At 46.8% G+C, this 60948-nt stretch overlaps 3 protein-coding genes and 1 long non-coding RNA gene across 9 annotated transcripts; all 4 read left to right on the top strand.

The window, feature by feature from the left end:
* Positions 1–729: 729 nt before the first annotated feature.
* oatx (organic anion transporter X) lies at positions 730–9841 on the top strand. Of its 6 annotated transcripts, none has more exons than XM_036133175.1 (17): positions 730–1155; positions 1325–1374; positions 1408–1449; positions 1526–1693; positions 1796–1869; positions 1934–2063; positions 2337–2440; positions 2515–2669; positions 4119–4287; positions 4666–4789; positions 4861–4976; positions 5068–5122; positions 5244–5403; positions 5859–5967; positions 6045–6123; positions 6330–6457; positions 9432–9841. In XM_036133175.1, exons 3-17 carry the CDS (start codon positions 1423–1425, stop codon positions 9580–9582), a joined length of 1749 nt encoding a protein of 582 aa, XP_035989068.1. In that variant the 5' UTR covers positions 730–1155; positions 1325–1374; positions 1408–1422; the 3' UTR covers positions 9583–9841. The 6 variants fall into 6 exon arrangements, with proteins under 6 accessions (XP_035989068.1, XP_035989067.1, XP_035989066.1 ...); XM_036133174.1 differs by having other exon boundaries at positions 731–1155; positions 1325–1349; positions 1383–1449; positions 9432–9788; XM_036133173.1 differs by having other exon boundaries at positions 731–1155; positions 1325–1449; positions 9432–9788.
* A 5999-nt stretch (positions 9842–15840) lies between these two features.
* On the top strand, positions 15841–26341 carry pwwp2a (PWWP domain containing 2A). Its single transcript, XM_012853589.3, has 2 exons — positions 15841–16945; positions 24199–26341. Exons 1-2 carry the CDS (start codon positions 16164–16166, stop codon positions 25877–25879), a joined length of 2463 nt encoding a protein of 820 aa, XP_012709043.2. The 5' UTR covers positions 15841–16163; the 3' UTR covers positions 25880–26341.
* Positions 26342–27285: 944 nt separating this feature from the next.
* LOC118561249 lies at positions 27286–28075 on the top strand. Its single transcript, XR_004929880.1, has 2 exons — positions 27286–27672; positions 27733–28075. It is a non-coding gene; the product is annotated as an uncharacterized LOC118561249 (long non-coding RNA).
* A 5943-nt stretch (positions 28076–34018) lies between these two features.
* On the top strand, positions 34019–60702 carry slc23a1 (solute carrier family 23 member 1). The gene is made up of 14 exons (XM_036133176.1): positions 34019–34211; positions 39757–39930; positions 42209–42366; positions 42439–42527; positions 42604–42671; positions 47536–47717; positions 49151–49271; positions 49349–49505; positions 49591–49738; positions 49820–49925; positions 53351–53480; positions 53560–53703; positions 55378–55473; positions 60173–60702. The coding sequence occupies exons 1-14, from the start codon at positions 34197–34199 to the stop codon at positions 60421–60423; spliced, it is 1839 nt and encodes a 612-aa protein (XP_035989069.1). The 5' UTR covers positions 34019–34196; the 3' UTR covers positions 60424–60702.
* The last annotated feature ends 246 nt before the right edge of the window (positions 60703–60948 follow it).

Here is a 60948-nt window from a genome sequence, read left to right as displayed (position 1 = left end):
AAACGGAGGGCCCATGAAGGGGCCTTTAATTTAGCCACTTAGTGACATCATAGCTGAAGGAGCTCTGCAGAGACACTGGAAACATCTCATTAAAAAAAGCTGCAGCATAAAATGTTCATAAGTTTTTACTTTCTAACACTGTTTGACTTTTCCATGTCTAATTTTTCAGTGTTGGACTTTTTAAGCCAAATCTCTTCAGTATCACTGCAAGCTGTCGCTGGTTTAGCTCCATAGAAATCTGAACTGAAGCCAAAGAGCAGCAGAACTGTTCAGGATTAGCCTAGAACCTCATTTAAGTTCCTCTCTGTTCTAAGTCTCTATAAACTCTGAGCCTCCTCAGTAGGTTGGGAGAACAGGATGAAGAACCTCCGTCATCCAGGAGGTTCTTCTGACCAGGAGGCCTCCATCTGGAGGTCCCCCCAGGCTTTTATCTCTGGGAGGAGACGCATCTGGGCTTAGATCAGGTAAAAGGTGCGTTCTCTACACCAGGTACGCCGCACAGCTTCATGGTTTCCACACCTGCAGAACCAGAACCCGGCGTTAAAAGCAGCTTTGTACCTCTGGGTCTTAATGAGACTACCCTGAACCTAGAGCTCCTTCTCCTTCAGCTCTTCCTGGGGAACATCAGCCTCTCCAGGTAAACCCCCAGCAGCCTCCCTCTACGTGTACCTGATGCGGTGCCTCCTGATTGGCCGAGGGATCTCTACAGTTTAGACGGACCCTGGGACAGAACATACAGTACGGCTCTGAGGTCCAGCTGTCTGAGACCTGCTGAGATGTTTGTTGTCTGAAGCTCTGCTGGAGGAACTCCTCCATGGAAGAACTCAGCAAGAAGCAAAGTCAGGAAAACAAACAGGTCTGACCCTGGTTGGGGTGAAGGAGCGCCAGGAGTCCAGGCTCTGCGTCCTCTGGAGACGGATCTGGGGGAGTTCCTCCTGCTCATAGAGGCAGACGGATTATCAGAGCTGGTTGTGTTTGATCGAAGGTTAACTTTCAGGAGACTCATTGATCCGGAGCAGACTGGAGTCCTTTGGGTTCAGGAACAAGACCTGGTTCTCTTCTTGCAATCATTAACGTCCCTGGGTCCGTCCTCTGCCCACACTCCGTCCATCCGTCCACTCTGCCCCGTGTCCAGAGCTCCGCCAGTCTCCTGCTGTAAGTACGGCCACAAAATCCTCTTTCTGCTTCTTTTCTGCTGTAATCCTGCAGGAATTCTCAGCAGACCCTTCACACATTTCCGTTTTACCGCTGAGCCAGAGGACGGAGGGGCTTAATGGGGGCCACAGGTCTGGGGTTCTGATTTAAATGCTTTGCTGTGATGCAGCTGGGATCCTGAACTCTCCAGAAGACTCCTGTCCTCCTCCTGTCCTCCTCCTGTCCTCCTCCTGTCCTCCTCCTGTCCTCCTTCTTCTCCTCGCCAACATGGGCTTCACGGACCTGCTCGAAGAGGTGAGTCCGTTCCTTTCTCTGCAGTAATCTGATTACCTGGACAGGTGTAACGTGGATTTCCTGTTGCCATGGTGAGGTGGGCGGCTTTGGCAGGTACCAGTGGATCCATGTGACCCTGATCAGTTTACCGGGTCTGCTGATGGCGAGTCAGAACCTGCTGAACAACTTTGTCTCAGGAATCCCAGCCCATCACTGCAACCCGCCGACCAATCAGAGCCTGCGAGACCTGGCTCTCACCTACCAGGTGTTACGCTGTCTGCCTCCTCTTTCTCTTCGCTCACCTGTATGAATGGATTGCTGTCATTGGGTGGTTGGTCTAACGGCTGGCTGTGATTGGCTGTTTCAGGTGGATGAGCAGCAGCTCCTGAAAGTCTTCATTCCTCCGGATCCTTCAGGAAATAGACTGGACCGCTGCAGGAGGTGAGCAGGTAGCTCCTCGGCTGTGACTCTGACCTCTCTGACATCACTTCCTGTCTTTTCCCAGGTATGTGGAGCCTCAGTGGCACCTGTTGCACCTGAACGGCTCTCTGAACGCCAGCCAGCTGCAGACCGAAGGATGTGTGGATGGATGGAGCTTCGACCAATCAGAGTTTTCCTCCACCACCGTCTCCGAGGTAACATGCGGTCATGCTAACACTGGCTGGTGTGGCTGTGGTACTCACCTGGAGAAGGACCAGCAGCAGTCAGAGGCTGGTCCAGCACCTCCATGTGTTACTCAGAGTTTCTGCAATGAAAGCCGATATGGTTTGATTTTCATCTGAACGTTTAAACTAGATGGAAAATCGCTTCATGTTTCAGATCAGCTGATGATGCATCATCAGTCAGAGTTTCTAATTGGCTCTGAAGCTGACCTGCAGAGCTTACCTGTCTCCACCTGTCTCCCTCAGTGGGACCTGGTGTGCTCTCTGCGTCCTCTAAAGCAGATGATCCAGACCATCTACATGGGTGGAGTTCTAACAGGAGCCATCATCTTTGGTGGCCTGTCAGACAGGTGAGACTCACCTGGATAGACCTACACCTGTCTATTAGGCCCAGCTATCTCCAAACTCATTCTCTGTCTCTTAGGTTTGGGAGGAAGTCTGTCCTTATATGGTCATATCTACAACTGGCTGTGCTGGGCTGTAGCTCCGCCCTCTCTCCGTCATACACCGCCTACTGCATCTTCAGGTTTCTGAGCGGGATGGCCGTGTCCGGGATCATCCTCAATGGAGTCTCCCTCAGTACAGATTTTAATGTTCACCCGTCTCACTGTTTAGCTACACGTCTTAGGCTAACGCTACTGAAAAGATCAAACAGCGTTCTAACACTTAAAACCTGAACCATTCACAGCATTTCTGTGTGAAACTCAAGTTTCACTTTGAGTAGCAGCACCACAGAGCGGAGGCCTGCTCAGTGTGTCCTCCTCCGATGGACGCATTACGTCACAGCGCTTCACATCACCAACCCTTCAAAGGTTCCTTCAAAGGTTCCTTCAAATGTGTCCTTCAAAGGTTCCTTCAAATGTGTCCTTCAAATGTGTCCTTCAAAGGTTCCTTCAAAGGATCCTTCAAAGGTTCCTTCAAAGGTCCCTTCAAAGGTCCCTTCAAAGGTCCCTTCAAAGGATCCTTCAAAGGATCCTTTGAAGGATCCTTTGAAGGTTCCTTCAAAGGATCCTTCAAAGGTCCCTTCAAAGGTTCCTTCAAAGGTTCCTTCAAAGGTTCCTTCAAAGGTCCCTTCAAAGGTCCCTTCAAAGGATCCTTCAAAGGATCCTTTGAAGGTTCCTTCAAAGGTTCCTTCAGGTCCCTTAGGCCTGACTAGACCAACAACCAGACACAATTGTCCTTAATATCCAAACTGCTTTGATGGATAACAATTTACTGAGGATAGGTAAACGTATTCTAAAAAGAAGAAAAGAGCAGCTGAAACAAGACTTTGCCAAGGATTCTTAGATTTTTGATGGATTGAAGAAAACAATCCCAGCAGCAGCCATCTTGTCTGCTTGTCAAAGAACATTTTTATTGAAGTTTTGCCTGAAAAGTCGAAGGCTGCGTGGGAAACACTCTGATTGTAGCTCCTTGCTCCTTTCATGGGTGTTTGTACCGACTGCAGACGGCCTGTAACTCCTCGTCCTCAGGCTCCTTTCCTGCCTCCTTCCTCCCTGACTGAACGACTCAGTCAGAACCGCTGACAGAACCGTTGACAGAACCGCTGACAGAACCGCTGACGGTACCGCTGACGGTTCCGCTGACGGTACCGCTTTGGCTGAGAGTCCCGACCCGGTGAGGGTGTGAGGGCGGAGCCTTAGTGACGGGTAGAGCGCCTCAGACGCTGGGACCGTCTCATTGGCGGGGATTTGCCTCTAGGTGGCGTTACAGAGCACTGAGGCACCACTCATATCAAAACAGCTCCAAAATGTTTTAAAATGTTCTGCCTGTTAAATTTATATTTTTAAACACTCTTTCAGGTGGTTTTATTGCTCTGTAGCCTCTTCTCTTCTTTATCCATTTATAAAATCAAACCAAACTCCAGACAGTTCTGTACTGTTCCCTTTTTAAAACGTCAATCATCAGAAAATGTTTTGTTAAAAAAGTAAAAAAATGCTTTTCTACATTTTTGTTTCTCTTGACTTGAAAAGTACAGACATGTGCTCTGATGCATGACTGTCTCACTGCCTTCCTGTCTGTCCTCAGAGGTGGAGTGGATCCCCACTAAAACACGGACACTAGTGGGCACGCTCACTTCCTTCTTCTTCACCTTTGGTCAGATGATCTTGGCCGGCCTTGCCTATTGGCTGAGAGACTGGAGGAAGCTTCAGCTGGTTGTCTGCGCGCCTCAGTTCATATTCTTTGCCTACAGCTGGTGAGTGAAGCATCAATGCCTTTCTCTGATTGGTCAGGTGGTTTCATCTCTCCTCTCTGATTGGTCAGGTGGTTTCGTGTCTCCTCTCTGATTGGTCAGGTGGTTTCGTGTCTCCTCTCTGATTGGTCAGGAGGTTTCATGTCTCCTCTCTGATTGGTCAGGTGGTTTCGTGTCTCCTCTCTGATTGGTCAGGTGGTTTCATGTCTCCTCTCTGATTGGTCAGGTGGTTTCGTGTCTCCTCTCTGATTGGTCAGGTGGTTTCGTGTCTCCTCTCTGATTGGTCAGATTGTTTCGTGTCTCCTCTCTGATTGGTCAGGTGGTTTCGTGTCTCCTCTCTGATTGGTCAGGTGGTTTCGTGTCTCCTCTCTGATTGGTCAGGTGGTATGCAGAGTCCGCTCGTTGGCTGGTGCTGAACCGGCGCTCAGAGAAGGCCTTAAAGACTCTCCACAGAGTCGCTCGGATCAATCGCAGGCCAGAGATCACCGACAAACTGACCTTAGAGGTATCTCCTGATTAGACGTACAGGTGTGTTCTGACCAACCAGGACCTGACTTTGGCACCACCTGACTGCAGGTACTTCACTCTCACATGAGTAAAGAGATCGAGTCGAGTCGTTCGTCGTTTACAGCCTTCGATCTGCTGAAGACCAGACGAATAAGACGCATCTCCATCTGTCTGATCGCCGTCTGGTCAGAAATTCATCTCTTTCACCTGTTGTATTATTAGGGTTCATGCTGAGTCTTCACCTGAGCAGGTGTTTACCTGTCTTCCTGTCTGCAGGTTCTCCACCAGTTTTGCTTACTATGGTTTGGCAATGGACCTGCAGAAGTTCGGAGTGAGTTCTCTGGTCACCGCCTACCTGTCTGTCCTCTGACCTGTCTAACTCTGCTAAGTTCTGGCACCCAATGGGCTGCCCTGTTCTGAACTGTGTTCTGATTGGCTGTTGGTCGTTCCAGGTGAGTATTTACCTGATGCAGATCATCTTTGGAGCTGTAGATATTCCTGCAAAGTTCTTTGCTCTGGGCCTGCTCAGTTACCTGGGGAGGCGGGTATCTCAGGTGTCGTGTCTGTTCCTGTCAGCTGTCATCATCTTTGCCAACATCTTTGTCCCTACAGGTACTGTGGTTCTGTGGTTCTGTGGTTCTGATATGATCCTAAATCCAGCCTTACTCTGATCTCTACATCCTGTCTTTATTTGAATTTTATCCTGGTCTTGGTTCTGACAGTGATTCCAATGCATTGTGTGTTACGTGGTTCTGATTCTGACCCAGACCCACTTCAGCTCCTGGTACTGAAAATGACTCCTGAATCCAACCTTTCTTTAGATTCTGACCTGACCCTGGTCTTGCTTCCCATATATTTAGTTATTCTGATAATCTGATTCTGACCCAAACCAGATTCTGATCCTCGTTCTTCTCCAGATTCCAGATCTAATCTCTAATGCCGATTTTGAGCATGTTTCTGTTCTGATGCTGGCCTTGGTTCTGACAGGGTCTCTGTGATGTGTGGTTCTGATTTGGACCCTGTACTTTTGTCTTGATCCGGACCTATTCTGGCTGTAACATTTGCAGACATGCAGAACCTCCGGACCACCCTGGCCTGCCTGGGTAAAGCCTTTACCTCGGCCTCTTTCACCACCGTCTACCTGTACACCGGAGAGCTTTATCCCACCGTCATCAGGTGAGCCCAACGGGTCTATTCTCATCAGAACCTCTGATGAGGTGATCAGAACCTGAAATCAAGCTCTGTACTTGCAGGCAGACGGGAATGGGCTTCGTCTCCACCATGGCAAGAATTGGCAGCATGGCGGCTCCTGCTGTCCTCATCCTGGACGAGGTGATTACCCATCCACACAGAACCTGAACCAGAACATGTTGGTAGATTTCATGGCTGCTCACTTTGGACATGTTGATGAAGAAACCACTCCTCCACAAGTTATAGCATTAATACCGCTTCAGCCGGTCCGATCCATCTGCAGTGCCAGCGAGTCCAGCTCGCTCCATGAGTCCAGCTGCACCGGTTTACCTGAATGCCTTCCTCAGGTGTTTCCTGCACTGCCCAGTGTGGTCTACGGGGGCGCTGCAGTGCTGGCTAGTGGCTTTGCCTGTTTCCTGCCAGAGACGCTCAACAAGCCGCTGCCCGACACCATCGAAGATGTGGAGCAAATCAGGTGAGTTCAGACCTCGTCACAGAACCAGGGTGTCTCCAGAACCTTCCAGCTCCTGCCCCAGTCCTAAAACCACCGCCTTCAGGTCCTCTGGGTTCTTTATTTCTGTTTCTGAAGACCCCTACCACCGTGGGACACTGTTCCCACCGTGGGACACTGTCCCACTGTTCCCACTGTTCCCACTGTGGGACAGTGTTCCCACTGTTCCCACTGTTCTCACCGTGGGACAGTGTTCCCACTGTTCCCACTGTTCCCACTGTTCCCACTGTTCCCACCATGGGACACTGTTCCCACCATGGGACACTGTTCCCACTGTTCCCACTGTCCCACTGTTCCCACTGTTCCCACTGTTCCCACCGTGGGACACTGTCCCACTGTTCCCACTGTTCCCACTGTTCCCACTGTTCCCACTGTTCCCACCGTGGGACACTGTCCCACTGTTCCCACTGTTCCCACTGTTCCCACCATGGGACACTGTTCCCACCGTGGGACACTGTTCCCACTGTTCTCACCGTGGGACAGTGTTCCCACTGTTCCCACTGTTCCCACTGTTCCCACTGTTCCCACTGTTCCCACCATGGGACACTGTTCCCACCATGGGACACTGTTCCCACTGTTCCCACTGTCCCACTGTTCCCACTGTTCCCACCGTGGGACACTGTTCCCACTGTTCCCACTGTTCCCACTGTTCTCACTGTTCCCACCGTGGGACACTGTCCCACTGTTCCCACTGTTCCCACTGTTCCCACCATGGGACACTGTTCCCACCATGGGACACTGTTCCCACCGTGGGACACTGTTCCCACTGTTCCCACTGTCCCACTGTTCCCACTGTTCCCACTGTTCCCACCATGGGACACTGTTCTCACTGTTCTCACTGTTCCCACCGTGGGACAGTGTTCCCACTGTTCTCACTGTTCCCACTGTTCCCACTGTTCTCACTGTTCCCACTGTTCCCACTGTTCTCACTGTTCTCACTGTTCCCACTGTTCCCACTGTTCCCACCATGGGACACTGTTCTCACTGTTCTCACTGTTCCCACCGTGGGACAGTGTTCCCACTGTTCTCACTGTTCCCACTGTTCCCACTGTTCCCACTGTTCTCACTGTTCCCACTGTTCCCACTGTTCCCACCGTGGGACACTGTTCTCACTGTTCTCACTGTTCCCACCGTGGGACAGTGTTCCCACTGTTCCCACTGTTCCCACTGTTCCCACCATGGGACACTGTTCTCACTGTTCTCACTGTTCCCACCGTGGGACAGTGTTCCCACTGTTCTCACTGTTCCCACTGTTCCCACTGTTCTCACTGTTCCCACTGTTCTCACTGTTCCCACTGTTCCCACTGTTCTCACTGTTCCCACTGTTCCCACCGTGGGACACTGTTCCCACTGTTCCCACTGTTCCCACTGTTCTCACTGTTCCCACTGTTCTCACTGTTCTCACTGTTCTCACTGTTCCCACTGTTCCCACTGTTCTCACTGTTCCCACTGTTCTCACTGTTCTCACTGTTCCCACCGTGGGACAGTGTTCCCACTGTTCCCACTGTTCTCACTGTTCCCACTGTTCCCACTGTTCCCACTGTTCTCACTGTTCCCACTGTTCTCACTGTTCCCACTGTTCCCACTGTTCTCACTGTTCCCACTGTTCCCACCGTGGGACACTGTTCTCACTGTTCTCACTGTTCCCACCGTGGGACAGTGTTCCCACTGTTCTCACTGTTCCCACTGTTCCCACTGTTCTCACTGTTCTCACTGTTCCCACTGTTCCCACTGTTCTCACTGTTCCCACTGTTCCCACCGTGGGACACTGTTCCCACTGTTCCCACTGTTCCCACTGTTCTCACTGTTCCCACTGTTCTCACTGTTCTCACTGTTCTCACTGTTCCCACTGTTCCCACTGTTCTCACTGTTCCCACTGTTCTCACTGTTCTCACTGTTCTCACTGTTCCCACCGTGGGACAGTGTTCCCACTGTTCCCACTGTTCTCACTGTTCCCACTGTTCCCACTGTTCTCACTGTTCCCACTGTTCCCACTGTTCTCACTGTTCCCACTGTTCCCACCGTGGGACACTGTTCCCACTGTTCCCACTGTTCTCACTGTTCCCACTGTTCTCACTGTTCTCACTGTTCCCACTGTTCCCACTGTTCTCACCGTGGGACAGTGTTCCCACTGTTCTCACTGTTCCCACTGTTCTCACTGTTCTCACTGTTCTCACTGTTCCCACTGTTCCCACTGTTCTCACTGTTCCCACTGTTCTCACTGTTCTCACTGTTCTCACTGTTCCCACCGTGGGACAGTGTTCCCACTGTTCCCACTGTTCTCACTGTTCCCACTGTTCCCACTGTTCCCACTGTTCTCACTGTTCCCACTGTTCCCACTGTTCCCACTGTTCTCACTGTTCCCACTGTTCCCACCGTGGGACACTGTTCCCACTGTTCCCACTGTTCTCACTGTTCCCACTGTTCTCACTGTTCTCACTGTTCCCACTGTTCCCACCGTGGGACACTGTTCCCACTGTTCCCACTGTTCTCACTGTTCCCACTGTTCTCACTGTTCCCACTCTTCTCACTGTTCTCACTGTTCTCACTGTTCTCACTGTTCCCACTGTTCTCACTGTTCCCACTGTTCCCACCGTGGGACAGTGTTCCCACTGTTCCCACTGTTCCCACTGTTCTCACTGTTCCCACTGTTCTCACTGTTCCCACTGTTCCCACCGTGGGACAGTGTTCTCACTGTTCCCACTGTTCTCACTGTTCCCACTGTTCTCACCGTGGGACACTGTTCCCACTGTTCCCACCGTTCTGCTGCCCTGTACGTGGTTACTGGGTCACGGGCCGATTAATGAGATCCTCTGTGGTCCAGAGCGGCGCCTCTCTCCCTGTGATGATCTTGTAATCATCACAGATGATGCATCTGGGTGATCAGACATTCCTTTTAACCAATAACCTTTTATTGTTATTAACTCTGTGCTTCAAGGTCTGGAAGAAGCTCCCCCTCCCACCTGAAAGAGGGCGTGTCTCTGAAGGAAGGTGTGGCGTCTCCTGATGACTGGGGTGTGGTCATCAAGGAAGGAGAAGCAGTAAAAGGAATCAACGATAGAGAAGGGAGTGGCCTCAATGCCCTCTGACCAATCAGAGGACACCGCATCACAGGGTCAGGACCAGTGAGCGCTGAACATCGTCCAATCAGCCGCACTGAGAAAGGTTTTATCTGTAATCAATAAACTGGTGATTGGTTATGGATTGATCAGAAGTCTACTAGCTAAGCAGATGATGGATGACATTTGATGTCTATAGTTGAATTATTAATAATAAACTGAATGTAACACTCTGATTATTGGTTGAAGCACTTATTGGCAGCCATCAATAAAAGTATTGAGAAACTGAGCGTGAGCCGCTTGTTTTCTGCCATTAACAGGTGAGCTAGAACCTGCAGCAGGGATTGGTGGATACAAAGGGGCGTGGCCTCAAACCCCAACTTGATAACATAGGTAAAACGTATCGTTCATTTCCCCTACAACCATTATATCTCTAGGGGCTATGTGTCGGCCTCATGCATCCAGGGCTCCAGATACAATCACAGCTTCATGCTCCACATCAGCCTGTTCCTCAGATACGCCGCAGGCTCATCCAGCAGACTTCTTCTTCTTCTTCTCACCCAACAACGTTGTTCCTGCTCTGTTAGCGCCTGACAACGTGGCTCTGAGGAATAAAATGGCCTCCTTCAGTGATGGTGAGATGTAAAGAGCGTCTGAAAGCAGGTTCTGCCCTGAGATCCAGAGGGACATGTCCACATCTGCTCCCTGATCGCTGTCTCTAAGGTACCGAAACCCAAAGCTACGCTACCATTCCAACCTTCATGAGACACACGAAGGTTCTGATCCACGGAGGGTTTAGAGGGCAATACCAAATGGATTTATATGGGACATTTGCAACAGCTCTAGCTGCACAAAGTGCTCTACAAGCAAAACAGCTCAATGTTAAAAGAAAAGCGTCAGAGTAAAAAAAGAATAAGAAAAATCCAACAAAGAGAAAAAACATAAAAAATATTTTAAAACTATAAATCCAGACAAAGATCATTTGGATCATTATGAACTAAAAGCCAATTCACTAAAAGGAGTCTTACACAGAGGCTTAAAATGCTCCAGATTTAAAGTCTTGGAGCCGCAGCGACCCTGATGGACAGCATGCACTGAGCCTCATGGCTCCTCCTCCTATAGGTAGGAGCAGAACTCCTATAGGTAGGAGCAGAACTCCAATAGGTAGGAGCAGAACTCCCATAGGTAGGAGCAGAACTCCTATAGGTAGGAGCAGAACTCCCATAGGTAGGAGCAGAACTCCCCTAGGTAGAAGCAGAACTCCTATAGGTAGGAGCAGAACTCCCATAGGTAGGAGCAGAACTCCTATAGGTAGGAGCAGAACTCCCATAGGTAGGAGCAGAACTCCTATAGGTAGGAGCAGAACTCCTATAGGTAGGAACAGAACTCCCCTAGGTAGAAGCAGAACTCCTATAGGTAGGAGCAGAACTCCCATAGGTAGGAGCAGAACTCCTATAGGTAGGAGCAGAACTCCCATAGGTAGGAGCAGAACTCCTATAGGTAGGAGCAGAACTCCCATAGGTAGGAACAGAACTCTCATAGGTAGGAGCAGAACTCCTATAGGTAGGAGCAGAACTCCCATAGGTAGGAACAGAACTCTCATAGGTAGGAACAGAACTCCTATAGGTAGGAACAGAACTCCCATAGGTAGGAGCAGAACTCCCATAGGTAGGAGCAGAACTCCCCTAGGTAGAAGCAGAACTCCTATAGGTAGGAGCAGAACTCTCATAGGTAGGAGCAGAACTCCCCTAGGTAGGAGCAGAACTCCCATAGGTAGAAGCAGAACTCCTATAGGTAGGAGCAGAACTCCCATAGGTAGGAGCAGAACTCCTATAGGTAGGAGCAGAACTCCCATAGGTAGGAACAGAACTCTCATAGGTAGGAGCAGAACTCCTATAGGTAGGAGCAGAACTCCCATAGGTAGGAACAGAACTCTCATAGGTAGGAGCAGAACTCCCATAGGTAGGAACAGAACTCCCATAGGTAGGAGCAGAACTCCTATAGGTAGGAGCAGAACTCCTATAGGTAGGAGCAGAACTCCCATAGATAGGAGCAGAACTCCTAGGTAGGAGCAGAACTCCTATAGGTAGGAGCAGAACTCCCATAGGTAGGAGCAGAACTCCCATAGGTAGGAACAGAACTCCCATAGGTAGGAGCAGAACTCCTATAGGTAGGAGCAGAACTCCCATAGATAGGAGCAGAACTCCTAGGTAGGAGCAGAACTCCTATAGGTAGGAGCAGAACTCCAATAGGTAGGAGCAGAACTCCTATAGGTAGGAGCAGAACTCCCATAGGTAGGAACAGAACTCTCATAAGTAGGAGCAGAACTCCCACAGGTAGGAGCAGAACTCCCATAGGTAGGAACAGAACTCTCATAAGTAGGAGCAGAACTCCCACAGGTAGGAGCAGAACTCCCATAGGTAGGAGCAGAACTCTTATAGGTAGGAGCAGAACTCCCATAGGTAGGAGCAGAACTCCTATAGGTAGGAGCAGAACTCCCATAGGTAGGAGCAGAACTCCTATAGGTAGGAGCAGAACTCCTATAGGTAGGAGCAGAACTCCCATAGATAGGAGCAGAACTCCTAGGTAGGAGCAGAACTCCTATAGGTAGGAGCAGAACTCCCATAGGTAGGAGCAGAACTCCCATAGGTAGGAACAGAACTCCCATAGGTAGGAGCAGAACTCCTATAGGTAGGAGCAGAACTCCCATAGATAGGAGCAGAACTCCTAGGTAGGAGCAGAACTCCTATAGGTAGGAGCAGAACTCCAATAGGTAGGAGCAGAACTCCTATAGGTAGGAGCAGAACTCCCATAGGTAGGAACAGAACTCTCATAAGTAGGAGCAGAACTCCCACAGGTAGGAGCAGAACTCCCATAGGTAGGAACAGAACTCTCATAAGTAGGAGCAGAACTCCCACAGGTAGGAGCAGAACTCCCATAGGTAGGAGCAGAACTCTTATAGGTAGGAGCAGAACTCCCATAGGTAGGAGCAGAACTCCTATAGGTAGGAGCAGAACTCCCATAGGTAGGAGCAGAACTCCCCTAGGTAGAAGCAGAACTCCTATAGGTAGGAGCAGAACTCCCATAGGTAGGAGCAGAACTCCCCTAGGTAGGAGCAGAACTCCCATAGGTAGAAGCAGAACTCCTATAGGTAGGAGCAGAACTCCCATAGGTAGGAGCAGAACTCCTATAGGTAGGAGCAGAACTCCCATAGGTAGGAACAGAACTCTCATAGGTAGGAGCAGAACTCCTATAGGTAGGAGCAGAACTCCTATAGGTAGGAGCAGAACTCCCATAGATAGGAGCAGAACTCCTAGGTAGGAGCAGAACTCCCATAGGTAGGAGCAGAACTCCTATAGGTAGGAGCAGAACTCCCATAGGTAGGAGCAGAACTCCCATAGGTAGGAACAGAACTCCCATAGGTAGGAGCAGAACTCCTATAGGTAGGAGCAGAACTCCCATAGATAGGAGCAGAACTCCTAGGTAGGAGCAGAACTCCAATAGGTAGGAGCAGAACTCCTATAGGTAGGAGCAGAACTCCCATAGGTAGGAGCAGAACTCTTATAGGTAGGAGCAGAACTCCTATAGGTAGGAGCAGAACTCCTATAGGTAGGAGCAGAACTCCCATAGGTAGGAACAGAACTCTCATAGGTAGGAGCAGAACTCCCACAGGTAGGAGCAGAACTCCCATAGGTAGGAGCAGAACTCCCATAGGTAGGAGCAGAACTCTTATAGGTAGGAGCAGAACTCCCATAGGTAGGAGCAGAACTCCTATAGGTAGGAGCAGAACTCTTATAGGTAGGAGCAGAACTCCCATAGGTAGGAGCAGAACTCCTATAGGTAGGAGCAGAACTCTCATAGGTAGGAGCAGAACTCCCATAGGTAGGAGCAGAACTCCCATAGGTAGGAGCAGAACTCCTATAGGTAGGAGCAGAACTCCCATAGGTAGGAGCAGAACTCCTATAGGTAGGAGCAGAACTCCCATAGGTAGGAGCAGAACTCCTATAGGTAGGAGCAGAGCTCTTATAGGTAGGAGCAGAACTCCAATAGGTAGGAGCAGAACTCCTATAGGTAGGAGCAGAACTCCTATAGGTAGGAGCAGAACTCTTATAGGTAGGAGCAGAACTCTTATAGGTAGGAGCAGAACTCCAATAGGTAGGAGCAGAGCTCCTATAGGTAGGAGCAGAACTCTTATAGGTAGGAGCAGAACTCTTATAGGTAGGAGCAGAACTCCAATAGGTAGGAGCAGAGCTCCTATAGGTAGGAGCAGAACTCTTATAGGTAGGAGCAGAACTCCAATAGGTAGGAGCAGAGCTCCTATAGGTAGGAGCAGAACTCTTATAGGTAGGAGCAGAACTCCAATAGGTAGGAGCAGAGCTCCTATAGGTAGGAGCAGAACTCTTATAGGTAGGAGCAGAACTCTTATAGGTAGGAGCAGAACTCCAATAGGTAGGAGCAGAACTCCTATAGGTAGGAGCAGAACTCTTATAGGTAGGAGCAGAACTCCCATAGGTAGGAGCAGAACTCCAATAGGTAGGAGCAGAACTCCCATAGGTAGGAGCAGAACTCCTATAGGTAGGAGCAGAACTCCTATAGGTAGGAGCAGAACTCTTATAGGTAGGAGCAGAGCTCCTATAGGTAGGAGCAGAACTCCTATAGGTAGGAGCAGAACTCCTATAGGTAGGAGCAGAACTCTTATAGGTAGGAGCAGAACTCTTATAGGTAGGAGCAGAACTCCCATAGGTAGGAGCAGAACTCTCATAGGTAGGAGCAGAACTTCTATAGGCAGGAGCAGAGCTCCTATAGGTAGGAGCAGAACTCTTATAGGTAGGAGCAGAACTCTCATAGGTAGGAGCAGAACTCCCATAGGTAGGAGCAGAACTCTTATAGGTAGGAGCAGAACTCTCATAGGTAGGAGCAGAACTCCCATAGGTAGGAGCAGAACTCCTATAGGTAGGAGCAGAACTCCTATAGGTAGGAGCAGAGCAAATATCATGAACTAAATGTGAATGTGGCGTAAATAAACATCAGTCATCTGGAAACTGCTCCAGTTCCTGCTGGAGTTCACACTATAGTGCTTCATGGTTTATGTGCACATCTTATTCATTTGTGGTTTTCAAATGCTTTATTCAGATTAATTTATATGTTTTTCTCCATGTTGTGTAATTCATTTCATGTGGATTTTTCTTTATTCACATTCAGACTTTTGGTTGTTGTTTTTGGCCCGTTTTCTGGAACTCAGTCCACATGGCGTCTTTATTCCTCTTTATTGGTGTGGGACAGAAACAATCCATCTAATTACTGAGCCGGTTCTGGTCCATGTGAGCGGAACAGTTCAGACAAAGATGAGAACAAGCCCTCAAAGTGAGCTGCAGTGATCAGGTCCAGCTTCTGTTCATCTGTGTTTTGATCCAGTCAGGATCCACTCCTTCACAGTCAGCTGGCTGATGGCTCGGCTGCAGGTGATAGTGACGGTGTGGGAGGAGCTTCTTTCCTGAAGGACTCCAGTCTGTTTATCTGGAGAAACAATTCACAACGGATGTCATCAACAGGCTTTTCAAGACAAACAGCCCAACTCGTTATTAAACGTTTATCCCGACCAGTTTGTTGTGCCAGGAGGTAAAAAGACCTCTAAGAAAATATAAATGGATCTATTCACTGACTTTGCTCCAGGCCCTTCAGCAGTTATGGAAACGAATGAGTCCCGTCTAACAGGAATAAAACCAAAGCTGGCTTTGTGTGAGCAGCCTTCTGCTGCAGCACCAGGTTTGAGAACGCAGCGGGTTTGCAAAAGGAGCACAGAAGCCATGGTGGAGTTCTTTCTGCAGTGAGAGAAAAGTAGGAGGATAACGGCAGTTCTCCCTCCTTAGGCGCTGAGCCGCTTTTCAGCCTGGAGGATGACAGACGCTCAGACGGTCGCTTTGTCACACAGAGACAGTGCCAAGCAGATAAACTCAAGAGGAAAGCAGTGAATAATTTAGGAAAATTTCATTTATATAACAACTCATAATGCACGTCACATGGGCAAAAATTATGATTTTCTTCTGTTACCAGAGGCCAATTTAATGCCTTTAGGTTTTAAAGACCCTTGTCCAAAGAGGAAGGAATAACAGAACGCTTATATTTACTGGCAGCAGTAGCTGGAAAGTGTGGGAGGGGCCAAGTCCCTTTAAAGCAGACACAGCATTTTGTCTTCTGACACTTATTGTGTCATTAGCTGTGACACAAGTGGAATATTTCAGTACACTGATGATTGCAGGCTTGTGCACAGCTTGGAGTTGTTGATGTTGACAGGAAGCAGCCGGTTTTAGCACCAGGACAGCTGCGATATGGTCACATCAGTCACGTGGTCCGTTCTGCTGCTGGATCTGAACGGGCCTTCCCGCCCGAGATCCGCTGGGAAGCTCCGGTCATTCGCTGCGCCGCCTGCTGCTCCGGCTGAGAAACGATGCGGAGCCACAGACTCTGGCTGAATCAACCAATCACAGAGGACGCTCTGCCCCGCCGTCGGTAAGTGACGGGAGTTAAGACCAATCAGAGACGCTCTAGGCAGGCGGCCGAGGAGAAGGAAGGCGGGGCTTCATCGACACCGAGTAGATCAGCGGAACAAAATGGCGGCCGTGGCTGCTGAGCCAGGAGCTGTGGTTCCGACCACAACACGGTCCGAGAGTCCGCCCGAACCAGGACCGGAGAGCCCCGGACACCAGGAGGCCCCGGCGGAGCCCCGCGGGGCCCCGGGATCCGGTCCGGGGGAGGATTCGGAGAAGGGAGAATCCGGGGAGGGCCGCCATGTTGGTCCGGAGCAGAAGCCCGGGGCGGGACCGGTTTTACCCGGGTCAGACAGAACCACGGAGGATGTGCTGGACCGGAGCGGCGGCCACCCGGACCAAGCTGCGAGCCCGGACCTTTCGGACCTCCCTGTGGACTGCAGCGGTTCTGATCGGGCCTTTCCCGGACTGCCGAACTCAGACAATACCAGTACCTACCGAACCGTCCCCCTGGACCCGCAGCCCCCCGCCGTTTTCCTGCACTCGGTCCCGGACCCCGCTCCGGTCTCCGAGGCCGGACTCTCTTTGGCTGAACCGGCAGAACCTACCGAGACCACTGAACTGGACCGGTGCTACACGATTTTGGACCCAGAGGAGCGGGGTTCTGGACCTACGGGGGATTCTGTCTTGGATGCGGGTCCAGAACCAGGGGCCAGGTTCGCTAAGAGCTCACCAGGCCCCAAACACGAGGATTGCTCCGGATCAGAACCGAGATCTGTGCTGGACCTAAGTCCCGGTACCGAGGTCCGGGTCATCCTGGACCACGTGATCGATGACGCGCTGGTGGTGTCGTTCCGACTGGGGGAGCAAGTCTTCTCAGGGGTTCTGATGGACGTGTCCAAAAGGTACCGCTACACTTCCAGAACAGAACCGGTGCTGGTTTCTCTGGTGTTCTGACGCAGGTTATTATAGCGACTGGACCAGAACCAGAACTTTTAAAGGGGGGGGGGGGGGTTATGTGAAGACGGGTTCTGTTATGGTGACACTGACCCGCCCTGATTGGTTCTGGTCACTGATTGGATCTGGTCACTGATTGGATCTGGTCACTGATTGGTTCTGGTCACTGATTGGTTCTAGTTGGTTCTGGTCACTGATTGGATCTGGTCACTGATTGGTTCTGGTCACTGATTGGTTCTAGTTGGTTCTGGTCACTGATTGGATCTGGTCACTGATTGGTTCTGGTCACTGATTGGTTCTAACTGGTTCTGGTCACTGATTGGTTCTAGTTGGTTCTGGTCACTGATTGGTTCTGGTTGGTTCTGGTCACTGATTGGATCTGGTCACTTACTGGTTCTGGTCACTGATTGGTTCTAGTTGGTTCTGGTCACTGATTGGTTCTGGTCACTGATTGGTTCTGGTCACTGATTGGATCTGGTCACTGACTGGTTCTAACTGGTTCTGGTCACTGATTGGTTCTGGTTGGTTCTGGTCACTGATTGGATCTGGTCACTTACTGGTTCTGGTCACTGATTGGTTCTAGTTGGTTCTGGTCACTGATTGGATCTGGTCACTGACTGGTTCTAACTGGTTCTGGTCACTAACTGGTTCTGATTGGTTCTGGTCACTGATTGGATCTGGTCACTTACTGGTTCTGGTCACTGATTGGTTCTGGTCACTGATTGGATCTGGTCACTGACTGGTTCTGACTGGTTCTGGTCACTGACTGGTTCTGACTGGTTCTGGTCACTGACTGGTTCTGGTTGGTTCTGGTCACTGATTGGATCTGGTCACTGACTGGTTCTAACTGGTTCTGGTCACTGACTGGTTCTGGTTGGTTCTGGTCACTGATTGGATCTGGTCACTGATTGGATCTGGTCACTGACTGGTTCTAACTGGTTCTGGTCACTGACTGGTTCTGGTCACTGACTGGTTCTGGTCACTGATTGGATCTGGTCACTTACTGGTTCTAACTGGTTCTGGTCACTGACTGGTTCTGGTTGGTTCTGGTCACTGACTGGTTCTGGTTGGTTCTGGTCACTGATTGGATCTGGTCACTGACTGGGGACCACTGTTCTGATGGTACCGGTCCACTTTCTGACGGGGACCGGTACCATCAGAACCTCTGTCAGAACTCTGGGACTGCAGGTGGGCAGAAGGTTCTGGAGTCATCACATGGCTCGGGTCCAGGGGTTCTGGAGCAAGAAGGTTCACGGTGACTTATAGGTTGGTTCTGCAGAAAACGGACCCAGACCCGGTTACATCAAGTGCCAGAACCTCCACGGGTCAGAACAACAGGCCCGGTTTGGAAGAGCCATCGCTGGGCTGTGATCAACGCCTAGAGCAAAGACGACGGTCCAGTAAGGAACCTGACAGAACCTGCCAGAACCTCCCAGGGTTCTGGTTCTGATAAAGTGTCACCGGGCTGGCAGGTCCAATCTTTAAATTAACGAGGATTTCATTTTCTGAGAACAGCCGAGCTGGAAGTTCAGGACAATATGCTGGAAATTTTATTTATTTTACCGTTAAATTAAACAATTTGTTTATTATTTGATCAACAGATTAAACAATTAATTAATTAATTTACTGATCAGATTAAACACTTTATTTATTGATTTGTTTATTATTTTATCAACAGATTAAACAATTAATTAATTAATTTAATGATCAGATTAAACACTTTATTTATTGATTTGTTTATTATTTTATCAACAGATTAAACAATTAATTAATTAATTGAATGATCAGATTAAACACTTTATTTATTGATTTGTTTATTATTTTATCATCAGATTAAACAATTAATTAATTAATTTACTGATCAGATTAAACGCTTTTTTATTTATCTTGCCATCAGATTCAACTATTTATTTTTTATTTTAAGGTACTTTATTAATTTATTTTAAAATCAGATTAAACACTTTATTTTGTTGATTTATTTAGTTATTTTATCAACAGAGAAAACACTTTAATTAATTTAATAATTTTTATCATCAGATTAAAGGCTTTCTGGGTTTCTGCCCCACAGCATGCTGGGAAAGCGCCGCGTCAGCGCTCAGGGAGAGGAACGGACCGTTCAGCCGCCATTAGCTACCGATTATTAATTTTCTGTTAAATGTTGATATCTTACCAGCATCAATATGCTGCATAACTACAATCATGAAATTCACGTAAAACATGTTTTAATAAAAACGATCCAATTTGAGATCAGATCAAAAAGAATCGATTTCAGATCTTCAGAACTGATTCCTGAGCTTTAAACCTGAATCCTGATATTTGAACCGATTCCTAAGCTTTGAACTGATTCCTGAGCTTTGAACCGATTCCTGGGATTTGAACCGATTCCTGAACTTGGAACCGATTGCTGAACTTGGAATCGATTCCAGGGATTTGAATCGATTCCTGAGATTTGAATCGATTCCTGAGATTTGACCCGATTCTCTCCAGCTGTAGCCCAGCTGTAGTGATCCTGGAGGCAGCTGGAGCGTGTTCCTCCCAGAGAGGCCGTCTTCAGCGAGGCACTGTGGCTCCACCCACTGTGGGAGGAATGGCTTTCCCATCCATCCTCACACTGAGGGGCCTCACTCAGGGGCCACACCCACTGTGGGAGGAATGGCTTTCCCATCCATCCTCACACTGAGGGGCCTCACTCAGGGGCCACAGCAGCCGCTGGTAGAGGGTAAACTGGCAGTTGGTAGTTTGATTCCTCCTGCCGTTTGCCTCGCACCGATGAGGATTATTATCTGACGCTGCTACAACAATGAAGGTGAAATGGCACACCCAGCGCTATTCCCACTTCATCGCTGCCCCCCAGTAGAGACGCCCAGGGCAGAGAAGCACGTCTGCAGGTTCTTAAAGTACCTTCTACCATGCTTCTACCATGCTTCTACCATGCTTCTGAGGGAACATGTGGAAGAACTTCATGGCGTAGATGATCAGCTGGTGTGGGACAGATCCATGCCATGGCCACCTCAAGCCAGATGACGCCAGGTCAGTCTTAGCCCAGATCAGTGTGGAGTGCTCCCCACACCCTGGGAACCCTGGGAACCCTGGCACCCTGGTACCCTGGGAAGCCTGGTACCCTGGGAACCCTGACAGCCTGGGAACCCTGGGAACCCTGGTACCCTGAGAACCCTGGCAGCCTGGGAACCCTGGCAGCCCTGGGAACCCTGGTACCCTGGGAACCCTGGTACCCTGGCAGCCCTGGGAACCCTGGTACCCTGAGAACCCTGGCAGCCTGGGAACCCTGACAGCCTGGGAACCCTGGTACCCTGGGAACCCTGGCAGCCCTGGGAACCCTGGTACCCTGAGAACCCTGGCAGCCTGGGAACCCTGGCAGCCCTGGGAACCCTGGCAGCCTGGGAACCCTGGCAGCCCTGGGAACCATGGCTTCTGGCAGTTGGTGTCGGTGTTGTTGTTCTGGAGCAGGTAGGTCGTCATCCTTCTGGCTAGCACTGAGAAAAAGATCTTCTCTACATTTAGAAGGCGATGTTACAGAACCGCCCAATACGTCTCCTTGGGAATGAAAACCGCTACCGCTGTTTGCCACTCGGCTGGAACGAGTTGTTTTTAATAGAATTACCCATAATTGGTTAAATTACATGGCCAAAGTTATTATTTTTTTGTTGTTGTATAGAAATTAAGCAAACCGGAAGGAAAATAAGGGGGAAAAACTGAAAATAGCACCAATATAAATGAGTATTAATTCATCAAAATGGTAATTTGAATCTAAAAGCACAAGTGTGACCAATTTAGGACATTTCCTTATCACAGAGAGCTCTGTGCAACGCACCAGATGATTGTTGGTCGCCTCACGCGTTTTCACGTTAAATCAACGTAGAGAGGCTAATAATTAGCCAGCTAAACAAAACAAGCTAGCTAACCAGCTAGCTAACAAGCCAGCTACCCACAACAGCTGAAAACATCAATGCCCCAGACATGATGACCAAGGCAGGTAAAATATGAGCATGAGGGATTGCTGCAAAGCCATCAGCAATGCAGACGACTTGCACGAAGGTGCATAGCCACGTTATTTGACACCTTATAGACTTTTATTTATACGTCAGCAGATCACTGGCTGCATACAAGGTTTTTCAGAAATATCACGTCCTGCTGGTGTTAGTTGTTATTTTGGTGTTTTATACTTTGCTTTTTTTCTCAGTTTGTTAGTAAATAAAGCCTTTTATGTTTATTTAACGTAATACTAATTAAGGGAAGTACGTACTGCATGTCTGCAGCAGGGGGTACAACAAGGGAGTGGCTAACAGCTATTAGCATCTCTCAGCAGAAAGGTCCAAGATCCAGTGAGAAAAACACAAAAATATGATTCTTGGAGGGAAAACGTAAGCTTTCATGGCTTTGGGTCGATGAGCCGGTCATGGGGACGATGGAGAGGCTGTCCACAGGGAGAGTCGTCTGCATTGTTGATGGCTTTGCAGCAATCCCTCATGCTGAGCATGCATGAAGCGACAGTGGAGAGGAAAACTCCCCTTTAACAGGGAGGAGAACCTCCAGCAGAACCAGAACCAGGCTCAGTGTGAACGCTCATCTGCCTCCACCCACTGGGGCTTAGAGAAGACAGAGCAGAGACACAGAAAGCTCAGAAGCTCACATTGACCCAGGAGTACTTTCTATGGTAGAGAAGACAGAGCAGAGACACAGAAAGCTCAGAAGCTCACATTGACCCAGGAGTACTTTCTATCTATGGTAGAGAAGACAGAGCAGAGACACAGAAAGCACAGAAGCTCACATTGACCCAGGAGTACTTTCTATGGTAGATGGTAATAGAGGATGATCTGCCTCCCCTGATGATGTCACAGCTAACAGAACGCCAGACCAGGTGTACCTTCTATGGAGAAAAAAATGACAGAGAACAAAAAGTTAAAAGCTGAAATAACAACAAACAATGCAGATTGGAGAGCAGTAGGAGAACTCAGCAGAGAGAGAAAAATAGACCCTGATGTCCTCCAGCAGCCTAAGCCTATAGCAGCATAACTATAGAGGTAGCTCAGGGTAACATGAGCCACTCTGACTAGAAGCTTTGTCACAAAGGAAAGTTTTAAGATTAGTCTTAAAAGTAGACGGGGTGTCTGCCTCACGGACCAAAACTGGGAGTTGGTTCCACAGGAGAGGAGCCTGATAGCTAAAGGATCTGCCTCCCATTCTACTTTTAGAGACTCTAGGAACCACCAGCAGACCTGCAGTCTGAGAGCGAAGTGCTCTGTTAGGAACATACAGGGTAATTACAGGATTCGGTCCTAAGGTTCGCGTGTGGTAGGGACAAGACTGCTTACATCAGGGGTTTTCAAATTCATTGAATGTGAGCCTCCCCTTGGAATAGGTAAAGATACCCCCCCCCCCCCCCACCACCACCACCAACCTACCACACAGGTCCCTGCAGTAAATGCATCTTTCTTTTGTGTTCCTGGAACGCTGTGTTTCAAAAACAACTGATAGCCCAATACATGTTTTTTTTATTGTATTTCTTTTAACAAAGTGCATTCATAAAAAGGCCTATTCATAAAATATACCTCCAAATATTTCCATCTTACATGCTACTTTTACTGAAACATCACGGACAGAGAGCTTAGTTTTAAAATTGAACTGTTATTAGAGCAAATTCATAAACAATTGTTTTCAACAGCAGACAAACTGAACTAAACAGACGGCAATGTCAAACTGAACTCACGTCAACAGGACACATTAACTGAAATAATAATAATAATAATAATAATAATAATAATAATAATAATAATAATAATATTAAAGAAAACCTGAACTAAACAGACGCCAATATCAAACTGAACTCACGTCAACAGGAGACATCAACTGAAATAATAATAATAATAAAGAAAACCTGAATTTAACAGACGTCAACACTTTCCATATTCCGATTTACTTTTTAGGCTAATTATACACAATTTAGACCTAGTGCTATTTTAACAAACAAGCATTTTATTAGATGTTATCTCTTCTGTTGTATTTCTGATGTTTGGCATTTTGTTTTGCCTTTTGTTAAAGTGCTCTTTAAATAATAATGATGATGATTAAGATCTGACTACATTTTTGCATCACCTCCGAGAAGCTGGAAAGAAAAGAGACAAAAACATTTTTCACACCTAACTTAATAACTCTTAGTAACTCTAATATTTTAGTCTAAATATTTTAGACTAAATATTTTAGGCTAAGATATTAAACTTTTTATTTTTTTCCTTTTTTTTTCTTCAATCCCATGGTTATGTTTAGTAATTTTTGCCAAAGGCTGCAGGATTATGATTTAATCCATCTGAATGCAGTATCTGCAAGCCCTACTCTGATTGGATGGAATAAAACCTGTCTGTCATTGGCTGGTGGACAGTTTTTGAAGTCGTGAGCGCAGAAACAGCCAGCGAGCGCACGGCTGGTGTTGAGCGTGGAATGAGCAGGTGTGCCAGCAGAGATGGAGCTCTGGGTTGAGTTTTTTAGAGTTGAGCGCCAGACCGGTTTTAAGCGTTGACAGTTTTCTCACTGGGCGCTTGGATTAGTTCCTGCTCGCTCAAACAGAAGTTGAGCGGCAGAACTGTCTTCTTCTCTGTCTTCTCGCGCCTCCCCTGTGACTCTTTGGCGCCCCCCAGGGGAGGCGCGCCTCACCTATAAAAACCACTGGCTTACATCATTCGTTTGGCATCGCGCCTCATTTTAAGAAGTGGCTTGTAAATATTCCCGATGCGGGACCATTGGTAGTCATGTTCAGCGAGTCTCTGAACAAATCAGACAAAAATAAGCAACCGGACCTTCACCTTTGCGTGTGGAACAATGACCATGGGACGTCTTCGAGCTTCACGGTTCCCTGGACACGCTAAGGCTGGAGAGTTTACACGGGACACACCGCCGTCTGTTATTTAACCTCACTGCCAGATGTTCCTCCTGCTGACTATTTCTTTTGAGCATTTGCCATTTTGTCAATATTCTGTTGGAAATAACCCCCCCCATCCTGTGTTTGTTTCTTGGTCGGAGGTTAGAGGGAAGTCAGAGTTTTAATCTCACTGATCCAATATTGTGGCTGCAGACTTCGGCCAAACCTGTCGGTCCTGATCAGATTTATCTGCCCTGTATGATCAAAGCGTCGATTAGTGATGATGCCAGGAATCCCTGATTTAACCAATAACGTCTGTGTCTGCAGGTTCGGACCGCACGGTATTCCCATCACCATGTTTCCCAGACGGGACGACCGCAGTCGTCCTCCAGCGTCTCTGCAGACGGTGACCGCTGGTGAAGAGCCGTCCGCCAACCAGGAGGAGGCCGTTTCTGTCGCCCCACCCCACCCCAAGCCCTGGAGCTCCAAACCCCCGCCGCTGTTCCAGGAGGGGGCGCCGTACCCCCCTCCTCTGTTCATCAGGGACACCTACAACCAGGCCTTACCTCAGCCGCCGCCACGCAAAATCAAACGGCCCAAACGCCGCTACCGCTGTGAAGAGCCCACTTCCATCATGAACGCCATCAAGCTCCGCCCCAGACAGGTTCTCTGTGACAAGTGTAAATGCGTGGTAGCGTCAGGGAGCCACAGGGAGGCGCGGCGAGGCGTGGTGGAGCTAAGGGGCGAGGAGGCGTCACGGCGGCGGCGACCGGCAGACGTTCCCATGTCGTCAGAGTTAAAACGTCTGAGGATCGACGACAAATCAGGACGCGCCGCTGCTGACAAGCGCTCGTCAGGGACCCAGGTGACTTCGTCCTCCCGCCGCGTCCTACGGGACGTGGTCTCGTCCTCGGCGGCGCCGTCCAGCCGCATTCAGCTAAACTCTAAAAAGGTCCTGAGCAAAGTCTCAGAGCGCCCCAACCCCCGCAAGGTTCTCCAGAAGCTGGCGCCACACCACCGGCCCAAAGAGCAGAACCAGGACAACAAGGCGGTGACCCGGGCTGCTGCGCTGCAGAACCACGGTCAGAAGGTCCACTTCACCCGCCGCCTGCAGCACCTGGGCGGCGCCGCCACCGGCACGCCGCTGCCGCCCAGGATGCGCCTCAAGCCTCAAAGGTACCGTACCGACGAACCGACGCCGTGCCCGGCCTCTGAGCCTTCGCCCAAACCTGCCACAAGCCCCGCCCACACACCTCCTGCTGCAGCTCCTCCCCCAGCACCTCCTCCCCCGTGTGTCGCCGCCGTAGGAACGAATGAGGACGAGGTGGTGCAGGATGGAGCTGGCTGGCAGGAGGTGGAGCCTCCTCCGCCTTCCTCTTCCTCCTACTCTTTAGACTCCTCCCACTCGGAGTGCAGCTCCACAGAGACCTATGATCTCCCTCCTCCTGGAGACGTGCCCTCCTCCTCCTCCGGCCCCACTCCTGCACCTCCTCCCTCCTCCGCCCCCTTAGTTCCTCTCTGCCCCGCATCTTCGTCCCCAGCTCCACCTGCCGCCGAAGGTGAGGACGAGGAGGACGGAGGCGACGTGAAGCGGCGCAGGAAGCTGTCCACTTCCTCCTCCTCCTCATCTTCGTCCTCCTCGTCTGTCTTCTCCAAATCGGTGTCCAAGTGTCTGTTGCCAGACGGCCGCACCGTGTGCGTGGGCGACATCGTCTGGGCCAAGATCTACGGCTTCCCCTGGTGGCCGGCGCGCGTGCTAGGCATCACCGTGGCGCGCCGCGGCGACACGGGGCTGGCGGTGCGGCAGGAGGCGCGCGTCTCCTGGTTCGGCTCTCCGACCACCTCCTTCCTGCCGCTAGCTCAGCTCTCGCCGTTCCTTGAGACATTTCAGTCGCGCTTTGACAAGAAGAGGAAGGGGCCGTACCGCCGTGCCATCGCCGAGGCCGCCAGCGCCGCCAAGCAGCTGACGCCCGAGGTGCGCGCGCTGCTCACGCAGTTCGAGACGTGACATAGGCCCCGCCCCTTTCACGAGCTGGGAGGAGTCAGCCCCAGACTGATAAAGACTGTTTCCTAAGTGGAGAGGAGGGGAGGAGCCTCTGATGGCAGGGGGCGGAGCTTGTATCTTCCACCTGCCAGGTGTTAGTGGCAGCATTTCAGCTCACTTTGCATTTCGTTTTGTAGACTGTTGCGTTGACCCGTTCTTTTCTAATTTATCAGGGGATTCTGACCGAAGATTGGCTGACAGAGTTGACATCTTGATGATGTCACTCTTTCACCACACCTGTTATAAACACTAATTCCTCACCTGCCTCTATAATGTTGAAGGTATTGATCAAAATGGCAAATGGCTATTTTTCAATTATGCTGCGACGCCCCCTCAGGGCGGCTCATTGGTCCAACCATGGCTTGAAATGCTGACACATCACTTCCTGTTGGAATTTGAATTAAAATATTTGTACTTTTTTTTGAAGTTCTGTTTAGACGTTTAACTGTGAAAGTGAGTGTGGTCCAAACTGAGGCCGGGGGTCCAAAGCATAGTTCAGAGTTGGAGACACCTGTCCCAGGTACGCCATGCATCATCACACCTGCTCTTCGATTGGCTCCAAAAATCAGTTCCGTTATCTGGTCAGGCCCCAGTAAAGCGGGTCAGGCCCCAGTAAAGCGGGTCAGGCCCCAGTAAAGCCGGTCAGGCTACAGTAAAGCGGGTCAGGCCCCAGTAAAGCGGGTCAGGCTCCAGTAAAGCGGGTCAGGCTCCAGTAAAGCGGGTCAGGCCCCAGTAAAGCGGGTCAGGCTCCAGTAAAGCGGGTCAGGCCCCAGTAAAGCGGGTCTGTTCCCAGTAAAGCGGGTCAGGCCCCAGTAAATCGGGTCTGTTCCCAGTAAAGCAGGTCAGGCCCCAGTAAAGCGGGTCAGGCCCCAGTAAAGCGTGTTAGGCCCCAGTAAACCGGGTCAGGCCCCAGTAAACCGGGTCAGGCCCCAGTAAAGTGGGTCAGGCTCCAGTAAAGCGGGTCAGGCTCCAGTAAAGCGGGTCAGGCTCCAGTAAAGCGGGTCAGGCTCCAGTAAAGTGGGTCAGGCCCCAGTAAAGTGGGTCAGGCCCCAGTAAAGTGGGTCAGGCCCCAGTAAACGGGTCAGGTTCCAGTAAAGCGGGTCAGTCCCCAGTAAAGCAGGTCAGTTCCCAGTAAAGCGGGTCAGGCTCCAGTAAAGCGGGTCAGGCTCCAGTAAAGCAGGTCAGTTCCCAGTAAAGTGGGTCAGGCTCCAGTAAAGTGGGTCAGGCCCCAGTAAAGTGGGTCAGGCCCCAGTAAAGTGGGTCAGGCCCCAGTAAAGTGGGTCAGGCTCCAGTAAAGTGGGTCAGGCCCCAGTAAAGTGGGTCAGGCCCCAGTAAAGTGGGTCAGGCCCCAGTAAACGGGTCAGGCCCCAGTAAACGGGTCAGGTTCCAGTAAAGCGGGTCAGGCCCCAGTAAAGCAGGTCAGTTCCCAGTAAAGTGGGTCAGGCTCCAGTAAAGTGGGTCAGGCCCCAGTAAAGTGGGTCAGGCCCCAGTAAAGTGGGTCAGGCCCCAGTAAACGGGTCAGGTTCCAGTAAAGCGTGTTAGGCCCCAGTAAACCGGGTCAGGCTCCAGTAAAGTGGGTCAGGCTCCAGTAAAGCGGGTCAGGCCCCAGTAAAGCGGGTCTGGTCCCAGTAAAGCGGGTCAGTTCCCAGTAAAGTGGGTCAGGCTCCAGTAAAGCGGGTCAGGCCCCAGTAAAGTGGGTCAGGCTCCAGTAAAGCGGGTCAGGCCCCAGTAAAGCGGGTCTGGTCCCAGTAAAGCGGGTCAGTTCCCAGTAAAGCAGGTCAGTTCCCAGTAAAGCAGGTCAGTTCCCAGTAAAGCAGGTCAGTTCCCTATTATTATTCATCTCTGATCACTGATTGGATCTTTAAATTTCTGCTTTGATGATGATGATGAAGTTCAAAGACGTTTTATTCAGGCGATGGGCCGATGTCTCACTCGCTGTGTGTTTGGACACCCTGAGCCTGAGTCCATGGACCGAGGGACACGTAGGAGCGGTAGGACACACTGACTGTTAGACAGGATGATGAAGGTGGATTCTCTCTCTCTGCTGTGGTACCGTCGGACTCTTTTTACCGTCTGTTTGCAGATCAGAGATTCTGAACCAGTGTACATGTTTTGCTCCTGTTTTAAATCTGTTAATAAACTGTCAACCTGCTCTTTGAATCCTCGTGGTCGTCATCATTTTCACTCTCTCTGCGCCGCCTGGCTGTTGGGGGGCTGCCGGTGCCTTGCTCATCAGCACGCCTGGCTGCTGCCCTCAGACTTTCTCACCTGCAAACAGATGTTTGGTAAACGGGTCTGCAGAGCTGCTTCGGACCTTCAGAGTGAGAAAATACCAGCAGGCACTGGCTCAGCCGGGTCATCACTTCTGTCTACAGTCTAAAGTATTCACGCCCTTACAGATCGCCTCAGATAGTCAACAAACGTTTAAACAGAACCTGAGAAAAACCTACGCAGGTTTCTATCAGAACCAACTGGACCCTGTGGGAAAAGTAATCACGCCCTCAGACCTGCCATCAGGTTTGGATTTACTCCGGTTCTGGGAATTGTTTTAGTTCAGACACACTGGAGGATTTAACATGCAGACTTTGACTAGGCCACTGTGTTTAGTCACTGAGGTGGACTTGGTGCTGTGACCCGAGTCCCGCTATGAGTGATGTTTTGGTGAGACGGATCTTTGGGTTCTTTTGGGTCAGCCGTGGTCCTGGAACTGTCTCTCTTTTTATTGTTGAATCATGACCTCAGTAATGGTTACGCAATCAAACTGAACGACAACACAAGTGAACACAAAATGCAGTTTTTATTATAAAGGAGAAATAACTCTAAAGCTACATGTGTAAATAAGCCCCTCAGTTATAATTAGGTTAATACATTGTTTTTATAATCGCTGAGTGGCCAACCAGTTACTGGTTTCCATTATTTTCTTCACTTTATGAAAAAAACAACTACTAACATTTTATAAAATAAGCCAGAAAAGAGACATCATTTCAGCCGTTGCTGTGAATCAACCAATTCCCTTCAAAAGTAAAATGAAGTCCACCTGTGAGGATTAACGCTCAGGTTGGACATTAAGACCAGTTTACAACAAGGCAGGGAGAAAGATAAGAAGCAGCTGGTGGAGCCATGGCTGCAGGGGGGGGTACCTGAAAGTCAGGTGAAGTGACCAGACTGTGGTCAGGCTCACCTGAGCTGTCATGAACTCACCTTTCCTGCAGGCTCCACAGGTGCAGCAGCACTGAGCAGGAGGCCGGAGCGCCATGAAGACCAGGCAGCTCCAGACAAGTCAGGGACTAATCCGGTGACAAGAACAAGTCAGGGTGGGTTAGAAAAATGTCCAGCACCATCCGGTCCGCCATCTTAAAACAGAACAACGCTCCCCAGAGAGGACCGCCCACCAGAACCCCCAGACTGGGCCAGGAGGCGCTCCCTGAAGGAGCTGCAGAGGTCCTCCAGAGACCGGAGGCTCAGCTGGAGTTAGGCCCTGCACAGTACTGACATCAGGAGGTGGAATATGCTCCTATTTTAAAAATAAGTTCTGCAGACCAATGGAGCAAACTCTCACTTTAAGTCCAGGTTGGGAGGAAACCTTTGACCCAGAGCTTTTATTATCAAGGAATTAAATCATCATTTGAACACTTTTTTTTGTTTTTGTTCAGTTTACCTGATATTTAAATTAGTTTGATGACCTGAAACTTTAAATTGGGCCAAAGCAGCAAAAGGAGAGGCTTTTAGGACGTCCCATGTGTCCTCGGTATGGGACATTAAAGAGGAAGGGCCCCTAAAGTCATATTATGAGTGGGACAGTCGGTGCAGCAGAATAGTACCAGGGTTCTGCGTTGATGATGGCTGCTAGCAGCAGCGCTGAGTAAAACCTCATCCTCTGACTGATTCAGCAGCTCTGATATTAGGCGCTGCCTTTCAGCGTTCGTCAGACGGGACGTTTCTGCTGGTTATCTGCACAGAACTCCGCCTAGAACAGCGTTATTGTCATTGTTTTACCAATAGTGCCAGCGTCCATGTTTTTTCCTGCTGTCCAACAAGAGGGAAACATCAAAAAGGCAGGTATGAGTGGGCGGAGCTAAGACCTGCTGAAACCTACCTGAGCCCAGTCTGTTGTCAGTGATTTAGTTAGTGGCGTGTCTAGGAAGGCACCGGTTCTCTAGTTCATGAATGCATTGATCTGTGGATGTAAAGAAGACTTTCTGTGTCTCTGCAGCACGGCCATGAAGAGCTGCTGACGCTGGGAGTCCTGCACAGCGACGGGCTTTGATGCAGTGGGCGGGCTCTCAGCATGTGGAGATGGATCACATGGACATCAATAATCAATATTTAAATGAAGAGTTTATATTTATGATGAGAAATAAATGTATTAATCTTATTGCTGCGTTTCCATGGATATCAGGACAGTTTCTTGCGTCCTTCAATCAGAAATATGATCAAGTCAGAGTTTCGCCCTTCAAAGCTGATCTGTGTGGAGAGTTTACTCACCTGTTGACCCGCAGTACACCTGAAGACGTCTTTAGTCAGGAACCCTGGGCTGCATCCGAAAACTTCTAACAGGTAAGGACTAGCCAAGCGGAAGTGCATCGGCATTCGCCACGATGAGTCCGAATAGTAGGAGAAGGAGCCTGAATGCTTCCTCTCATTGCTACTTCAGCATGGAAACCTAAAGACGTCTCTTACTGCCGCTAAAGAGATACAAGGAATCCCACAATCCTTTGCGCGACATGATGTATCAGCACAGCCGCCTCACATAAACCAACTAAAACATCCGTAGAGCAGAGAGCGTCTCTCTGTAGTTGATGTCCAGAAGGCTGTAGGATCTGACTCCATCCTCTGTGTCTCTTACTTCGTCCTCCATGTTTCTGACTCCATCCTCCATGTTTCTGACTCCATCCTCCATCTTTCTGACTCCATCCTCCATCTTTCTGACTCCATCCTCCATGTCTCTGACTCCATCCTCCATGTCTCTGACTCCATCCTCCGTGTCTCTGACTCCATCCTCCATGTCTCTGACTCCATCCTCCACGTCTCTGACTTCGTCCTCCATGTTTCTGACTCCATCCTCCATCTTTCTGACTCCATCCTCCATCTTTCTGACTCCATCCTCCATGTCTCTGACTCCATCCTCCATGTCTCTGACTCCATCCTCCGTGTCTCTGACTCCATCCTCCATGTCTCTGACTCCATCCTCCACGTCTCTGACTCCATCCTCCATGTCTCTGACTCCATCCTCCATCTTTCTGACTCCATCCTCCGTGTCTCTGACTCCATCCTCCATGTCTCTGACTCCATCCTCCATGATTCTGACTCCATCCTCCGTGTCTCTGACTCCATCCTCCATGTCTCTGACTCCATCCTCCATGTCTCTGACTCCATCCTCCATGTTTCTGACTCCATCCTCCATGTCTCTGACTCCATCCTCCATGTCTCTGACTCCATCCTCCATGTTTCTGACTCCATCCTCCATGTTTCTGACTCCATCCTCCATGTCTCTGACTCCATCCTCCATGTCTCTGACTCCATCCTCCGTGTCTCTGACTCCATCCTCCATGTCTCTGACTCCATCCTCCACGTCTCTGACTCCATCCTCCATGTCTCTGACTCCATCCTCCATCTTTCTGACTCCATCCTCCATGTCTCTGACTCCATCCTCCATGATTCTGACTCCATCCTCCATGTTTCTGACTCCATCCTCCATGTCTCTGACTCCATCCTCCATGTTTCTGACTCCATGCTCCATGTTTCTGACTCCATCCTCCATGTTTCTGACTCCATCCTCCATGTCTCTGACTCCATCCTCCATGTTTCTGACTCCATGCTCCATGTTTCTGACTCCATCCTCCATGTTTCTGACTCCATCCTCCATGTCTCTGACTCCATTGGTTCCTCTGATCCAGTTTGGTCCGGTGTGTTTGTGCCTCTTCTCTGCAGGACTAAATGGATCTGGTCCATTTTGTCCTGTCTGTCCTCACCTGGTCTGCTCTAATCCAGTTCTGTTCCATTCTTTGAAGAATAATTTGGATTCTATCATGCAGACAATGGTACTTTGAAACAGATCAGCCTATCAGAGACCGCTTTGCCTACAGGAAGGTAAAGATAAATTTCCAGCTGATTTTCCACGACCAGGCAGACCGGCTCAGTTTCTATTCCAGTGAACAGACCAAAATATTTCTCTAGCAACTAACTGATTTTATTGGGTTAGAACAGACGTTTAAACTGGTTTCAATTGGTTTGACGCCATTTATATTTTAAACAAGATCAAGAGTTGGTTTAATTTGGTCTTAACTGGTCTAAAGTAGTCTTAATGTCTGGATTATTTGAATATTTATTATGTGATGAAAACTGCTATTATGAAGTTTAAACTTATCAAAGCTGGTTAAACGTTGTTGGAACTGGATTAAACCAGTCTTAAGTGGCTAAAATTGGTCTGAAGTAGTTTAAGCCAGTTGAAACTGGCCAACATATTGAGTCAGAACCTGTTAAGAATCTTGTGAACTGGTGTGAATAAGTTTAAAAGTTCTGACCCGGTCAGAACTTCCAGAACGGTCCAAACTGGCCATAACTGATTTAAACTGGTCCTCCGTGTCTAAAACGTTGATAAAATATTTTACTGGCTAATAGTGGTTTGACTTGGTTTAATTGGTTCAGAAGTAGTTTAAATAAGCAGTTTGAATTGTTCTCAACTGGTTAGTTCTAGTTTAAAATGGTCTGAATTGACCTAAAGATTTCTGAGCTAGTTTTAATGAGAATGTTCGGGTTAAAACTGGTGTTAATTGGTTTAAACTGGTCTGATCTGGTTGTCGTTTATATTTTTCTTTGTTTCAGTTAAAAATGTTGCAGATTTTTTTATTCTAATGTTTACAAACTGATGGTAAATGCAATAAAGATGCTGCATGTGTGAAACGCTTTGCTCTATTGGTGGGTTATTGATCAGAGGCAACAAACTGATGATGTCTCCTACCTGCTGATTTAATTTGTTGGAGAAACAATCAGATTAGGTAACTTTAGCATGATTACAACAAAACGAATCACTAAAAACATCCAGATGAAGATTACTCCAGTTATAATCAGAGTGACCAAGTGTTTTCACCAACCTTCTGTCACACAGCTGCGGTATCTGCAAACAAACAGCCTTACATGGTGAAGCACAAGCAGTTCTGGGCTTCATTCATTTCCACACATGAGGCCAGCAGAACCAGACCAGAACGCTGCAGCGGCAGGAGTGCAACCTAATCCTCCACCTCATAATGTTGGTCTTCTCACTTTACACTAGTTGCCTTTCCATCAGAGTTTTTAATGCGCATTTTGAAGTACCGCGTTTGAAGGGGTTAATTAAACTGCAAAATTTGAATGAACTCACCAAATTTATGCTAACGCCAACGCTAATGCCAACGCCATGGGTCATGCTGAGCAGCCCTGGATCTACTGCAGGTGCACACTACCCCTGCAGGTGTAGTGTGCACCTGCAGTAGTAGCTGAGACCTGCACCCATGCAGCGCCCTGTTGTTTACGCTGGAAGCAGCATTAAGGATACGAGGCATAAAAGCCGTTACAGCGGAGCACGCTCTGGATGCTACCTGACGATCTGACCCGGATTCACCCAGAAGTTGGACATAAAATTCATTACAGCGCTTCAGCTTCTCAAAAGAAGACACTTTACCAAAAATACAAAGACATGCTGGAGCACAGTCAGGCTGTTGGTTGGTCAGGAATGGAGAAATATTAAACACACTGAGCAGCCGGTCATCTTACCACAATCACCTGGATCTCTACACACCTGGAGTCCCATGAACTGTCAGCTATGCTGCTGTGCTGTGAACAACATAAAGACGCTGCAATAATGACTGACGAGCAGAAAGCACTGAAACGCTCACAAGGCTGCAGCATTAGTGCTCTGCCTGGTATGAATACCCAGCTGGATGAGTTACAGCTTCCAGTATGCAGGCCACCGGTTCAGAGAGCCCAGCCCTGACAGTTGTTAAGGAGGTGTTTATTCCAGGCAACACGCCGTCTACAGTACAAACACGATGGGGATAAATGATGACGCCCCCCATTAAGAGTCACAAATGTTTGTGATCTGAGTGGGTGGATGAGAACGTTCCTGTCCTGGGGGCTGGGAGCTGGCCTCTCAGGTGAGATCAGGTGTCAGCTGGGCTAAAGGTTTCTCTGCGGATGGTTAATAATCTGTTGATAATCTGCTGGACTTTATCCTGAAACACTGTAGCACAAGTCCTGTCCCTGAGCCAGTGTTCAGTCTCCAGAGGCACACACGGCAGCTCAGATGGAGGACACCAAGGTGAGTTCATGTGTTATTATGGGGCTCTTGGTCCAGATCAGATTCTCAGGCCTTCAGGTGAGGCTTTCAGAGCCCACAGACTTTATTCTGTATCAGAGCTTTCTTTAAACTTTAACTGGTTATGTTTCACGTTCGATCACATGACCACACTGATCCAAAACCAGTTTCTGTGTAGAGAAAGTCGTCTGATCCATGATTAAAAGCCACAGACGGTCACAGATGGACTTACCTGTCTGCACACCTGGACCGGGCGTCCCTGTACGTCCTCAGAAACATGCGCGCCTTCCTGGGACTGGTAGCAAAGTTAATCTGTGCAGATGTGGGTCACGGTGACCTAATCAGCAGTTTATGGTCCATGCTGATGATTTACAGAGTGACTGAGTTCCTCAATCAATCAGAAACACCTGAACGCACCTGGGAAGAAGGAACTCCGTCCTGTCAGGAGGTCACCTTCTGCTGAAGTGAACACAGCCGTGGACAAAACATGCTACTTCTGGCTGCCTCCTCTGGATGAAGAGTTCAGACAGGAGAGTATTGCTCTGCTGATCATCATCATCATCATCACCACCATCATCATCATCATCACCACCATAAGCTGGTGACACCTCGCTCTACCTGCCGTGATGGCTATCTCTCCACGCAGCTCAAAGCTCGTCTCCCAGCTCCTGCAGACGCCATGTTGTCTCATTCTACCCAACGTCATCATTTATCCCCCTGTCGACGTGGCCTATAGAACGCTCAGCTGATAACTGTCAGAGGACTTCAGGCTCCTTTTCCGGGCCGGATCGTTCATATCCACCATTCAATGACTTTGACGCTCCTCTGCTTTGAAATTTTTAGTAAAAATGCATACAGTGGCTAAATCTCCGTTTCCCATCACACATCATTCCTGTATTGATGCTGTGTGACAATAAATGCAACTAGAAAATTTCTGAAGAAATTTAATTAGGCGCCTGCCTCGTAGTGTGTACCGTACCGTCAGAAATACTAACAGGAAGTAACGCCGCAAATTTCAGGTTCCTACAGTGTTCACAGCCCCTGAGCGGCCGTCGAAAGGTGTTGTGCTAAGCCAATGGAGCATGTCCCTGACCTCCTGGGAGCCTCTGGCTAGCAGCGTTGTCATGGAGACTCCCTCACAGCTGCAGCCCTCTGTCTTAGTTATCATTACCTTTATCATGTGGGGTACTGAGGTGAATGTGTGATTTTAGTGTCTTTGGAGCATTTCTGCAGCATGTAGCTGCAGAAATGGGGTCAAAATGGATATTTGACACCTCCTAACATAGAGATGCTTTATCCGACATGGCCCAGATTTGTTCTGGAGCTTTCTCTCTAAAGGATGTACAGATTCTGTCAAGCAGAAGTTTGTAGGACCTTCCTAGAGCTACTTCCGGTTAGCAACATGCTAACCATTAGACGCTAACATGGTTGTGTTCAGTATCACCGGGTGATGGTACTCTGTCAGTTTGGTCCAAATCCTGTACTGGGAAGTGCCTCAAAAAGGGGTGCCAATACTTAATGTCACCAAACATGACCTAAGTTCATGGGTCAGATCGGCCTTCTTTAGCAACTCAGCCTCACCACATCTGGGCCCAGAACTAAACATTTCACCAAAATGGTGTGTAGTGCCATTTCCCACAGGTGGGTGGTGCTGTATAGACCGGGGGGGGGGGGGGGGGGTGGTCATGTCAGGGCATCCTGCCAGGTCCTGTTGGAGTCCAAGGTCCAAGAGGAAAACTACACTACCGTTGAAAAGTTTGGGGTCACATTGAAATGTCCTTATTTTTGAAGGAAAAGCACTGTACTTTTCTAATGAAGATCATTTTAAACTAGTCTTAATTTTAAAGAAATACACTCTATACATTGCTAATGTGGTAAATGACTATTCTAGCTGCAAATGTCTGGTTTTTGGTGCAATATAAAGGTGTATAGAGGCCCATTTCCAGCAACTATCACTCCAGTGTTCTAATGGTACAATGTGTTTGCTCATTGGCTCAGAAGGCTAATTAATGATTAGAAAACCCTTGTGCAATCATGTTCACACATCTGAAAACAGTTTAGCTTGTTACAGAAGCTACAAAACTTCTGGAGCATCACATTTGTGGGGTCAATTAAACGCTCAAAATGGCCAGAAAAAGAGAACTTTCATATGAAACTCGACAGTCTATTCTTGTTCTTAGAAATTAAGGCTATTCCATGCGAGAAATTGCTAAGAAATTGAAGATTTCTTACAACGGTGTGTACTACTCCCTTCAGAGGACAGCACAAACAGGCTCTAACCGGAGTAGAAAAAGAAGTGGTAGGCCGCGTTGCACAACTGAGCAAGAAGATAAGTAGTTTGAGAAACAGACGCCTCACAGGTCCCCAACTGGCATCTTCATTAAATAGTGCCCGCAAAACACCAGTGTCAACATTTACAGTGAATAGGCGGCTGTGGGATTCTGGGCTTCAGGGCAGAGTGGCAAAGAAAAAGCCATATCTGAGACTGGCCAATTAAAGAAAAAGATTAAGATAGGCAAAAGAACACAGACATTGGACAGAGGAAGACTGGAAAAAAGTGTTGTGGATGGATGAATCCAAGTTTGAGGTGTTTGGATCACAAAGAAGAACACTTGTGAGACGCAGAACAAATGAAAAAATGGCCAGCGCAGTCACCAGATCTGAACCCCATTGAGCTGTTGTGGGAGCAGCTTGGCTGTATGGTACGCAAGAAGTGCCCATCCAACCAATCCAACTTGTGGGAGCTGCTTCTGGAAGCGTGGGGTGCAATTTCTCCAGATTACCATAAAAAATTAACAGCTAGAATGCCAAAGGTCTGCAATGCTGTAATTGCTGCAAATGGAGGATTCTTTGACGAACGCAAAGTTTGATGTAGAAAAAATCTTATTTCAAATACAAATCATTATTTCTAACCTTGTCAATGTCTTAACTCTATTTTTTATTCATTTCACAACGTATGGTGATAAATAAGTGTGACTTTTCATGGAAAACACAAAATTGTTTGGGTGGCCCCAAACTTTTGAACGGTAGTGTATGTGAAATCCAAAAAGTGACAGAAAAATGAGAAACGCGTGACAATCACCGGGAAATTGTAACATTTTATTAGGAAGTGACTCTGCTAATTTCAGATTCCTACATTTATTACAGCCACTGCAGTGGGCTTTGAAAGTTGCCATGCCATGTCAATGGTAGATGTCCCTGACCTGTAGTAACCTCTGGCCAGCAGAGCTCCGTTGTCATAGAAACTCACTCACACCTCTGCTGCACGCATGCGGACACTTTGGGTCAGAGTCTGCCTAATTGGAATAGTATGGAATACTGTGCCTCGAACAACACTCGATATTTCGTGAACCGTAAATGGTAGAGATGTATTTTTTTCTGCGTTTATTTCGTAACGGATAGGGGAGGAAGACAAGCTATCGGTTGTTGCTCGAAATATTTGAATAAAGGCACAAAAAATTATGATATAAAGGGGAGTTTTAATGGAAATGCAAAAATCCTCTAAAAAGGGTCCCGAACAAATCGCTGTAGCTGAAAAAGTATAAGAGATATCAAAATAATTATTTCACTGTGAGTATCAGCAGGCTTTTAAGGACTATGGTGCTCATTTTTATGTTTGTACAAAAATCGGTGTAGGCACAGCGACGATGTAAATAAGTGGATCATGTGGAAGTATGCAGGTCCAAAGCGTTTTGAGCATTTTGCCCATTCGCTACTCCCGAACAAATTGTTCCTGCCACAAAACCATAACAGTTATCCACAAAATTCCTTTTTGTGATTGCCAGAAGGGTCTGGACATTCATATGTGAAAGTATCATGCCTGTACATCCAACAGTTTAGGAGTAGCGATGATGCGAAAACATGTGATGTTTGGGATTTTCAGATGTCATTTTTCACAACGGCTCCATTGGAAATGAATGAGGAGGGTTTTGAATTTGTGGTGGTCTGAGGGGATTTGTGAAAAATCTATAAATCCTACACCAATGAGGATTTCATTTCCTGAATCCTGACAAAAATACCTACGTTTTGATGTATAATTAGTCTAAGTAGAGTGAAAATTGAGCGAATAGGCTGAAGTTGTTCGGAGTTGTGAAATCTTTGAAAATGCCAAAGTGGGTCACTCTGCTGGTTGGAGAATTCCGTCTTTGACTTCCATTATAAACGATGATTCCGCAGATTTTTGGACATGAGCTTTGAGGAGTAACACTTCTGAGTAGTTCAAAGATATATCTACAAACTGGAAGTTAAGCGGTGTTCGTAGGTGAAAGCATGACGATACAGTACAGCGTTGAAAATGGTCATTTCGAGTTTTTTTTAGGCTTTCTCTGTACCTGACGCCATTCATTTCCTATGGAAGTGGTTTTTCACTAATTGCGTAGCCATGGTAACTCGAAACCCCAATAAAAGTAATAGCACACCATTCCCAACCAAGCCGGACATTTTGATACCTGTATTGTTGGGGTGCACGCTACGGTTTGGGCCGCATTAATTTCCGAAAATGTTTTGAGGTGCATAGCAATATGCGCCTGCCATAGCAAATGATGGGGGAGGCAGTGCTTTGCCTCCCCCTGCATTTGCGAAGGGGAGTGCTTCGTGAAGCACTGCCTCCCCCTGAATATTAATTAGGTGCCTAATTAATACTCTTCATCATCAAGTCACACATTTCTTAATCCAGTTAAATCAATACATTTTTCTCTTTTATTCTCTTTTACCATCAGCCAATCACAGCTCTTAAAAGACAGCATTAGGGTCAACCCCACCTAGCAACGGGGTCAACCTTCTCCCTGAGATAAAACATGTCTCCATAAGTTATGATCAGGAGCAGTTCAATGACTACACTTTTTACAGTGATAATTTGTGTATTTAACACAATTTAAAGTGATTATTATTAGAATCAGAAATACTTTAATAATCCCAGAGGGAAATTACTGTTAATTTCCCTCAGTACAATCGCCATTACAAGCAAACAAACATCACAAACATTTCAGGGGGAAACGATTTACTGAGGCCTTGCTCCCAAGGAACCGCCTACACGGTGCCCACATGGCGCTGCCATTACTCTGTGAAAAGATAGAAGCCACAAAAAAAGGAAGGTTGGAGGGGAAAAAACATAACTCATTCCTTATCCTATAACAGGATACAGTTTGAGATATCAAAAACCTGTGTGTCTGTTTGGGTGAAAGTGTTTATATTTCCGTGAATGCTCTCCAGAGGCCATTGTCCTTGATGTTATCAGCCGGCCAACAGTTCAGAAAGCATTTCTGTGTTGGTCACTGTGAACTCTACTGCACTGAGTAACTATCTGCACCATCATATGGTCCCTTCATTGTTACAATACATCCTGCTGCTATTCTGCTCTATCTTACACACAACTTTACATATAAATTAAAATTTATTGATGTAAAAATATATGTTTGATCAGAATTAAGCAGTTTCCTCTCCTGATGATATGTTTATGCCGCTGCACATTTACTCTCTTCTTAACACCTTCTTCCTTTCTACCTGATACACCTGGATGAACTTGCTACACCTGTATTTGTCCAAACAGAGTCAGGATCACTCGGAAGATGTACGGGGCCACAAGCTGGGCAATGCAGACTCATCTATAGGACGGCTGAGAGAAATAAACCAGCCAATCAGAGCAGAGAAGGCGGGACTAGATATGATTTACACCATTGAAGATGTTCCACCATGGTACTTGTGTATCCTACTGGGACTACAGGTGAGCCTTGGATTCAATTTCATGCAGAATGTTTCTGTTTGCAATCTACAGACCGTGATGACCCGGTTAGAGTTGGGTCAGTTCAGTTCAGTTTATTTATAAAGCGTCAATGCACAACACCTGTCATTTCAGGGGTCTGGGAGACAAGGACAGCATTTCATTTATAAAATGAAGTTTTTGACAACAGTAGCTCCCAGGATATCACAGAACAAGAGACCAGGTGTACCTTCTATGAAGAGAAAAAAAAAAAACAGAACAAAAACTCAAAAGATGAAATAACAACAAACAATGCAGATTGGAGAGCAGTAGGAGAACTGATGACTCAGGTCTTCTGGCTCCAGCCTGCTCTGCAGAACCAGAACCAGAACCAGACATGGAGAAGCAGCATTTAGTGCCTAAGCTTCACTGATCTGGAACAAACTCCTAGAAAACGCATTTGTTTAGAGTTGCTTTTGAATGTTCATGTTTTAGTTTGTAGTCCAACTTGTCTGATACCTTGACCTGCTGCTACTACTCCACTCCAATCTGCTTCCCTCTGTGATGTTTCCATTTCTTATATTCTGTTCATGTTCAGCACTTTGACTCGTCTTGTTACTGAAATGTACTTTACTAAAAAACCTCCCCTACCTTGGATGACAAAAATTTTTGCTTGTAAATTCTGAGAGAAGTTGTAATTTTTGGACCAGAGTCCTCAAAAAATAAACTTCTTAATCAATCACTTAATCTGGATGGCATTAACTTGGCCTCTGGTAATAAAGTAAAAAATCTTGGTGTTATTTTTGACCAAGACATGTCATTTAAATCCCTTATTAAACAGGTTTCCAGAGTTTCCTTTTTTCACCTCAGGAATATCGCCAAAATTAGAAACATTCTGTCCAGGAGTGATACTGAAAAACTAGTCCATGCATTTGTTACTTCAAGGCTGGACTATTGTAATTCTTTACTATCAGGAAGTCCACAAAATGCAGTTCAAAGTCTTCAGCTGATCCAAAATGCTGCAGCAAGAGTTCTGATGAAAATCAACCAGAGGGATCATATTTCTCCTATTTTAGCTTCTCTTCATTGGCTTCCTGTTAAATCAAGAATAGAATTTAAAATTCTTCTTCTAACGTATAAAGCCCTTAATAATCAAACTCCATCATATATCAGAGCTCTGATTACCCCGTATGTTCCTAACAGAGCACTTCGCTCTCAGACTGCAGGTCTGCTGGTGGTTCCTAGAGTCTCTAAAAGTAGAATGGGAGGCAGATCCTTTAGCTATCAGGCTCCTCTCCTGTGGAACCAACTCCCAGTTTTGGTCCGTGAGGCAGACACCCCGTCTACTTTTAGGACTAATCTTAAAACTTTCCTTTGTGACAAAGCTTCTAGTCAGAGTGGCTCATGTTACCCTGAGCTACCTCTATAGTTATGCTGCTAAAGGCTTAGGCTGCTGGAGGACATCAGGGCCTATTTCTCTCACTCTGCTGAGTTCTCCTACTGCTCTCCAATCTGCATTGTTTGTTGTTATTTCAGCTTTTCATTTTTTGCTCTCTCTCTTTTTTCTCTCCATAGAAGGTACACCTGGTCTGGCGTTCTGTTAGCTGTGACATCATCAGGGGAGGCAGATCATCCTCTATTACCATCTAACATAGAAAGTACTCCTGGGTCAATGTGAGCTTCTGTGCTTTCTGTGTCTCTGCTCTGTCTTCTCTAAGCCCCAGTGGGTGGAGGCAGATGAGCGTTCACACTGAGCCTGGTTCTGGTTCTGCTGGAGGTTCTCCTCCCTGTTAAAGGGGAGTTTTCCTCTCCACTGTCGCTTCATGCATGCTCAGTATGAGGGATTGCTGCAAAGCCATCAACAATGCAGACGACTGTCCACTGTGGCTCTACACTCTCTCAGGAGGAGTGAATGCTGCTTGGAGAGACTTGATGCAACCTGCTGGGTTTCCTTAGAGAGGAAACTTTCTCACCAACCTGGAGGATCTGATGGAAGCTGACTTTGGAAAGAACCTTGAAGATGACATGTTGTTAATTGGACCTATAGAAATAAAATACAATTAAATTATTAATAATACAAAAATTATTATAGAACTAATAAATGGATCAAAGATGAAACTGTTATTCAACTACTAAAATTATGCATCTCTAAGTGCTCATGGGTTGTGCTACCAAGTAGAAAAAGGAAATAGAAGAATTGGGTAAAAAGGAGGGTTTAAGTAAGGCTAAGGAGGTTTTGGTGAGACTGAAGGTTTGATAATTTCCTTCATGCCACCTTTGCTATTTTTTGATTGGTTCACAGCATTACCTGACATGTTTCAGTGGCACTGTTGCAGTCCCGTTTCTTTTGGCCGAAGCGATGTGTGTCGGACGAGACCAAAACACTGTTAGTCTGCTGATCGGAACAATTTTCACCACTGTTGGAATCACAACTCTGATCCAGACTACCGTGGGAGTCCGGTAAGCATGAGGAGTTAAGAGTCTCACTTTGAGATGAATCTGAGAAGCTTAAAGTGACATCTGTGTTCCCAGGCTTCCTTTGTTCCAGGCCAGTGCTTTTGCCTTCCTGATTCCTGCTCAGGCGATCCTCGGCCTGGACCGCTGGAAGTGTCCCAGTGAAGGTGATGCTCTCTCTATGCGCACCAATGTTTTGTTTCTACAATATGGTGACCCTGACATATCTGTTTTTATCTTCAGACATGATTTATGGGAACTGGAGTGTGCCCCTCAACACCTCCCATATCTGGCAGCCTCGCATCAGAGAGGTATGATTGTCCAGGTGGTCTCAGTCAGGGACTAGATGGGGGTTAGGACTAAGGACATTCAAAGTTTGAAGGTGCACATCAGAGTCATAGTGTCAGGAATGTGGTTCAGTGTAGCGGAGGTGTTGTGTTGTTCCTGCCTTTTCCAGCAGGATGCGACAGGTGGACGTCAGCCTAAGTGTTTCCCGTCGACGCCTATCAGGATGAGCATTTAAGGTGGCTGGAGATGGATGGAAGGCATCAGAGCGCTAAATTCATGCTCCAGTCTGGCTTCACCAAAAACTCCTCCAAGAAGATCATCCACTCCACTGGCACTTCCAAGTTAGAAGTCCATTCCCAACTTCCTGGTCCACCATCTTGTCTACCTCCTTCTCCCGCTCTCTCTGCTGGACGGGAGTCAGTCTCTCCCCCCCGGAGCCATTCTCCGGGCATCTGGAGAAATGTCATGGGTTCCTGTTGCAGGGTGCTTCAGTTTCCGTTGTGCTTCCCACTCTTTTTCTGATGACAGCAGTAAAGTTTATTTTATTATCAAACTTCTGAGAGGCCAGGCCTTACATTGGACTGAATCCATTATAGCGGCTAAGCTAACTTGTTTTAGCTGCTGTGTCTGATGCATGGATGGAATAATGTTAGCTGACATGTTGGCTTACTTTTTGTTTGAAGCAAGAAAGCCACACATAGTCCAGCCTTGAAGTAACAAATACATGGACTAGTTTTTCAGCATCACCCCTGGACAGAATGTTTCTAATTTTGGCGATATTCCGGAGGTGAAAAAAGGAAACCCCGGAATCCTGTTAAATATGGGATTTAAATTACATGTCTTGGTCAAAAATAACACCAAGAAAAACCCACATCAAAACAATAACAATGAACTATCCTATATATAGTAAAAAGAATTGGTCCAAGCACTGAACCCTGTTGTACTCCACAGGTAACCCTAGAGTTTGAGGAAGATTTATTATTAACATGAACAAACTGGAATCTGTCCGACAGATAAGATTTAAACCAGCCTAATGCTTTCCCCTTAATCCCTACACTATGCTCAAGTCTCTGTAGGAGAATATTGTGATCAACTGTATCAAATGCAGCACTGAGCTCTAACAGGACAAGTACAGACACAAGTCCATTATCTGAGGCCATGAGAATATCATTAGTGACCTTCACCAGAGCTGTTTCAGTGCTATGATGAGCTCTAAAGCCTGACTGAAACTCCTCAAGTAGGTCATTACTTTGTAAATGTTCACAAAGTTGATTAGCAACTACCTTCTGAAGAATTTTAGATAAGAAAAGAAGATTAGATATATGTCTGTAATTTACTAACTCATCTTGATCAAGAGAAGGTTTCTTAAGTAAAGATTCAATAACAGCTACTTTAAAAGCCTGTGGTACATATCCATTTACCAAGGATAGATTAATCATGTCTAAAATAGGACCACTGATCAGAGGGAATACCTCCTTAAACAACTTGGTTGGGATTGGGTCTAACATACAGGTAGAAGGTTTAGATGAAGCTAAATTTTTAGATAGCTCAGAAAGCTCTACTGCTTTTAAACAGTTCAGACACTGTTAGGGTTGGGAATTGAAAAGATTTTCACGATTCCGATTCTCTTATCGATTCTGTGAAACGATACGATTCCTTTTCGATTCTCTTTTCGATTCCAATTTGGGGAAAAAAGGAGAACAAACAGGTTGATGATGAGCATCAACTTTGTTTACTTAACTATCACACGACCTTACAAACTAACAAGGTCAAGATGTCCACAGCAAATGTGCAACTGGAGTAACATTTATCTTTGTTTAAATAAAAAAAGGAATATAAGAACAAACTTAAATACAGTAGATGAGTTGTTTAGAATACAAGAAAATGTAAGTTTGTTGTGACAGTTGCTTATTAATCTCTCTTTAGATAACTTCAGTCATATAAATCTAATGGAGAAGCCATCCGTTTAATGAAAAAGCATCACTGTACAATTTTGGGAAATAAACTCATCTCCCCCTGATTTAAATAAACCAGCGTAACCTTTCTCTCGCTCCCTGAACTGCGGCGGAGCAACTTTATAGCATGTTTCGTTACATCCACTGCAATAGCTAGAATCCTGTAAGAATTCCAGCTACCAGTAGTTCTAATTAATCATGCTAGCAATGAAGGGCTGGATTAACGAGAAAGGCACACTCCCTTAATAACCCCAAAGAGAGGTAGGAAATTGGTTTATTTCCAGAAATGGCATATGATTTACTGGGCACCACATTAAGCACAGCCACTGATGTAAAACTAGCTACTTACCACCAGCTGCCTTCCATGCTGGTCGTAACTTTAGCTTCTGTCCCGTAAGAATCAAAAACACGGCATTCATTAAATTGTATGCCATGTTGTGTGCGCGGGTGTTTCTGCCTGTTGGATCTATTTCCTCTCGCGGATGTATATGCCATTTTGCAATGATTGCAAAGCGCCTCGTTGCCATCTTTCTCTTCCTTAAAATGAAGCCAAACCTTCGACCGCTCACCCGATGGGGTGGCATTTTTTTTCTTTTTTCGCCTGGTCACGTCGTACTTGCTTACTTGATGCCGTGTGCGTAACTTCCGTAAAAAACGTGACGTAACTTGCGTAACTTGCTCAGAGCCGCAGCACAACAGAATCTAAAAGAGAATTGTTAAGCGAGCTGCCAAACGGTGCCACGAAATTGAAAAACACGGAACCGGTTCTGAACAGGAACCGGTTTTCGATTCCCATCCCTAGACACTGTGCAGGTTCTAAAGATTCCTCCAATACTGCCTCACTTACTGAGGACGAGGTAATCATGTTTGGGAGGATGCCAATTATTTTATTTTTAATGTAATCAATTTTATTTATGAAGAATCCCATAAAATCATTACTGCTAAGAGCTAAGGGAATGGATGGATCAACGGAGCTATGACTCTGTGTAAGTTTGACAACTGTACTGAAGAGAAATCAAGGATTATTTTTGTTCTCCTCAATTTATGATGAAAAATATGCTGCTCTAACTGTGCAAAGGGTCTTGTTATACAAAAATAGACTGTCCCTCCAGATTAGGTAGGATTCCTCTTGGTGTGTAGAGCGCCATTTTCTCTCCAATTTCCTAACATTGTGCTTCAAGGAACGCAGCTCTGAATTAAACCAGGGAGCCAGCTTCCTGTGAATAATCACCTTCTTTTTCAAGGGAGCTACATTGTCTAATGCAGAACGCAATGAGGAAGTCACACCATTAACAAAGGTATCTATTTGTGAATGGGAAGAAACAACATTGCTGCTATCTGCCGTGTATTTCTGCAATACTGACGATATTAAAAGGGGGACAGAGTCTAAGTTTTGATGCAGCATTGTCCGATAAAGATCTACTATAATGGAACCCTGTGGAGAACCCTCTGGAGAACTCAGTTAGATTAAACTCAAATGTTATTAAAAAATTATCAGATAGGACAGGGTTGTGAGGAAATACTGTTAATTCTTCACAATCAATGCCATATGTCAGCACAAGGTCCAAAGTATGAAGCCAAGAGTGCGTCGGTTTATGCACATTTTGAGCAAAACCAATTGAATCTAGGATAGTTTTAAAGGCTACACTAAGGTTATCACATTCAGTGTCAACATGGATGTTAAAATCACCCACTATAATAACCTTGTCAGTGTTTATCACCAAATCAGATAAGAAGTCTGACAACTCATCCAAAAACTGAGAGTAAGGGCCTGGTGGACGATACAAAACAACAAACAGAAGAGGTTTTATTGCTTTGCAGTTTGGATGAGGGAAACTGAGGGTTAAATGTTCAAAAGAACTGTAGTTATTAATTGGCCTGGGACTAATTAATAAATCAGACTGAAAGATAGTTGCCACTCCTCCTCCTCTTCCCACAGATCTAGGAATGTGGAAATTTGAATAACCGGAGGGAGTTGACTCATTTATACTAACGTAGTCCTCTTGTAGCCAGGTTTCTGTGAGACAAAATAAATCAATCTGATTATCAGAAATCAATTAATTAACTAACAAAGTCTTTGGAGGGAGAGACCTTATATTTAGTAGACCACATTTAATTGTTTTATTTTTTGGTTCATAGTGAGCCGTATTGATTTTTAATAGATTTTTATGATTTGTTCCATTTAGGTCAGTTCCTTTTAGAGTTGTCATATGAGCTACAAGCAGAGGAACAGAAAGAAGCATCCACCCAAACGATGACTGAAAAAACATTTACTCGGCATGTGGCAGCTAGCCCTCTGAAAGTTACTCGCCAAGCGGAAAATTTACTCACATTTGTTGCTGCCGAGTGTTAATTTCGGACCCCGGCACATCCCGGTAAAATGGTCAACAAAGTAGAACGTTTTATGGCTCATACATCCATCATTGATGGGGCAGCCATCGATACGTACACCTATTCACAATTTTAGGGCTTATTTATAAAACATTTTCTCCTAAGGCTAGCAACCAGGAGTCGGCCATTAAACTATGGCCAGGTTGGAAAGCTCTGCTCTAACGAGCGTGTTCAGGCATGCGCTAAGTGAGAAAACGAAGGACGAGCTCGCTAGTCAAGCTTCTCAGTTTGATGAACTTCTTAAAGACTTCCATGTGAATGCACTTCTGATCGTTTTTGGTGCTGTTATGGCACGGAGCAACATGGGGACCCGGTCATTTTAGGGTGTGTTCTTCAGACCAGAATCAGGAAACTGAAAGCAACATCACTGGTTAGAGAGATTTGTCACACTTACCCCTTACCTCCGCTCACCACAGGGCCCCAGTTACACCCACTCTGTCCAGGAATGACCTCCTTGGCTGGGTCAGAGGAACACCGTCATGTTTCTGTGTGATTGCTTGTTAGGGACCAAATGTCGGCATCATTACGTGTTTATTTACAGATTCAGGGAGCCATCATCATGTCCAGCCTGGTGGAAGTCGTGATTGGTCTGTGTGGATTACCCGGTCTGCTGTTGGAGTACATCGGCCCTCTCACCATCACGCCAACTGTCTCCCTGATCGGTCTGTCTGTATTCACCACCGCTGGAGACAGGGCCGGGTCCCACTGGGGCCTGTCCACTTTGTAAGACACCTTTACACCCGTCTCTCAAACCTGTTTAAAAAGTCCCTTTTACATCGGCTCTACTCTAATTTGTCCACTTGGTTCTGCTTGACTGGGCTCCAGTTTACTTGTGTTTGTTTTCATAAGACCGGAATGGTCAGAAGGTGGTAATGAGACAGCGTCGTCTTTGGAGACGTTCAAACCAGACGCTGTCCTCTGTAGAGACGTTCTCCCTGTAGGTGAACTGCGGGCTGTCCAGCAGGGACGGCGTCCTTCATGGACTTTAGAATGATCCTCTGGAAGCTCTTCATGATGACGGGGGTCAGAGTGATGGGACGATGGTCATTGAGGCAGGAGATGGTTGGTTTCTGGGGGACAGGAACGATAACGGAGGAATTCAGGCAGGCAGGAAGCGTGGAGAGCTGCAGGGAGAGGATGAAGATGTCCAGATGTCCTGCTAGCTGGTCAGAACATGATCTAAGCGTCCGGGGTGACTCCATGTCTGGACCTGCAGCCTTGTTGGTGTTACCTGGACTGTTTCTGCTGAGGTGCTCCTCCATGCGCTGCTTCTACCTCTGCTTGGCCTTCTGGACCTTTAAGTTCGCTTCTAGCCCTGCTGCAGGCCACTCTGTCTCCAGACCTGAACACTGCATCCTGAGCCTTCAGCAGGAACCGAGCTGTCCTCCCATGGTTCTGGTTAGGAGACACTCTGAGTGTATTTGTGGGGAGGACAGCATCAGCGCAGGAACAGAGATAGGAAAGCATCAGTGTCCACTTTAAACACCCCCCAGTCTGTGTCTTAAAAGCAATTCTGTAGAGCTGAGCAGGCCTCGTCAGTCCAGACCTAAATGGTTCTGACAACACGCTGGTTCTGCAGGTCAGGGTTTAGTAGGCAGGAAGCAGGTCCTCCTGGGATGCTGCAGTAGACCTTTACGATTCATCCTGATTAACATTTCCAGCCACGGTCACTGCTGCCTCTGAATTACTGTTCATTTGGGGTTTTAGGGTGGGGTGGGTGATATATAAGCCGGTTTGATCTCCTCCAAAGTTTGCCTCACATAGTTCAAATTTAGGATTTCAGGAGAACATTTTTGCATCAGCCATGGCAAGAAGGACGAGAAGGACTTTAGAGTAGGGTTAGGCTGAGCGTGTCCTTTTTCTTTTCTTTCCTTCGACTGTGGTCACTGGTTTGTAAATAGCAGATTTTGTTTGACCCTCTCTGTTCATGGTGGTCCTTAATGTGGTTGCTCAAGAGCAGGGTTTAAAACCCCCAACCCAGGGCTGAGAAACTGTGTTTGAAATGCTCGGTGGAGCCGAGTAGAGCTGGCCAGAGCGGAGAAGGTGTAAAATGGGCGTGTTGTCAGTTTTTACCTACCAGTGTTCATGGCGCAGCCTTTACACCTGTGTCCTTTCTATTCAGGTGAATGAACAGACATGTCTGCTTCTCTCTTCAGGTGTATGTTGCTGATTGTGCTGTTTGCTCAGTACCTGAGGACGACATCATTTCCTGTTCCTGTGTACAGCAGAAGTAAAGGACTGGCAACCACCAGAGTCCAGATTTTCAAGATGTTCCCCGTAAATAAGACTCTACAGAGGTGCTGGTGTCAGTGATGTTGTGAGGTCGTGATGTTTTTCTCTCACTCTTGTTGTAGATCATCCTTGCTATAATGGTGGTCTGGCTAGTCTGTTACATTTTAACTCTAACCGACCTGCTCCCTAACGATCCGCACCGGTACGGACACAAAGGGCGGACCGATGCCCGTGGGGATATCATGACATCAGCCCCCTGGTTTAGGATGCCCTACCCATGTAAGAGATCCACCAAGCCGGAGCCCAGAGCCATGACAGCTGACTGGTTCTGCTGATGTTGTTGATGAGTGAGGGTCTCCAACAGGTCAGTGGGGATTACCGGTGGTAACCGTTGCTGGAGTGCTGGGGATGCTGAGTGCAACCATGGCGGGTATAGTGGAGTCAATTGGAGATTATTACGCCTGTGCCCGTCTGTCAGGAGCCACGCCGCCTCCAATTCATGCTATCAACAGGTGAGGCAGGAAGTGATGAGGCGGACTTAATGCCACAGGTATTACGTCTGCTCACCTGTTGCCTTTACCTGTTTGTTTCAGGGGGATCTTCACTGAGGGAGTCTGCTGCATCATTGCAGGCCTGTTAGGGACAGGAAATGGATCAACCTCCTCCAGTCCCAACATAGGAGTTCTTGGAATCACCAAGGTAAACAAGTTTACCTGAACGAATAAGGACCAAGCTTTACTGACCCAGTTCTACTAGTTCTAGATTACCTGGTCTTTGATGTAATGGTGCTAAACTTATTTGACCTTTTATTTCTGCTTATCTGATTAATGGTGCTGAATTTATTGATTTTAGGTTCAATGACACTTTTATACTTGGTCCAGGATATACTGGTCCTGGGCTTAATGCGTCATGATTTTGGGTTTTTGTTTCCCTGCCCCACTCCTCCCAGCCACCTGTCACCTTAACGAGTTTCACCTGCTGACACTAATTACCTGCAGTCTAGTTAAACGGTTTTACTGAAACATCATTAGGTCACGTTTGTGGTCCAACTGTTTTTAATATTTGCTTTTATTTTCCATTTTCCCATTTTTTATTTTGTTTAAAAAATTCTACCTTTTATTCCAACTTGCTTTTATTCTGTTTTTATTTTCCTATGTTTTAATCATGTAAAGGACTTTGCGTTGTCTTTGTACTGCAATGTGCTATACATATAAATTAGCCTTGCCTTGCATACGGGGGCAATATTATAGGTGTGCTATGGAAAAACACTGACGCTATGCAGCTGCAGAGCTTGTTAGGTCTCTGCAAAGTGTTTTTCATCTCGCTGGGGCCTGAGAGACTTTCAGGAGCCAAATGTGTCTAAATTGAAGGTCTAGGTTGTCTGGTTTTGGAGCAGACATATATAAGGTTTTTTATTTGGTGGGTTAGAGCTAACCTTTCCTGCAGGAGGAATTCTGGGAGTATTTGTGCGTTCACAAACACACCAGAATCCATCTTGTAACGGTCCGGTTTCACGTTGCAGTATTACGGTTTAAGGCGGGACATCCAGCTGTGACAAAAGCAGGAGCGGTTGAGCCCACATCTGGACTAACACAAACATGGCGGCGCAGGAACATGTAGCTGCTGCTCCCGTCTGATTGGTCAGAATCCACAATTCATCTTTGAAAGACGAACAGCAAGAAGTGACCAGCTTAGCTTCTTGTGGTTTCTTATGACGATACAGCTTATGTTTTAATTTGCTATCGTGATTGGCTGAAACCAACCTTTGGTAGGCGGGCACTAGGAGTCACTTCGCCCAATCAGCTCGGAGAGTTCTGCTCCTTTCCCCAAACGGATTGGACAGGAGCAGACCCAGATTGATGTGTAGAACTAGACTGCTACACATTACCTGGCTGGCTGGCCAGGTTAGGTTAGTCTTAGTGGAAGGACTTCAGAACCGGGTCCATGTTCTCTACGTTCTTAGTCTTAGTGGAAGGACTTCAGAACCGGGTCCATGTTCTCTACGTTCTTAGTCTTAGTGGAAGGACTTCAGAAGGACTTCAGACTTCAGAACCGGGTCCATGTTCTCTACGTTCTTAGTCTTAGTGGAAGGACTTCAGAACCGGGTCCATGTTCTCTATGTTCTTAGTCTTAGTGGAAGGACTTCAGAACCGGGTCCATGTTCTCTACGTTCTTAGTCTTAGTGAGGACTTCAGAAGGACTTCAGACTTCAGAACCGGGTCCATGTTCTCTACGTTCTTAGTCTTAGTGGAAGGACTTCAGAACCGGGTCCATGTTCTCTACGTTCTTAGTCTTAGTGAGGACTTCAGAACCGGGTCCATGTTCTCTACGTTCTTAGTCTTAGTGAGGACTTCAGAACCGGGTCCATGTTCTCTACGTTCTTAGTCTTAGTGAGGACTTCAGAACCGGGTTCATGTTCTCTACGTTCTTAGTCTTAGTGGAAGGACTTCAGAACCGGGTCCATGTTCTCTACGTTCTTAGTCTTAGTGGAAGGACTTCAGAACCGGGTCCATGTTCTCTACGTTCTTAGTCTTAGTGAGGACTTCAGAACCGGGTCCATGTTCTCTACGTTCTTAGTCTTAGTGGAAGGACATCAGAACCGGGTCCATGTTCTCTACGTTCTTAGTCTTAGTGAGGACTTCAGAACCGGGTTCATGTTCTCTACGTTCTTAGTCTTAGTGGAAGGACTTCAGAACCGGGTCCATGTTCTCTACGTTCTTAGTCTTAGTGGAAGGACTTCAGAACCGGGTCCATGTTCTCTACGTTCTTAGGGTTAGTGAGGACTTTAGAACCGGGTCCATGTTCTCTACGTTCTTAGTCTTAGTGGAAGGACTTCAGAAGGACTTCAGACTTCAGAACCGGGTCCATGTTCTCTACGTTCTTAGTCTTAGTGAGGACTTCAGAACCGGGTCAATGTTCTCTACGTTCTTAGTCTTAGTGGAAGGACTTCAGAACCGGGTCCATGTTCTCTACGTTCTTAGTCTTAGTGAGGACTTCAGAACCGGGTCCATGTTCTCTACGTTCTTAGTCTTAGTGAGGTTTGAGATGGACCTGAAGTTCTGGAGGAGAACTTTGTCTAAATTGTTCTTTTTCAGCAGTGGTTTGATAATTGCTGTTTTTAGGGACTGGAGGAAAACACCTGACAGAAGGGACGTGTTTATTATCTGAGTCAGATCAGACGCTATGACAGGCAGAACGTTCTTAAAGAACGCTGTGGGTAGAACATCAAGGCAGCAGGAGGAGGAACTTAGAAACTAAACTAAAAAATCAGTGACTCTTCTTTTTAATACCAAGCCTCCCATCCTGAAGTCTGTTAGTTGATCTGTTGAGCAACAACCACAGCAACCCAGGGACTGAGGTCCATCAGAACCAGCAGTGAGGTCCATCAGAACCAGCACTGAGGTTCTGAGGTCCATCAGAACCAGCACTGAGGTTCTGAGGTCCAACAGAACCAGCACTGAGGTCCATCAGAACCAGCACTGAGGTTCTGAGGTCCATCAGAACCAGCACTGAGGTTCTGAGGTCCATCAGAACCAGCACTGAGGTCCATTAGAACCAGCACTGAGGTTCTGAGGTCCACCAGAACCAGCACTGAGGTTCTGAGGTCCAACAGAACCAGCACTGAGGTCCATCAGAACCAGCACTGAGGTCAGTAGAACCAGCACTGAGGTTCTGAGGTCCATCAGAACCAGCACTGAGGTTCTGAGGTCCAACAGAACCAGCACTGAGGTCCATCAGAACCAGCAGTGAGGTCCAACAGAACCAGCACTGAGGTTCTGAGGTCCAACAGAACCAGCACTGAGGTTCTGAGGTCCATCAGAACCAGCAGTGAGGTCCAACAGAACCAGCACTGAGGTTCTGAGGTCCAACAGAACCAGCACTGAGGTCCATCAGAACCAGCACTGAGGTCAGTAGAACCAGCACTGAGGTTCTGAGGTCCATCAGAAAGGTGGACCTGGACTAAGGCTGGAAGGCCATGTAAGCGTCTGGCTCTCACCAGATGGAGCGTTGTTCTGTCCACATACCTGGGATAGGATGGTTCTGCCTACCTTTACAGGTGTTCTGTCTGTGGTGTCTGACGCTGCCTGTCCTGTAGAGGTCTGAAGGTGTGACTGTGTCTACAGGTGGGCAGCAGGCGGGTGGTCCAGTTTGGAGCCGGGATCATGTTCATCCTGGGCTCAGTGGGGAAGTTCACAGCTCTGTTTGCATCGCTGCCAGATCCCATCCTAGGAGGAATGTTCTGTACTTTGTTTGGTGAGTCAACGGTTTATTCTGCTCCTGCTGCAGGTGAGTTGATGATGTCACATTAATCCAGGTGTGTTGGCCTCCCCAGGAATGATCACAGCTGTTGGTCTTTCAAATCTGCAACTGGTTGATCTGAATTCTTCCAGAAATCTCTTTGTTCTTGGGTTCTCAATGTTCTTCGGTCTTACACTACCAACGTACCTGGACACACACCCGAAGGCCATCAGCACAGGTGAGTGTGTTTACCTGAGCAAGTGTGTAGGTGTTTGATAAAATCGGAGTCCCTCAGTGAGTCAGAGCAGAAGTTTTACCTGAAACTAACAAATGCTTCATCTGCACAACTGGTCTTAAACATGGGTTCTGCTCGTTCTCTGGGGTGTTCCATGCTAATTTAGTCTGCATAGTTTCTGAGAATATTAGCTTCTTTCATCAATGCTGAACCCGTACACACCTAACCCCATCAGATACAAGAAGCACTGAGCCCTGTGTGGCACAGCAAACAGCTGCTGCATGTCTCAGAACGCCTAAACAATGAAAACAGGTGAAGTGGATCATCTGTGGAACATGAAGATGTTGGCAGCAGCTCAGCCACGCCTCCTTCCAGGGCGACGTCTCAGCTAAACAACCAGCCTGACCACATGGAGCTACTGTGATACTTTTCCATCATCTGCAGCCTTTTGGGTCAGCTTTTAATCTGAAGAACCAGAATCAACCTTTTCTGGCAGGTTTGTGGATACAAACGGGGAACTTGACTTTAGACACCAACGCTCGTCTTCTTCCAGAAAACTCTGATCATTTCTAAACTACGGTGTGTTAAGAAATAACATTTTTGGAAATGTAATATTTGTGACTGTGCTTTTATTGTACGTTTTTAATGTAAACCCCAGGAAGACTAGCTGATTGCCATGGCAAGAGCTAATGGGCAACCTTAATAAAAATGACAAATTCTTCCAGAAAACTGTAAAAGTGCTGAAAGTCTGAGTTCCTTTAAATCAAACCCTGTTTGTTTAGCGTTGCCTTCCAATGTTAATGTTGAAGTTTGTAGTCCAACTCCGAGCAGCTGAGGCCGTCTGGGAGCTCCAGCTTTTTAAGTTTGTCTTCATGTTTGTTGGCGTTATCACCTCTCCAAGCTGCTGGATCTGAGATTCTGCCCTGGAGTCCTCGCATCGTAGCGACTGCTGAAACTTTATCTATCCGATCTGCAACAAACAACAGAAGCTCTCCTCCACCCACCGTGTGTAAATGTGTAAAGAAACGTCGAGGCGGGCGTGTGGGGGGGTCTGCACATCCGGCTAAAGCTAACCCACACAGACCACCAGCGTTAGATCCCTCGCCTGCAGACTCAACAAGAGTTGATCAGGGGATTATGGGATGCCGTCTGCAGGATTTAGACTCAGTTTATGCAGAACGAGTCCAAAGAAGGTCCACAATCATCTCCACTGACCCCCCCCACCCCCCCACCACCACCAGGCAGTGCTCTGGTTGCTCCTCTCCCATCAGGGAAACGCTTCAGAACCTCAGAGCCAGAACTAATAAACTTAGAATCAGCTTCTTCCCCAGAGCTGTGAAGGCAATCGCCTCCTGATGGAGACTGATTCTGTAATCGTTACAGTAAAACTACCGTAGACGCTTAGTTTTCACACTCTGAACCATCAGCAAGGTTTCATGGTACAGTTCCAACAGGACTGACTTTCAGGACTCGGTGTCCTAGCAGACCCTGAAGACTGTTTTATTTTGCATGCTTTAATCTCTTAAAAGAAAGACAAACCCTGTATGCATTGTTTGCTGTGTTCTCACCTGTTGCCATTGTTTATTTATTTCTTGTTGATGTTTCTAATCAGCAACTCACTCGTTTAAGTAGTTCAGTCCGTCTGACATCAGACTAAAATTATTGTCGTCTCTTCAGGTGTTGCAGAACTGGATCAGATCCTGACGGTTCTTCTGTCCACGGAGATGTTCGTTGGAGGATTTTTGGCTTTTTGTCTCGACAACACAATACCAGGTAAACGACAACAGTAACAGAGTTTTATGTTTTCAGTGTTTAGCTTCAGGTCCACCAGAGTGAGGACTGACAATGACTGTGGGACTTCACGTGTGTTTGTGGAGATAAGTATTAGAAAAGTTATATCTCATTACTCCCACAGTCCACAAACATGAATTTTCTGTTAATTGGTTTCTTAAAGTTACCTTTAGGTTTGAGTGTCTCCATGTTGGGTTTCCTTTGCGTCTCATTGTTGTCCTGTGCCGCTCACTAATCAACAGTTTGTTTTTGGCATATAATTATCATCACTTTAAGAAAGACAAATATGAGCATAATAAAAACAAATACATAAATAATACAATAATTAAAAAATACAAATTAAATCAATTAAAAATAATCAACAATTTACAAAAAGGCTACATTCTAGACTTAAACTTGACTGAGCTACATTTCTGAGATTTGTCAGTGGCAGGATAAAGTTATTTGTAGTCAGCTAATCTACAAAAAGTTGCGTAATACAGCATAAAAGGTGGAAACACCAGCAAATAGCTGCATCCTTATATCATACACATCATCTTTAAGTTCCTGCACACTGCTTTGCTTAGAACGTCTCCACAAGTTGGACACGGAGCTTTAAGAAGTTCCTCTTTCACTGAGACGCACCCTGAACCTGCGTTCTCCATCTTATGGGCATTACACCAAGGTACCAGAAGAACAAAATGTAGGGGCCAATTATTTTTTGTTAATTAAATTTGTATTTTTTGTGTATAATCTTGTTAAGGTTATTTATTTTACTTTGTTTGATGTTTGTTTTGAGATTATGTGTTGGTTATTTAGTTTTCTTTGCTTCTGGTTAGTTATGAGCAATTTGGGTGGATTAAGTTTATTAATAGGCTGTCAGTGGAAGGACCAGCATGCATCTGGGTGGGCGTATGAGAAGCAGGAAGGAAAATGTTTGTCAGTTTCTGTTTGCTTGCTTGCAAAAGAGAAATAAACCACAAACTAAACGACTTTACCTGGGGAATGTATTTTATTTTTGCCTGTGTAAATTACGCGTCCGAGGTGCATCTGTGGCCAAGCTGGGCCACAACACAAAATACTCACCATTGATTTGGGAACTCCTCTGTTATATAACTAGTAAAATAATTTCTCATGATTTACACGATCAAAGGCTTTTAAGGCATCAGTAAAACACAAAATTTGAGGAATTGTGTCTGTTATACAAATCTGTTCCATGTTAAGGCTTAAACCCACGCTGGTTGTCAGAGGAAAGGAGAAAATGCTCCATTTTATTCACACTAATTCTCCTTGTTATTTATTTAATAAAGCTGACAGCTTTATCCTTTATGGGCGTTAATACAGCAGATCAAACTCAATCTGGCAAAAAGCCAAGGACTGATAAGCCAGAAAATATTTAACCAGGTGCAGACGGCATGCCTTTTTGTCCTTTAGTCTCAGAACTGCATCATAAAGTTCTTGAGCAGAAACTCTCACATCTTCATCAACATTGTCCACCATAAATGAGGAAATTTTAACAGCTTTGCCACATTTGCGTAATCTCTTCTATTCCTTTTACACCTTCCATTTTAGCTGGCTGACACGTTTTATAATTATTCATTTTCTTTATTTCCTTCCAGAAATAATGTGTGCAATTGTTTAGCAATTTTCTTGCAAGCAAATCTGACTTTGTTGTGTCTTCAGTCCTTGTAATAAAATGTAGATCATGTTTAAAGTTAGCGTCTGTCCGTCTCTGCTCAGAAAGAAGATGTTTCTGTCTGGCTGCCTCCAACCAAGCCTTAAAAAGCCCATTTTGCTCCTTCATGCGTTCCTTCCAGCCTGCTTCAGCTTTCTACAACTAGTCTAAAACATCGCTGTACTGGAGACAAAAAGAGACCCAGCATACTTTCAGCAAAGGAGCACAGCTCAACACCAGGTTGTGGGTTTTTCCAGTTATCGTGACAAGCTGAAGCATCCTTTGGTAGTTCACCAACACTCAGGTGTCAGACTGAGCAGGAAAAGCTTCCAGGTCTTCCTCAGAGAAATGAGAGCAGTCTGAAATGGTGAGCTCATAATTAACTCTCAGCTGCACTAATGCAGTGATCTGACCATGAAGTCCCATGTTCACTAACGTATTTAAAGCTAGCAGGTAAAAGCACTCAGAAGGAATCAGACCATTCTCCTGCCACAACTGCATCAGTGGTTTGCAAACAGAGAACTACTATCTGCATTCATGCCACACACAATTTAAAACATTTAGAAGCATTTTCTTGTAGAACTCAATTTAAACCAGTTGTTATTTTTCTAAATGAAATGAGCTGCTGTGTTTGAGGCCTGGGACCTTCTGCTCAGTACCTGCTCTGTTCCTTCTTCGCACTGAGCTCTCAGTTTCTGATGAGGCCAGTTCCACCGATGACCACAAGGACTGCTGCGTCCTTCACTTTGAATTTCTCCTGTTCCTTCTTCATGTCAATGTCTCCATGCAGAGGCGTGTCTCCATGAAGGTTCCTCCACCCGTTACTTTCTGCCTTCATTTAGCATTTTATTGCAGCTGGAAGCCTCCAGGATGTCTGCTGCTTCCTTCTGTAGGATGTCTGGGGTTCTGCTCATCACTGTAAACTGTAAACTACTTCCTGGCCTTGCTACCAGTCGCCTTGGTGGTAAAACAATCTCCAGGTTGTTATAGCAGCAGGGTGTCTGATGACTGACACATATGTAGTCCTGCCCTGCTCTCAGCATTGGCCATGGTCCATGAACAAGTCGTTTCTTTCCAAAAAAGGTTAAAAATAAAACAACTGGACTTCTGGTGTGAAGCTGAAGACGTTTCTCTTCCATCCAGGAAGATTTCTCAGTTCTAAATGTCTGCAGTAGTGAAGAGTTCCAACTTTAGTTAGAACCTAAGGCCTCCTCCTCTGGTTAAAGTTGTTTTTTCTCTCTTAACGTAGATGTCTTCCTTCTTCCTTTCAAACCATCTGTCTTCTTTCTCCAAAATGTGGACATGTTGGTCCTCACAGAGTGTCCTTTGTCCTTCAGGTGTAGGTGGACAGCAGAGTCTTGTCCTGAGGAGGTAGCTCTCCTGTGTTGAGCCATGCGTCTGTGGAGAGGTTGTTTGGGTTCTCCAATATAAAGATCAGAACATTCCTCACTGACTGAACTGCAGACACCACTCCGCTCATCTTAGCTTTGGGGGTTTTGTCCCCAGGATGGACCAGCCTCTGTCTGAGGGTCCTGTTTGCTTTGAAATGTTCTGGATCTGGTGTTTAGAGACTCCAGCAACATCAGGGATGACCATGTTTTTGCGTTTATTCTTCTCCATGTTCTGTTCTGCTGCGTCTTTTGGGTTTCTTTGCTGATTTGACCAAAGCCCAGTTAGGGTACCTGCAGGTTTGGAGAACATCTCTGATGAGTTTCTGTTCCTTGTTCTCTCCTCCTGTCCTGGTGGGGACATGTTGGGCTCGATGGTGTCAGGTTCTGGTGAGCTTCTGACCCACATGGAAGACAAACTCTGAGGAGAAGGCAGAAAGTTAAATCATTTATTCATTTGTGGAGCGAGTGAAGTTGATCCACAGGAACCGTTCCATGGCTGGAGGTGAGCAGATAGACTGAATTAATGAAGCAGAGGCTTCCTGCTGGAGCAGCAGATGACACTTAGTCCTGCTGGGAGCTCAGACTTTGGTGGCATTGGAGACTGGACAGGTTCCTCTACAGGAGACCTGGAACTGCTGCTGGTGGAGCAGAAGGCTGAATGTGAGGAACCAGGTACGTTTGTCAGGAAGGTTCTAGATTGTTCTAGGCAGGTACCTTTGGGAAGAAGCAAAGAAGGAACCATAGGCATGATTCAACCTCGCTCCAAGCGTGGAGTGATGGGCAGCTCGTTAGATCCTGTGGTTGATGCTGATGAGAAACGGGCTCTTCTCGCCCTCTAGTGGCCTAAAGGAAAACACGGAGCAGCTCTATAGGCGAAGGAACCGGGAGAACGTATACCCTCTAATACTGGAGACGTGTGCATTGGTTCCATCCACAACATTTACTGCAGTGGAGAAAAATATTGATCAAAAATCTGATCAAAGACGTCATAATGAGGCAAAACGCTCAGGAGGGAATGTTGTCACCAATATGGCTGGTTTATATTTTCAATCAGCATAAACTACTCGTCTCATTTGGAATATGACTGAGCTTAAGCTGATCATATTATTCTGATGGAATATAATATTATTCTGATAGAATATAATATTATTCTGATAGAACCGGTACATAAAGTCTCACCTGATGACACCCTCGCCTGTTTTAACATAAATCCATCACAGACTTGTTATCAGGGCATCAACCCTCCAGACCACTCAGGTCTTCTGGCTCCAGCCTGCTCTGCAGAACCAGAACCAGAACCAGAACCAGAACCAGACATGGAGAAGCAGCATTTAGTTCCTATGCTCCACTGATCTGGAACAAACTCCCAGAAAACTGGAAAAGTGCTGAAAGTTCCTTTAAGTCAAGATTAAAAACACATTTATTCAGGATTATCTTTAAATGTAAACGTTGAAGTTTGTTGACCAACTTGTCTAACTAACTTATCTTTACCTGCTGCTACTGTTCCTCTGCTTTCCTCTCTGATGTTTGGTTCATGATCAGCACTCTGAAAGTCTTGTTACTGAAATGTGTTGTACTGATAAACCTGCCCTGACCTGCCTTACCCACACCTGGTTTAACTTCCTCTTGTGTTCAGGTACGCGGGAGGAGCGCGGACTCGTGGAGTGGAGCTCCTCAGGCGCCTCCACCTCCACAGGCAGCTCCACCTATGACTTTCCTGTGGGAATGGGCGTGGTCAGACGGACGCGCTGGCTCCGCAGGTTTCCCATCTCCCCTACCTTTAGAGGTTTCAAGGTGTCTGATGAAGTCCCGCCTCCTGATGAGGAGGAGCAAGGAGGAGGTGAAGAGGAGGTGGGTGACGCCCCACTGCCGAGCACCAAGGTGTGACGGTGATGGCGTCAGGCTGAACCAATGAGCGCAGCAGCAAGAGTCCATCACCTGTAATGTAAAGAGATTAAAGCTGCAGTTTCTTTCAGAAGACTGATAACTGATCAGACGCTTCATGTTTTACTGGATTACTAATTCAATAATGGTTCCTGACAAAATGATTACTAATCATACCGGAGCAGTTCTTGCCTGCTGTAACTCCGCCCCTGTTCACCTTTAGTTTTACAACCTGGATGAATGTTTGAGTCAGAAGTTCTTAATAAAAGGAATTCAACAGTTTTCTGGTGATACGCTGATTGTGCTCCCACTGGTCAAAAGTCAATATCACCCCAATCTTCTGCTGGAGGGTCTGCTGGGCTCCTAAGCACTCAGGGGTAGAGTCGGCCATTTTTCTGGACATGTGGATGAGAATCGCCCAGGTCCCTTTCTGAATAACTGCTCTAGTCCTGTTTACCTGCTCTGCTGCTCCTCAGGGAGGATCACATGGAAAAATCTCCTAAATCCTCTCTGGTCTCATTTCTTTCT

This window comes from Fundulus heteroclitus, unplaced genomic scaffold (assembly GCF_011125445.2).
Source record: "Fundulus heteroclitus isolate FHET01 unplaced genomic scaffold, MU-UCD_Fhet_4.1 scaffold_59, whole genome shotgun sequence".
NCBI lineage: Eukaryota > Metazoa > Chordata > Actinopteri > Cyprinodontiformes > Fundulidae > Fundulus > Fundulus heteroclitus.
This window is presented reverse-complemented; position numbering and strand designations above follow the sequence as displayed.

Coding starts and splice junctions, on each gene's coding strand:
- oatx (XM_036133169.1), top strand. CDS start 1,306: ATGCTTTGCTGTGATGCAGCTGGGATCCTGAACTCTCCAGAAGACTCC. Junction 1,450..1,525: donor TCACGGACCTGCTCGAAGAG/GTGAGTCCGTTC, acceptor TGCCATGGTGAG/GTGGGCGGCTTTGGCAGGTA. Junction 6,124..6,329: donor CTGTCCTCATCCTGGACGAG/GTGATTACCCAT, acceptor TGCCTTCCTCAG/GTGTTTCCTGCACTGCCCAG.
- pwwp2a (XM_012853589.3), top strand. CDS start 16,164: ATGGCGGCCGTGGCTGCTGAGCCAGGAGCTGTGGTTCCGACCACAACA. Junction 16,946..24,198: donor CTGATGGACGTGTCCAAAAG/GTACCGCTACAC, acceptor CTGTGTCTGCAG/GTTCGGACCGCACGGTATTC.
- slc23a1 (XM_036133176.1), top strand. Junction 53,481..53,559: donor AATGTTCTGTACTTTGTTTG/GTGAGTCAACGG, acceptor TGGCCTCCCCAG/GAATGATCACAGCTGTTGGT. Junction 55,474..60,172: donor TCTCGACAACACAATACCAG/GTAAACGACAAC, acceptor TCTTGTGTTCAG/GTACGCGGGAGGAGCGCGGA.